Source organism: Thunnus thynnus, chromosome 18 (genome assembly GCF_963924715.1).
Source record: "Thunnus thynnus chromosome 18, fThuThy2.1, whole genome shotgun sequence".
In the NCBI taxonomy this organism is placed as follows: Eukaryota; Metazoa; Chordata; class Actinopteri; order Scombriformes; family Scombridae; genus Thunnus; species Thunnus thynnus.
This window is the reverse complement of record NC_089534.1, coordinates 9,406,760-9,478,848: the sequence shown is the minus strand read 5'-3', so window position 1 is coordinate 9,478,848 and position 72,089 is coordinate 9,406,760. Positions and strand designations below refer to the sequence as shown.

Genomic DNA, 72,089 nt, shown 5'->3' with positions numbered 1-72,089 from the left:
GAAAAACTGAGCCTTTAAGAATACAAAGGTGGATACAGGGCTGTGTGCCGTGTGTTGGAAGAGACAGACCTGACCTGAGCTGCACAGAGAGCCTACAGCTCAAAAACTGTAAAAATGACACATATACCTGGACACACTGCTAGACACGGAGAACACACATGAAAGTAAAAACAGAACAGCTGTTTAACTGAAAGCTATGCAGTGTTTGCAATAGATGTTCAATCACAGAATAGCTAACCTGCATTCAGCTGAAATGCTAACTGTAAAAAGAGGCCGAATGGGAAATGATTGCATGTCTGTGCATGTAATTTCCCCGACTATTTTTACAAACTGTAGTCGCCATATCTGCTGTGAAATGTCAACCCAGCCTGTTATGTGGTGGAGTTTGCTATACAGTTGTGCTATCACCACTGTAGACGTGATGTCAGCCCTTGCATTCATGTATTGCATCTTAATGTAACAGGTTTCAGCATATGCTATAAACTACCTTCTCCTCTCTGGTAGACATAGGGTGCTAAAATAATCCTTTGATATGCTGAAATCTAATGTTTTAAGCTAGCTACAGGCATTTTGTTGGTGTTTCACCCCTTGGTTGCATATTATGGTGCCAATGGTTTTCCCCTCCAGTGGGCTTGGTTTTTAGACAATGACACGTAGCGCTCTGTCTCTATGCCAAAATGACAGACAAATCACTATTTCTAAGAAACAAAATTGAAGTAATTAAAACTGATGGCTATAACCTAGGATTGTTACATTATCCATGAGAGTCCCGTGTTTCTATCTTAATAAACATTGAGGACAGCATTTAAAGAAAATTTCGAAATGGGAATACAGAATGAAGATTAACATTTACTGACCCAGCGGCCCCTCCCACTTTGCAACTATGTGGAGGGGGGTCTAGCTAGTATTAGCTGTCTCTCTTCCATGGGTTCAGTTGTGGTGCTGGCAAATGTCCAGACTATGAAAACTGACAACAACTGGTGGTACGTCACTCCATGATTCAATTTAGCAACACAGCGTAGCGTATAGGCTAGTGCTTATGGCGCTGCGCAACAGCTAACAACATCAAACCTCTAGCTAGCTAACTGCCTGTGTGGCCGGAGATATACTGATATACTTTTTAATTTTATTTTGATAAAAATACAAAAGCGCAGCTCGACCTGTGGATACAACTGTGCCCTTTTGATGAGCCTGAACTTAGGTTTTTCTTATGCCATGTTGATAGCCAACTGTTAGAGCTGATGGATATTGCATAAAGATTAATTCCAGTTTGAAAGGCCATTTCTCTACAACTGCTACCACCATTCAGATGCTGAAGTGTGAGGTTGCGTGGGAGTGTGTGTGTGTGTGTGTGTGTGTGTGTGTGTGTGTGTGTGTGTGTGTGTGTGTGTGTGTGTATGTGTGGGTGCTGGCCAAAAAAGCTCACTGCATCCTAAATTAATCACGCCACTTTAACATCTATGTGTTCTCTGCTGAGCCAGCTCTAAAGTTGGAGTGAGGGTGAGAGAGAGGAAGAATGCTAAGCAGCTTCCCAAAGCCTTAGCATCACAAGGGAAACTCAGCGCAGTTAAGAAAACACTCCTCCTTGTCCTCATCTTCCATTATACCCCCCTATATTCTTCTTCAAGCTAACCACCTCCTCCCTCCACCTGCTTCACCTCCTCATCTCACCAACTTATATGCTTCTCCATCAATCCTCTGTTCTCCTCCTCATATCCCGCCTGTTACCTGATTAATATCACCTCAAATCCTCCCTCCTTCCCAATATTATCCCGCCCTCCTCTCTCCACCTCCTCGCTGCATCCTTCTCTGCCATCCTCCACCTCCTCCCTCTTTTCTTACTCCCCTGTTCTCGACCCGCATCCTCCTCCCTCGTCCTCCCTCCTCTGTGCCCTCTGAGCACTGTTCTGTTACAGCTCAGCTGGTGATGGCGTGCCAGGAGACTGCTCCTTTTGTGCCCCGCTGCTGGCTCGTGAGTGTGTGTGTGTGAGTGTATGTGTGTGTGTGTGAATGAAAGGGGGTTGGCGGGAGGTTGGGGTGGTCAGAAAGATTGACATGGGCATCCATCAACGGCAAGCGTGCGATGTGCCTCTCGCTGTCACAGAGATTTCAGTCGAGCTTGTCCGCATCAATTATCTGTGGTAGATAACTGGCACATAACTATACAAACACACACACCTACTACTACTTCCCTCCCTCGGCAAATACCACATACTGCTGCGGCTTCCCTAAAATTTTATTGATGCCAGCTCCCCCCCCCTCCGCCCCCCGCCCTCCGCCCCTCTCTTCTCTCACCAGCACACACGCATATAAAAGCTCAACAACCTCAAACTCATCTCTCTTTCAGCACCAGTCATAATAAAGACACAAAAGAGGGCTGCGTGTTTTGAAGCCCAGTAGAGCATGACACTAAAGAGAAGAAGTAGCCTTGTTAAAAGCTCAAGCAACTCTGTCTTCTTCTGTGTCTCCCGCTAATGGATGGGTAAATTTAGAAATATAGTCAAAAGAGAAGAGAAGAGCAGAGGAGGAAATTGTTTCAGCCTGAGGAGTCTTCTTCTTTTGTGGTTACGGATTGTAAAGAGCTTTCCTTAATACGCTGGAAAGGAGTTTATAAAGAACAACCTGCTCAAAGTGTTTTAATCTAGAGCAAAAAATACACACTTTTCCTCGACACCGTGTCCTCTGTTGTCGTGTGAGAACAATACCTGCTGGTGAGTTGAATTTCAAGACCACATGGCAAAATGGCGACGAGATGGTTAGCCATAAAATATGACAGGATGAAAATGACAGAGGAAAGAAAGGACCTGTGGGGGATGATATCATCATAATGATATTCATCCTAATGCACCATCTGGAGTAATGGCTTTTGGATGGTCCTTTGACCAAGCCCGAAGCTACAGTGATTTAATGATTTATTGACAGTGGCATGCCTTATGGCTATATGACTAAATAAAAGCTTATAATCACACCATTCTGAAATCATTATTTCGTGCACATGTAATGTAGGTGGTTTGGCCGGAAAATGGGACAAGAAAACACCTAATCCTGATCCAGGATCATACATATCAGAGTCCTGGATGGCCATCTCCCATAATTCAGACATTTCAGTCTCTCAGTGTTGAAAATATCAATTCAACAGATGGCAAGGAATCTTCTTATACCGACTTTCAAGGTAGAAAGAACAATGTTAGGTGTAAAGTAATAAAAAAAACAATGTACTCCAATCGAGGTGTTTCTCTCTGGTGGAAAGTTAGAGGAGAAGATCACTCCATATCTGTTAAATACTAAGCTAGCAGCTGGTTAGCTTAGCTTAGATAAAAGAATGTAAACAAAGGGAAACAAATACCCTGGCTCTGTCTGAAAGTGACAAAATCCACTGACCAGCACTTAAAAAGCTATATCTTTTATAAGTTATATCTTTTTCATGTAACTTCATGAAGACTCCTGAAGTTACTGCTCCTGGCCAAGAAATAGCGTAGTACATAAACCTCTCCTAAAACTACAACTCAGTTTACCATTCGGTTATATATAACAAATGAGATATAACGTTAAACAAACGTTATAAACAAGTTTGTTACCTTAAGACAGAGCCAGGCTATTTGTTTCCCTCTTTTCTCTAAGTTTAGCTAACCAGCTGTTAGCATTTAAAGGACCAGTGTGTAGGATTTAGTGGCATCTAGTGAGGTTGCAGATTGCAACCAACTGAATACCCTTCGCCCTCACTCTCCCTTTCAGGCATGTAGGAGATCCTCCGGTGGCCGTGAAACTCACGAAAAATGCAAAAGGCCCTCTCTAGAGCCAGTGTTTGGTTTGTCCATTCTGGGCTACTGTAGAAACATGGCAGTGCAACATGGAGGGCTCTGTGGAAGAAGACTTGCTCCCTATGTAGATATAAAGGACTCATTCTAAGGTAACAAAAACACAACAATTCTTAGTTTCAGGTGATTATACACTATTGAAAACATACTTATGAATATTATATTCAATTTCTTCCAACAGATCCCCCTAAATCTTACACACTGGTCCTTTAATGGACAGATGTGAGACTGATAGTTATCTTCTCATCTAACGCTCCACCAGAAAGAAACAATGTGATTGGAGTACATCATGTTTTTGTTACTCTACATTTGCCTGACATTGTTCTTTCCACCATAAAAGTTGCAAAATAGATTGCTCTCCATCTGGTGACATTTTCAACATTGTTCCAGTAACACATTTTTTAACTAAAATGTCCGAATTGGGAGATGGACTCTGATATGTGGTATGATGATCCTGGATCAGGAATAGAAGTTTTCTTGACACATTTTATTACCTTTGGACAGAGCCAGGCAAACCTTCCCTCCCTGTCACAGCCATGCAAACAATGAAAGTGGCGTTAATCTTCTCAACTAAACAAACAAATTTTATAAGCAAATGGGTTCATTGCATAGTGCAATAGTCCAAGATCAGTTATAGAGAACTCCTTGAGCTGCACACAGAGGCCCAAACTTTGGAGAAGTGTGCTTGAGAAGATAAAATAGATTACTGTTGAACACATCCCTCCTCCCTATGTAAATACCACACAGATACACTTGAACAAGGCATCTGTGCTAGGAACTGCTCCAGTGAAGGTGCTCGATGTCAACAGGATCTGTAGCAGCTCCCAGGTGTGCTCAGTTCTGCAACTGAATGACGATAAGCAGGACATTGCTTAAAGAGCAGCTGCGTTTTTCAAACCATAGTTTGTTTTTTTTTAAAGTGCAGTTTAGAACATTTCCACACTGTTTATATATCTAGATAACAAACATTCCCTTTACACGCATGATCCAAAACTAAAATATGTCACATCTGTGAAAAAGGTAAATGTGGCATGTTTCATTGCATTCCCAATGAAATGTTCCAGCATGATTGTTATGGTTTCGGCGACAGCCTGCACGCACGTCTCCTGCCTGCCATAAGACACTCAGGCACAAAGACACACGCCACAGCCATGCAAACAGGATTTTTACACTCCCAGAGAAAATGAGATTATTTTTTGCCATTGAGATTATTCCAAGCAAGCGTTCATGTTGTGTCTCAGCCCTGCTCGAGCGCATATTGCACTTCTGTATATCCAAGAAAAAAAAAAAAAGAAGATAATATAATAAGAACGGGAGTCAATTGCCTGGTTTCACCTACAGGGCTGAGCGGGCTCGGCCAGGGCTTGCTCATTATTCACGTCATTCATTCTCCCTAAGAACATGTTTTTGTGCGTCTCAATGCGAGGAGAAATGAATTGTCTGCCGGGCTGTAGTTTAAAATAAACAAGCGGCGCTTTCAATCCATTTCTAAGTCGGAGATGGTAAGCCCTGGCAATGGCCACTTTAGCCTGTGGTTGATAAGTGGTTATTGTGGGAAGGGGATGATACAGTGATGGCGAATGAGCGGCTGCAGACAGAATCCCATCTTCCTAGCCCCATCATAAACACAACAGTTCATCTTCTTAACGTCCCTCCCAGTGAATATGAACAAATTAAACCCAGACTGTGGTTCTTCATAACTTTGTTCACCATTTTTATTCTGTTTTATACACAGATTACAACTCAAACAGTTTAACTCTTTACACTAAGATGCATTAAGCATTGCACCTGAAACTATTGGTAAACCATGTGGATCATAACACATTTTGTCTTATTTTTAATTTGAATGTTAAACTATTGAAGTATCATCTGTCAGCTTTGTTTAATGTTAAAAATTCTTGCCTGCTGTTAATATTCAGTTGATTTTTTTGTTTTGTTGCTTTGTTTGTTTAGTTTGGAAGCAAAATATACATTTTTGAGATGCTTGATCTCAGTTTCTTTGGGTCACACTGATTAAAAGATCAACACCTAACAGGTATGCCTAGTGTAGACAGCAGTGCAGACACTGTAGTAGTTAATTTCCCATACTACTCCTGTGTGGCTTCAAATTGCAGCAATTGGATTTTAATCTGTGTACCACTGATTAGTCATTTGGCTCCCCAGCCGCCGTGTAATTTGTTCCACAACAGAGAGCGGAACAGGCACGTGCGCACACACACTTAGACACACACATACAGTACACACAGTCAACAGTTACACACAGGCAAGCATGCAAAGGCACACACACAGACGCTGAGAAAGTTGGATGCATGAGAAGGGGACTGGGAGGAAGACAAAAAAAAAAAAAAAGAGAGACAAGCTCAGAGAAAGAGCGAAGCAGAGAGGAGCAGGAGCAGCACCCTCTCATGGTATCTCAGCACCCTCTCATGGTGACTGAGGGCACATGATGCACTTAAAAGCTAGATTGATTGTCTGCATTGAGTGAGCGTACAGATGTCCAGAGGGGATGGACAAGGTCGTTCACTCGAGTCAATCCGTTTGGACTGTCACAGCAAAGTGGCTGGGACTCCTCCAGCCATAGGTCAAGAGTCTAGCAAGGAGCCACAATGGAGAAGAAGAGAGTCATTACACTTGACAGGCAAGGGCATGAGGGTGGGTTGTATGTTTGTGATTGAGTGTTAGTGAACTCAGCTCATGATCCTTTGCCTTTTCTTTGGGCCGGCTTTTAAACTTTAAAGGTGATTCAGCTCAAACAGCTTAAATCTTGGCATGAAGTTATCCTTTAGCACAGTGACTGTCAATTATATTCCGGGATCACCCAGCATGGGTTAGAGTGAGACCTACACACAACATAAAAGAGTGCAAATCATCAGCATCCTGTAGTATTATCATATACTTTTAAAACTCGACATTTCATAAATTAATTAAATACTTTTTATTATTTCAGAATCATTTTTTGAGGACTTTTTGTATTTAATTTTTTTTCCAATTAACTGATTGTTCAGAAAAGATAAAAACAATAAAAATGTCATTTTTAATGGCCTTCTTTCCATTATCCAAAAAACATGGCAGCTCACTAATGTCTTTTTCAGGCAATCTAATCTAATTAATCTTGAGTCTACTTTTTACCCCAAGACTGCTTAAAGGGGACGTATCATGCATATATATTTATATTTTAGGGCTCTCCTGGTATACATTTCAAAGACTTATTGATCTTAAACTTTGGGATTTTGACTTGCAGGGAGCATTTTTAAATACATTTTTGACCTTTGACCATGTTAAACATAAACATCCAATATCATAACAGTATAAAAATAACAAAATTTAAAAAAGTATGATATGTCGCCGTTAAGATATCGAGATTACTCTGGATACCCTGGCCTGGTTACAATTTGACAAAAATGTTTTCGACCCCTCCAGATCACAAATTAAAAAAAACTACTATCAACTTACCAATTCAGAATTGCTGGTACATCGGTGCAATATCTAGTTATTGCAAGTTAAATTGGAACAAGTACACACTAGAAAACTCGGTATGGGCAAAAACGAGATAAGTATTAAGAGTGAGATAAGAAATAATTAATAAGAGTCCATTAATAATGGTGTACTGTGTGATTTTCACCACTAGATGGCAACAGTAACCTACACACTGTCACTGTGCAGCTCCATAGGAGCAATGTTTCTGGGCAAAGTGCTCACTGTCTCACACTGCTTGGCAGCTCTTGAAGCAGTCGATGTTAGATGTTGATTCTCCCGCAGGGGCTGGAGATTAAGACACGCAGTCCTCTGGTGTCTAGACTGATATCCCAAAATTTGAATAATAATTATTAATATCACATTTACTTGGGTCAAGTAATGCACTTGTGAATAATCATGAAGGCAAAGCACTCATTTAAAAACCCATTTGAATAATTACAGTTTTTCAACAGGTCAAATGGTAAAACTCAAAGTAATGCAACATAACCATGTAGCCTTGAGGTGCTACTATAATCAAATTGTTTTTTAAACCTGCATTAACTGATTTTTTTGGCCACTTCCGGGCTGCAGAAACAAGTTGTAAACAGAGCATTGACATATTATCTCCTGTTAAGCAGACATGGCAAATGTGTTAGCAAATAGTTGCCTATTTACACATCTGGCAGACATTAATATTGATTTGGAGTCGAGCCTCTGGCCACTGGGTGAATGTAAGTCCAAAATTCACTTTCGTTTTAGCTCTGTTTTAGTCCCCAACAACTGCTAAGGGAAATACCTGGCTCTTGCTCCATATTTATATTCAGTTGCTGTTTGGTGGTCTGTTATTTGGTTCTAGGCTATTAGCATACCACAGGTTTTTAGAGCTTTTTCACTAAAAACAGCTGTCAGAAAGAGATTCACTCAGTAGCCCTGCCACAGTAAGAACAAAGTAGCTGATGATCGCTGAGAGTGTGTGTACTGCTTAGCTGCACTACAACATCATCAATTGTCTTTGTCACAGAAACCAACTAATTACCTGACTTACACAGTGTTAGTAGCTACATAGCAGGAGAGGTTATCTACATTATTCTTTTAGTTCAAGGACTTCAAACAGGCTGAACAAAAAACTTTCCCCGTAAATGACATGGACACCCTGTGGACCACTAACTAACATCAGCCTTCCAGGTTTCATCCCAGTTGGAACATTTAAAAAGCAGTTATGGTCTTTCACAGTTTGAACCTTTACCAAAAATGCATCATCCTGTCAGGTTTCATCAGAATGGGAACAGCGGTATCTAAGGTATCACATTTGACTTTACAATTTTGACCTTTAATTGTACAACCATCATTAGGTATGTGTGGAGCTAGCAAGGGTTTTAATGTGTCATAGTTTGGCAAAAAAAAGCCTTTCAGAGATAGAAATTAAATTATAGTTAAATTATGATATTTTTAAATGCTGGAAGACAATGAGTAGGATACAGCATTTTGGCCAAAATCAGACCTGCCTTGTCTAAAATATATTATAAGATTTGGAAAATAGATGGACAGATAGACAGACCCTTACTCTTCCCTTACTCTTCACACTGTACATTCATTTATTGTTGCTTGATTAGTGTGATTCTCAAGGAACCTCTCCACAACCATGCCGACTCCCTTTCTTTCCTTTTCTCCTCAATCACATTGTATGTGTAATTTCCCCAGAGCCTCTATAGAGGGCCCCTCAAGATTACATGATGTCCCCAGGTCCTCAGCAAAGATGAGAGGCTGATATCACACTGCTCCGCTCAGCTCTGACTCTTTGATTGGCGCAAACTTGACCCTCTCTCCCAGGTCTTAACCAATGGCTTGTGACTGCTGGATGCTGAGAATCTTTCTCCATTAACAATGAAACAGTGAATGATCATACAAATATATGTTGTACTCAGTAACATCTGTCTGATGAAGAGCAGTAGTGCTTGAAACGTCACCTTGGTGCAATAAATTATAAGTGGACATTGGAGCCCTGTAGTGTGCGAGCTGTTTATATGTTTATTTTGACATTTGGTGCATGCATACTCCTAGCTTGTATGTACCTGGTAACATAACCTGCTTTGCTGAACCTAATGAGCACATTCTCATTGTAAGTGACCAATGGCATCAAAGCTGCCTGTGCTGCATGTATTTAATTGTCTCTCCATTTTTTTATTATCTCTTAAAATGGTTCATATCCTTCTAAAATAGTGTTGTATAATTCTGTATTTCCTGTTTAGTGTTTCTGACACAGTATGTAAAACACTTTGAATTGCCTTTGTGTTTGAAAGGTACTGTAAAAATAAGGCTGGAAGATACAAAAAGAGTAGACAGATTGGTCATGACTTCATCACTTTGTTTAGTCATCCTCAGAGTCCATTGCTAAGGGTCATGCTTCTTTGGTAAGATATGTACCAAGAGTCTCTTAAATAACTCCAACATATTGAGAACTTATTGACTACTTTTGATTAAGAATTTTTGGTCACTTTTGCCTCTTCTTGACTTTTTCCCCTGTTCAACATTTTGGGAAATACGCTTATTTGCTTTCTTTCTGAGAGTTAGATGAGAAGATTGATACCACACTCATGATAGTGGTAGCGAATAAGTGTATTTCCTAAAAATGCTGGACTCTTCCTTTGAGTTTGGGGAAGCATACTAGTCTCTTGTGTACCAGCATCATTTTCAGGGCTTGCTGTTGCTTTTTTACACAAGACTCAGCCCCCACTCGTTGGAAACTGCCCAGAGCCTTTTTCTCAAATCAAAAAAAAAAAAAAAAAAAGAAAGACACAAAGCAATCCTCAGGATATTCACACTCATTAAAATGGCAGTCCTCCAAGTTCTCCCACTGTCCCATTTGATGTATGCTTAACTCCTAAAAGAAGCATCAAAAGCAATGCCAGTACCAATTGTAATGGTTCATAATGGGTCCAAAGCCAAATCTATGACTCTATCAAACAGTGTTTTTCTCCATTATGTGTAACAAAGACTGACAATCAAGGCACTATAATTTTGACTTATTACACGCTGCATTTAGTTTGTAATGGGCTTTAGCACTGGAAATACTATACAATCCTTTATTCTATAAATTATGTATTTCATTACCGTACAACCCAGTTTCTGATGTCAGTATGTTGGACAGCTTTTTCTATTTCCTGAGTGCAGCCATTCACCCATTTCAACAAGACGTGATCCCTCTTCCTACACTCAAAACCACTCAAAAATTATTATTTCACTTTCATCCTTACATCATTTACTCTGACCTTGTGATATATCCTTTTGCCGTCAGTCAGATGTCTGACATCTTTTTTAGTCTCTCTTTTTTGTCTCACACACTGACTCACATACAGCTACATAATCAGACCTGGGAAATCCCGAACGCAGCCACTTCTCTGCTGTTGAGCACTCAGCAACTTTATAGTAAATGTAGTAGTTCTTTTTTTTATTTATTTTCAATATCTACAGCAGATTCACTTTAATCAACACACTCTTTATCTCGCTCTCTCTCTTATACAGCCACACATGCCCACACACACAGCACACAAAGATGTTGAATCAGGATACAATCAGTCCCCACTGCCCATTACTTCAGAAGCTCAAAAGCTGCGTTAAAACACTCCAGACTCCATGAGCCAATCACAAACTTTGATTTCTCTCACAATGTCAGAAGATGTTAATTAGGCAGGCAGGCGAGGTGGATACCTAAAAATAGCGATGACACAGTAACACTTTTGCCAAATGTGCTGGGCCTACATCTGGGCTCCTTCAGGAATAGAGGCTTTGACGGATAAGAAGATCAAAATAGCACTTGTGGCTAAAATGTGAACCGCCTTAAACAGTGCAATCACACACTAACACACACACACACATACACACACATTTCTATCAGTAATACGAGCAATTTTTGGTCCTTCAGCGGCAAGACAGAGCAGACTCATTTCTCTGGCACAAGAGTCATTTATGTCTGCCTGTAAGCTCTTTCTCATCATAACCACTTGTTATCTTCTCCAATCTAGTTTCTGTTCATGTTTCATCTGTTTCATTTCTTTTCAGCTCTTTGCTATATTTCCACTCTTTCAGCTCTATACCTCTCTGTAACCTCCTCTGAGGCCTGAACGGTTTGAGTGACAAGCCAGCTGATGTTGATTGCCAAAGTGCCAATTTATGTTTCTGTCAGGCAAATTGAAGACAGCGGGAGAGCATAGGCAAGAATCCTCTTTCTTTCTCTTATCATTATACTACTGTTATTCCTTACATGTGGATTTGTGATTATGGTAAAGCAAATCCATCAATCTTCCATGTTTCTGAACACTTTTCTCCTGACCTGTAGCCCTACCTTAAAACCCCCTGACTGTAATATCACTGGAGGGTTACCATGGCACTCTTAAAAACCCCAATTAGGGCTTGAATTCATCTTCAGAGGCCTTGACAAGACTCTCCCTGCCCTCCTCCTCTTAACACAGATGTATCTCTACCTTCTGCCCTCCCCACCTTTGGCCCCTACATCACCGCCACACCTCCCGCCACAGGTTGCCAGGGAACGGTGACTCCTTGAAGTTGTGTGGGCGGATGGCTGGACAAGTGAAGGGGTGGATGGAGACAGTAGAGCGAGGTAGGGTGAGATTAAGAGCCTCTAGCTCCTATACTCTTTACTCTGCTTTGCTTTTTAATCTTCTTGCAGCCCCCATTGGCAGTCAGACACTGTGTGAGCCCAATTAGACTTGGACTTTCTCTCACACCACATAAGCTGATGACTTTGAACCCATTTTGTTATTATGTGCTGGTGCAGAATGTACAATTGTTCTTTATACATATTCATGCTGCATGGAGGAGTTCAGAATCTGAATAGTGAGTCAGTCATTTCATCAGGGGATTCTTTTTGTGTTTTGGCTAGACTGATGCATTTGAAATAAGTAGACCTGTCTTTTGAAGCAGGAGAGCCATGAACCACCAACAGCGACAGGGTGAAAGGCTCAGTTCCTACTGGTACTACTACCAAAATACAGGCTCTTATCATACTGTACTACCACATTCCATGAATAAAGTCTTTAATCACATTATCATTGTGCCACAGGACAATATATATTAATATTTTGATAATATAATAATAATAATATAATTTGAACCATGTAACAATGGATTAAATGAAAATGTGGAATGTGAAAAGGGTCATTCATGGTGACAAACCCACAGAAAATTATCAATCTATACTGCAGTTCTCCTCAACTCTATGGATTGTTTTAGCGTCTTTCAGCTCATTGTTTTGGTTTTGCCCTCACTTGTTTTGGGTCACTCTCACCAGTCTCGTTAGCATAATTCCAGACACATTTGGCAGCTATTTTCAGAAGAAAAAAAAACAGCATCAAAAACAGCAGACAGACAAAGATAGACTAGCTGGTGAACATGAAGGGAGAGTGAAATGTCAGTATTGTGTTCACTGCTTCTTCTTCTCCCAACCTCATCAATTCCACAGAAAGGCCAGTGGTCTGTCCGTTATTTAAGTGATGCTTACCCATGATTAACCAATTAGTGTATCTCTGTAAATCAATAAACATATCAGTATGCTATCAAATCATGCTTAGTTGTAACTGCTCCCTGTGTGTTGCTATGGTGATCAAAGCAACATGTGCCTGAAGTGCTTATTATTAGGAAATTCAGTATTGCTATGAAATGACTTGCCTTTGTTATTTATTGGTCATGTTATTGTTGATACTTAACATTCAAGGCACTTACTTCATGAAGCCAGAACAATTTGTTACATGATTGAGTATTGTTAACTTGAGTACTACTACAATAAAAGTGACCCTGTGTAAAAGTTTGTTGAACTTCATCAGTTAACAACTGTGTTATTTAATAGTTATAGATGCTGTAGTTCCAAAGTTTCTGGCAGTTACACCAAAAACTCACATATTTCACTGATTAGTTGGGTAACTGTAATCACATTTTTCACCTTGATAATTCATACACATGCATTTTGTAAATGGATTCTACGTCGTGTGTACCATTAGAAATCTTGAGTGCAATTATTGAAATCAAATAATTCTTTATGGAATAGTGAAGAATCATTGGTGAAAAAGAAAAGATGCAATATATATCTAATCAAAACTAATGAGAGACTTTCAGGGGAAGATAGATGTAAATAGTACAAAAACACAATCTTTGGCCCAGTTCTTTTTAAGAAATACACTTATTTGCTTTCTTGCAGAGATTTGGATGAGAATATCTATACCACACTCATGTTTGCAGACTAAATATAAAGCTAGAGCCAGGAGACGATTAGCTTAGCTGAGCATAAAGACTGGAAGCATGGGGAAAGAGCTAGCCTGGCTCTCTCCAAAGTAAAAAAAAAATCAGCACTTCTAAAGCTCACTAATTAGCATATTATATCTTGTTTGTTTAAGATGTGATTTAACCAGAAGTGATGTGCTGTAAAAACAAACAAGATATAATGTGTTCGCTAAGCTAGCTGTTTGCCCCTGCTACCAGTCTTTATGCTAAGCTAGGCTAATTGTCTGCTTGCTCTAAGTTCATATTTGCGTACAGACATGACAGTTGTATTGATCTTAAGCAAGAAAGCAAATAAGCCCTTTTTTCCAAAATTGGTGATGTCACTGAATGTGTTAAAGGCAGCCAAAACGAAGCAGTAAACTCCAGTTGCATACCTGCTAGTAGTTATCGGTTTACACATGTTCATTACCATTGCACAAGCACATACAGAGCAGTACAAATGTAGAGAGGCCACAGGAGCAAGGTTGGACACCCACACTGTCATTGGTACAGCTTGTGAGCTCTTTTCCCTTTTTGCGGTATCAGTCCAATAGTTTTGGATCCCTGGCTCCCTAAGGTTTATTACAGCGTAGTGCTTGTGGCTAACTGCTGAGAGGCTGGATGAGGAAGGGAGAAGTGTTAATTTACAGCTGTTGCAGTGACAGCACAATCACTGAGGCTGGGAGGGTACATGAGTTGCTTTCATTCCAGCTGGATGCGATGATGATGATGATGATGCTTGGTTGGTTAGTTAAGTTAATAATACAGCTCGGCACTGTAATTGATTTCTCAGTGCTTAATTAGTTTTTTCTCATTCACAAAAAAACGCTGTTTGAGGCAAAGCCAAGCTGCTGTGAGCACTGCTGTTTGGGTAATACATTGGTCAAGAGCTTTTTAAATTTTAAATCTCATTGAAAATGCGTAGATGTTGTAAAACAAAACACAACGTTCAGTTTAGTTTGTGTTTGCACAAACATAGATTTGATAGTCTTAAAGTTTTACTTTAGAGCATTTCTGACATGCCATATACGCATCAACTATTAAAGGTCTGATAGATGTTTGTGTTTTTACATAATTAATTAAATTCCCTACATTTGTTTTCACTCTGTGTGTATTAACAGACAGCATATTTTTTACTTAATTGTGATTATAACCCACCTAATATTTCCACAACTTCATAATAACAACACTTGTTTAGCGGTCGTCCCTCCAGGCTTCGGTTCTAACAATAAACTTATTTGTGTACAACATCAAAGGGGGATCTTTGGGGACTATTCCTCTTCGTTTTGCCTCATCCAATCTGTCGGAAGTCACTTCGAGGCTTGTTGTTGACCTTCACCAGATTGCTGCACAAGCCTTACTTACACACACTACTGCATCAGTGTAGGAAAAAACATTTTTAAGTGCTTTACTTTGATAAGAGACAACAAATAAGAATGGTTTGGTTTCTTTTTTCAAAAATGGTTCTTGTGACAGTGATTTCATACTTTATGTGCAGCATTGTATTTCTGCAGTAGGTACTGATATTACTCTCTCAACCTTGTATTCTGTAAGGTATATTGCACTATCAAATGTTTCAATTTTAAAACACTGCAAACAACAAGATAGGCAGCACTTAAAAGACAAGTGTGTAGAATTTAGTGGCATCTAGAAGTTGCAGATTGCAACAAACTGATGGCCAACAGTGGCCATAAAACTCGCAAAAAACATGAAAGGCCCTCTCTAGAGCCAGTGTTTAGTTTGTCCGTTTTGGCCTGTTGTAGAAACATGGCGGTGCTCTGTGGAAGAAGTAACGAAAACACAATGATTTTCATTTTCAGGTAATTATACACTATATAAACAGACATATGAATATTATATTCCATTTCTGCCAAGTCTGTTCCACTAGATGCCACTAAATTCTATACACTGCACCTTGAAATGATTAAGAAATATTCTACACCAAGAATTTGCTATAAAGTATGTACATACATGTATTTCAGTCATGACATTTGCTCTTAAGAGAACAGTTCAACAATTTGGGAAATATGCGTATTTGCTTTCTAGCTGAGGGTTAGCTGAGAAGATCAATACCTCTCTCATGTCTGCTGTAATGTAAATATGAGGCTAGCACCAAGAGACAGTTAGCTTAGCATAAACACTTAACGCAGGGGGAAACAGCTAGCCTGGCGCTCACTAATTAACATTTATCTTGTTTGTTTAATCTGTACAAAAACCTAAGTGTAAAACTGACAAGTACTCTTACCATTTAACAGAGCGCTAGCCATTTCCCCCTGCTTCCAGTCTGTATGCTAAGATAAGATACACTAACTGTCTCTTGGCTATAGCTTCATATTTAACTGACAAATATAAGAGTAGTATCGATCTTCTCTTCTAACTCTAAGCAAAAAGCGAATAAGCACCTTTCTCAAAATGTCCAACTATTCCTTTAAGGACAACCAACATTTAACATTGATGATGAACTATTCTAACACCACAGAGGGGGTCGGTTACACAGAAAAAGACATCTTTTGCACAGCATCTGGTATATTGATTCCTTTTGCATGCATAAATCTGTTCAACACATGCAATCACTGCAATCAGCTCTGAACCACATGAACCACAGCTGCGAGTGTCTCATGTTGCTGGTGGTAAGCCAGGTCCTCTGAGCATAATGTTTGGTTTTGGTCTCCGGTTTGTTTGTTTCACTTTATGACTATGGGTGCATTGTGGTCTCTTAAGTGATACCCACATTACTGATGTATCACTGATCTGTGATACACAAAACATGCACACACATGCACATGAAAATGTGTGCAAAACACACACATACACACACAGGTGGCTGCTCTAATAAAGTGTCCATGTTGCACTGCCTTTCACATCACTCAGTGTAAAACAAAGAACCATCTGCTACCACTAAATCCTTCAAAAAACAGCATCAGTCTTCAACACTTTCTCTGAACAACAGCAACTTTTCATCACCTCCTACTGTGCATGAGCTCTACCCTGAAACCATGGTGATGGTATTTATTACTGGGATGTGGTGTCAAATGTTAGACTGCCAATGGCATAACTGATGCTAATATTTCTGCCTCCAAAAGTGCTGCTATTTCCTTACTTTGACACCCTGTAACCCCCCTCCTCTTATGGTTTTCATCCATCCATTAACCAATCTATTCATCTACATTGCACATCATGTTATGACTGCTCTTTCTGCCTCCCATCCCCCATGGTACTCTTTGATACCCTGTTCCACCCACAATCCACCAGTCTAAGGTGGAACCATTGGTCCACCTTTCTGAACACATCACACAAACAAAAACTAGACACTGACAATGTCGTCTACATATGATAATTATTGCACTTGCTTTTGTCAGTGGAAGCTTGACTAATTTAACTCAGCTCTTGTGTTATTTTTCCTTTGACAGATAACTCGCCATGAAGACATTCTCCCGGGCGGCTGCATCTCCCAATTTGCTTGACCAGGCATCATTTGAATAATTGTTGAAAAGCTTGCATGGGTTCCATATTAATGCCTTGATTTCCTGTGGGGTGCCATGGCTAGATGAAACATTACAGGACCAGTGTCAGACTCCAGATGTGATTGGTAGACCAAAGTGGGCAGTGTGGCACAACATGGGCGGGAAAAGCTGCGATGATACATCAAAGGGTCAGCCACTGGAAATAGCCATGGCAACCAGTCCGACTCACCATGACATCGCCACAGAGGGCAAACACGCCGTGTGAGGTCTTTTAGGATGTCATAAAACACTGACTCAGATACGAAATAGACCGTCTGGGAAAGACAAAAGCTCCCTCACACACACACACACACACACACACACACACCCTGACAAACAAAGATTTTGTACTCCATATTCAACATTTCTCTCTAGAACATCTTGCTGATAGAATATTGACTGTCTACCACAGTGCACTGTACGCTCTCGTGCACTTTACTGTTGTTTATATACAGAACTTTATAACCTAGTTTCTAGTTACTATGGTTACCTCATGCTCAGCGGATGGATGTCTCTTTATCAGAGAGAGAGAGTGCGAGAAAGAGAGAGATGTGCACTATGAATGTATTCACCAAAGCTCAATTAAATCTTGTGATTTAGTTGAAATGGAATAAGATTTTAATTTGTTGTTGTCCGGTTAAAAGAAAAGCAAAAACACACATACACACTGACGAAACACAGAGTTATAAAATGATGCAAAAGCAGAGATACAGCAGTAGCAACAGAGCTGAATATCCAGCCTGAAGGGGATAATGGTATTGTTATTTTTTATAGCTCTATAGAAGCACTGTGTGTATAATATGTCGAACAGTCATAATAAGCCTTGGAGCAGCAATGATGGAAGTAGATCACTCAGAACAAAGAATGGTTATAGTTAAAGCACTGATTGAATGAATGGAATCTAATAATACAGGTGGGAGCCTTGAGATAATTGAGCAATAAGCTGTCCTTGTTTTATTTAGCTGAGGAAATGTTTTTAATGTTAGGGAAGACATTTTAACAGCTGTCTACAAATCACTCTGAGTCGGTCTTTGCTTTCAACATCACATCCTTGCACTAGTTTCTCCCTCAAAACTTTCTCAGATCATCAGCTATGCAAGTTAAATAATGAGCACCAGCCAGTCCTGACTGTCAGATCTGTATATGCAGTCAGTTAGATGTACAGCAACCTTCATCACCCAGGGCCCTTCACACCTCCTCATTACTCAGTCCAACTCTTCCCATCAGGACGCTGTTATAAAACCTTCTTGCCAGAACAAACATATTCAAAAAGTAATTCATTGTAACTGCCATTAAAATGATAAACAAGCAGTGAGAGACTAATTAGTCTCACATATTTGTACTTTGGCATTTCCTGTAAAGCCATACTGTTCTTAACTATGAATATAATATAATCTATTTCTGGAGTGGCCCTAGGGATGGCAATGCTGGTCTGTCAGTTGGTTGGTCCACCACTTTGGTCCAGACTGAAACATCTGAACAATACTGGATGGATTGCTGTGAAACTTAGTACAGATATTTACAGTGCCCAAAGGATGAATCCTACTGACTTTGGTCCCATGACTTTTCATCAAGCACCACCAAGAGGTGAAATACTTTGGTTTATAACCAAATACCTACAAAGCTAATGACTTCCCCACCAACCTCTCCTGTATTTAGTCTTGCAAATGTTAGAGGCAAAAGTAAGATGGTGAAAATGGTAAACATCATCACAGGGCAATTTCTATTGCCAATTTCCATTTGCTTGTGATGGGTAATAAAGTTTTTCTGATTCAGATTGTTGTTGATATGAGAGCCATAATCCACTATGAGGCAAGACCAGGTTTATAAACTACATTTTTAACAGTGCCTCCAACAAGATATTCTCTTTTTTTCTTGCTCTACTCCACAGGGAAGTTGAAGGTTAAGGTCAACTACAGAACTCTACCCTGAAGCAACTGCACTTGTTCAGATCCAGCATCTTGCTTAAGGACACTTCAGCAGTGTGGACCGGAAGCTCGGCGACCCAGGACCTTGAATTTGGGACCCCACTTTAGAACTCTGCTATATTTAATGTGCTTACATAAAAGCGTGTGCATGGGAGCAAATCATTAGACCACTAGCCTAATGATGCTGCTTATAAACCAGGGCAAAATGAGGTGAAGTGCCCACTTACAGATGTAGAGGCTGATGACAAATGGCTGTGACCTTGACTACATGGTAATGGTGGAGTCATCGTCGCCAATAGTGAAGCAACAACAGTCATCACATCAATTAAGCCTGAGATCATGCACAGTAAGACCTTATACAGGTGCATTATGAATAAAAAAAGGCAAAGTTGATTCAGGTTACAGCAGATCTGCTGCTGTGCTTTCAATTTGTCTTAACACTGAGCTCCTGAATCTCCCTTATTTAAATATTCCAAATGTATTTCCATGGAAACAGGACCAGAAAAAACAACAGTAAATTACATAAAGTGATTACATGCTTCAGCATCGTATATAATTTAATATATCCCACCAAGTACTTACCACAGATTTTGTTCTTGGTAGAATTTAGCACATTAATCACAGAAAATTATAAAACGCTCAAAACACTGTTTCTCCTAAAGAAAACCTCTATCTGAGATACAGTACATATAGTTTTCAGAATGTTATATATTGCAATCATCTTGTGCGTCTCATATCCTGACAGCATGTGTGACTAAAACCAGAATTAAGAGAGGGGATTCTATATTTCTTTTGGCTTCCAGTTTAATTCAAAATGGATTTAAAAGGACATTTAGTTATTATCAAAGTATTAGCCAGCTTTCCACTAGCTTACAGGACATTGCAGAGCTTTTATTGGGTTCGATCTACTCGCAAAACGGATTTTAAAGTGATAACTTGAAAGTAATTTTTAAATACTTAGATTGGACTTGTTTTTTTTAATCAGTCATTATGCTGTTGCACTATGTAAAGCTTGATTTTAAATATGTTTTTCAAATTCTGCCAGCATTGATAAAGTTTCAGTTGAACTATAAAGAAAAAGAAATATGCTTGTTTGCTTTCTTGCTAGTTAGCTTAGACGATCAATAAAACTCTCATGTGTGTACATTAAACATGAAGCTACACCGAGCAGCCGGTCAGCTTAGCTTAGCATAAACACTTCTAAAGCTCATTAATTAACACTTTATATTTTGTTTGTGTATTCCATTCAAAAAACAAAAGTGTAAAAATCGTAGATTTTTTGCTGGGCACAGTTACTTCCTGGAGTCTCTGCTGGCTGCCGGGCAAACTAAAGGTGATGACACAACAACAGGAAGTTGATTAGTGATCTTCAAAGGTGCTGACAGGCAGATTTTGTTACCTTTGGACAGTTAGCTGTTTCCCCCTGTTTTCCAGTCTTAATGCTAAGCTAAGCTAACCAGCTGCTATAGCTTGTTGTACAGATGTGAGAATGGTATCTTCTGATCTAACTCTTAGCAAGAAAGAGGTGTATTTCCCAGAACGCTGAACGAGTGCCCGTTGGTAAACTCAAAGTCCCTTAATCACCCTCATAAGGTAATTTAAACCAATGTAGCTTACAAAGTGGCAGGGCAGTGGGCTGTGAGTTACATCACAAGAGATAATGAGGATCCCTACAGCTAAATGAAATGCACATTTAAATGACATGCCTCTCAATCCTGCAGTTTTGTGTAGACGATTGGTCAAAATGAGTGTGAACTACAAAGTTGTACAGTATATCTTTTTCAACTGTCAGGGACTATTTTCCATAGCAAGTGAAAATGATGGACACAATGAGGCCACTTATAGCTAGAACTGCAAAGAAAGAGATGGCTACAGTAGGCGACAACATCAAAGTCACATATAGGCATGGTTTATGCATTCGTGGTTGTGTATTTGTGTGCGCACAAATAAGCAAATGACATGTGTGCACACCCACATGCATGCTTGTGAATGCCCAAACTCGGTCACAGTTAATGACCTGTAATCAAGGCCATATATGCACAAGCATGAATGCGTAGTGTATGTACTCTGATGTCCTGCGAGTGATCACAGTGTTTATAAATCTACATTTTATGCCAGTTTATCAAACTACAATCACTGAAGACGGGTGGAGCTCAGGTCTCAGTCAGCAAATTTGTATGGAAACAGGTCATGGACTCCTAATAAAACATTTACCGCTTGAAATGAAATGAACTGACCCCTGTCTGCAGGGAACACGGAATTAGAGGGAAGCTTTACAAATGTAATGGGGGCTGACTCAATACCCATCTGTCAAGTATGACTTATATTATTAATAAAACCACCACGGCCCCAATAGTCTCCTGTGCTTCATGAAATAAGCACATAATGGCAAATTAATCTAATATTTATTTGCAGCATACAGCTAGCTATTAGTAACTCTTGGCAACAAAGTCTAGTTCCAGTATAAAGCAGAGGAACTGAAAGTATTTTTAATAAATTCTGTAAGAACAAGATTGTTAATGCACACAGATAAAACATCCAAGTAATGACCACGCTGCTGATTTTCATCCAAGCTCGACTGTGAATTGTCAGTGGATGTATTTTCTAGCTTTGCTAACACTCTGGGAAGAGCAGCAACAAACTTTCACTATAATTGACAACAAGAGAGACTGGCTGGAAGCAATCAGTTAGGCTATCCAGCGCTATGGGAGTTGAAACAAGTTCCAAAAACCAGGCTGCTTTAGCGCTAAGGAGCACATGTGGAGAGGTGCAGCTTACAGCTCCCACAGTGAGGAATGTGAAACACAAATCTTTAGAGGTAACAGACTGTATTCATTCACACTATAGTATAGTATAGTATAATATAGCCTAGTATCTCTCCATCAAATCACGACCCACCAGTTGAGAATCACTGGAGTAGAGTAGAGTAGAGTAGAATAGAGTAGAATAGAGTACGGTACAGTACAGTACAGTTTATACAGTAGAGTACAGCAGAGTACTGTATAGTATAGTACTGCAAGTACAGCACAGCACAGTATAGTAGAGTACTGTATAGTATAGTATAGTACAGTTTATACAGTATAGTACAGTACAGTATAGTATAATACTATAAGTACAGTACAGCACAGTATAGTAGAGTATTGTATAGTATAGTATAGTATAGTATAGTACAGTTTATACAGTATAGTACAGTACAGTATAGTATAATACTATAAGTACAGTACAGCACAGTATAGTACAGTACAGTATAGTATAGTACTGTAAGTACAGTACAGTACAGTATAGTAGAATAGAGTACTGTACAGTATAGTATAGTACAGTTTATACAGTACAGTACAGTACAGTATAGTAGAGTACTGTATAGTATAGTATAGTATAGTATAGTATAGTATAGTATAGTTTATACAGTATAGTACAGTACAGTATAGTATAGTACTGTAAGTACAGTACAGTATACTATAGTAGAGTAGAGTACTGTATAGTATAGTATAGTACAGTTTATACAGTATAGTATAGTACAGTATAGCATAGTACTATAAGTACAGTACAGCACAGTATAGTATAGTAGAGTACTGTATAGTATAGTATAGTATAGTATAGTATAGTATAGTATAGTTTATACAGTATAGTACAGTACAGTACAGTATTGTATAGAGCTGTAAGTACAGTACAGCACAGTATAGTAGAGTAGAGTACTGTATAGTACAGTACAGTATAGTATAGTATAGTATAGTATAGTTTATACAGTATAGTACAGTATAGTACAGTACAGTACAGTACAGTATAGTATAGTACTGTAAGTAAAGTACAGCACAGTATAGTAGAGTAGAGTACTATATAGTATAGTATGGTGTAGTATATTTTATACTGTAAATATAGTACAGTACAGTATGGTATAGTACTGTAAGTATAGTACAGTACAGCATAGTATAGACTGTAACATACTCACCAACATCAAATCCTACATCACTGTGTTACAAACAGTAAAAAAGTAAATACAAACAGCAGAATCATAAGTGTTGTTTTATCTCTGAGTGTAAAAATCAACGCTGTGCCCATTTTGACTCAATGTCCTGCACACATAAGAGTTTATTTATCACTTGTTGATAGCTTTTAACAGCCACTCGAGACCCGCATCAGCTTCCATGAGAGGAAAAACAACACTCCAATCAACACTAATCTCCAAATAATTGTCAGTGAAATATCAATACTTTGCGGTGTGGTATGGATTCAGCCCAGTCTATAAAATCAGTCATGATGTGGCTGTAATCAAGGTGTGATTCATGCACACAGCAAACATTCAAGTAGATTGTTTACTTTCACTGGCGTGTTATTTAGTCTGATATTTCCTGTGCTTATCAATTGCTCACACCTCTGTAATGACTATAATAACTACTCTAACTTCTCATATTTACACATAGTGTTGCTAGTTTACTATGTTGTATACCAACCTTCATGCTCTGAATTATTCAGAAGAAAAAAACCTTCCTGTTCACGCTTTTGTCACATGTCAATCTAATTTCTCCTACGTGTGCTTGTCCTATAATAAACTACCCCATATTTTCCTTTGTTTGCCCTTCTCACACTCCTAATTGCACAAGTGTCTTATATTTGTGAACATGAAACATTTGCAAAAATCAGAAAGCTGTTTAAATATACTGTATGTTCACTTTAAAAAAGGATTTCCCAGCACCTTGTATTATTGTAGCCCACAACCAGACACAATCACTAGAACTGTCCCAGCTTATGAGCTGCTTGCTATTCAAAGGGTAGACGGTTGTTGTGTTGTGTAACAATAATTCCAGACAGGCTGAAAATTCTTCTTCGTCTACTGATCATCCTGTCCTTAGGAAGTGTCGAATCATGAGCTAATCACAGCTTAATTAAACAGAGGTAGGAATGCAATTATTTTCAAGTCACTGAGCAATTAAGTAATCAAATTGTTAATACTGTGTGTAAATCATCTTCATAATTACTTCCTCTTTCAGTACTTAACATTTTTGTAAGGAAATGTCCAAAATTTCGAATATTAAACTATTGATTTTAGATTAATAGAGATTATGTTTGCAAATTGAAATTTCCAATGCATAAACTTATTTTACTTCAGGTTACTGCTTTACTACAAGTTCACAAGTCTTTTCATGCATCACGTGTATTAAAACTAATTTAAATACACATTTATGTACATATTATGTAATATTCAATAGTACAAAATGCTAATATCTGGTGTAGTTAACACCTTTTGGTGTGTTTTCTGCGGGTTCAAAGTAGGTGTAACAGAATACTGGATCATAAGAGAAAAACAGCAGCAGTTACTAATTAGCAGTCATGACGTATATTAATGTTAAAAATACTAAAAGTTTACATTAAGGCAACTTAGTAAACCTGACCTAAAAAGGCTGCAGCTCTGTCCGTGGCTCTGAAACGGCCTTGGCCTCGTCATCATTTTGTTAAACTCCCAATTTTACAGAAATAGCTTTTTTGTTGTCCCTGTGATCCTGAATAATTTATTTCGAACCGTCGTTCCGTTGTGACATTTGCTCACATCGTCCCCGGGTAAGCATGGACAGGAGCATGAATCCCTCATCAGAGCTCGAAAAGGTCAAATGATATTGATCTCACTATGCAAACGCGCTCTATATTGTCAGAATCAAACCTCCAAAGTTGGGGTCAGGTCGGACATTATCAGGTTAGTTCGGACTCATTATCAGACGCGGCTGTTATGATTCCTTTTTACAAGCTGAAATGGGGAGATTATAAAAGAAATGTATCATATCTGGAAAGATAGAGTTTACATGCGGTGATGAATGGACAGAGGCTGTAAGTTCATCCGTATGTTGGTGGTCAAATCTCGGTGCGTAAAGCGCGCGCTCTGGGGTGGGGACTTCTTTGGAGAGGCAGAACCAGAGAGCACAACTGCACGACTCTCCGCATCCACAGGTTGCTACGCGGATCTCATCCTCCTCTCGGAACATCATCTGGCAACCTAGACCTGAGAGTACATCTGGTGGAGATGAACTGAGAAGTGGTTAGAGGACGCTTTGGCTGAAGGATTTGGATTTGGACTGCACATAGACGCTCATGAGCAAAATGCCAAATCCAAAGCCTTGGTTGACTCGATTATTACCTGCCTGATTATTACATTGTATTGCGCAGGACTTTTTTTCTGGCGTCAACTAACATCTTGTCATCGTTTCTTCCCGAGGACTGTGCGTTTTATTCGAGACCAACATGCCACAGGTCCCCCACTGCAGCTGCACCACGGTGACAACAGCAACATAATGGCATGTAGGAACGGTTGCTGCTGCGGCTCCGGTCCAATAAACGAGGATAACGCGAGGTTCCTGCTGCTGGCATTGTTCATCATCATCTATCTCCTTTGTGGGGCCGCCGTCTTCTCAGCGCTGGAGCAGCCAAAGGAGCGAGAGGCGAAGGAGCGCTGGGCGCAGAGGTTCGAACATTTCAGCCAGAAGTATAACCTGAGCAAGAAAGACCTGAATAACTTCCTCAGGAACTATGAGGAGGCGAATGTAGCCGGTATTCGTGTGGACACAATCAGACCTCGATGGGACTTCACCGGCGCGTTTTACTTCGTGGGAACTGTGGTTTCGACCATCGGTGAGACACAGAAACAGGCATTAAAAAACATGTAAAATGCAATTTCTTAATAAGATCTACCACCCATTTCTAAAAAAAAAACATATTCATGTAAGGTCTCTTTGAGGACATCACCAATTATTATTTTGTGTGTTTTATGCATCTTTTCTTCCCCCCAAAATGTGACTCAATATCTCAAGTGTCTTTTTCAGAAACACTAAATTTTCTCATACCAAGACCAAGAGTTACTCCCTTCCCATGAGCCAAATAACAATTTCTCTTTCTCTCTCTCTGTCTCTCTCTGTCTCTCTCTGTCTCTCTCTCTCTCTCTCTCTGTTTTCTTTTGAAACATGTAAATTACCAGCAGAATAGTGTTTGCATAAGACTTTTGTCACATGAAATATTGTGATCTGTCATAGCAGAAAAAAGCACATGTGAGACAAATAACATTAATGGCACAATTGGCACAACTGAAAGAAATGAAGCCATAATTAACATAATTAGTTACACTTGTGTTTGACAAGTCAAAATGCTACTGTGAGGAAGGTCTGTTCATGAACAGAACTTCCATTGAAGGCCTGTTCCTTTCTCCTTTGCGTTTATGTATGTTTATTTCCTCTTAAGTGATTAACACACTAGATACATTTGAACTTATCTAACATCAGCTGTGACACATTTCTTAGCCTTGATGTAGTATTTACAATCTGAGAGAGAGAAAAAGGCAATTCAACGCCAGCATCAGAGCAACATTTGTCCCTGACAATCTGTTGTCTGTGTCAGCACTAGCTGTGTCCAGGATGCTCAAGACAGACTGTCTGGGAGCACCAAAGGCATCAGTGTCCATATGTTAAACAGAGTAAAGAAGCAGAGGCATCATAGTGGCCAATATAGCACAGTTATACACAGTGACAAAAAAATCTGTTTGATATTTTGTTGTCGATACTGTACCTCTCTTTTTATTTTTTATCACCTGGTTCTTCATGGTGCCATTTCAACATCTTGCACTTTGATTGCAGTTAAGTGATTTATGATGGTTGACAGTTTGACAGGCCTTGTGATTGGCTGACCGGCTTAGACCATTTAAATGAGAGTGAAGATGACGGATGATGAGGGCTATAACAAATTAATTTTCCAACTGAGCACTTTTTATACTGAAATAATCAGTGGTTTTTTTTGACAGATTTTTTCTGACTGGAGGTGGCCTAAAAATCTTCATCTTGAAGATTTTTATTCTATTTTATGTACTAACAACCCTGACTCCTCTGCGCATATACTCATCCCTCCAGCAATAAAGAAGACATCCTGATTTTCAGCCTCACTAACTCTGTCACATCTTGGTGACTTGTCTTTTGTGAAGTAGCCCTCTGAGAGAAGAGGCATCAGAGTTCTTCATATTGATAATGCGTTGACATGTGGCTCCACACTCATTGGCTGTAGCACAACAAGGTGCAGTCGGAGGTTGTAATGAGACTAAATCCTATCTCTGATCTTATAAATAACAGAAGCACCATCATAACGTGTCATTATAACCCTCTACAGAAGTACTGTATGGGTTGATATCTTGCTTGTTACTCAGAATTTAGTTGTCTTAAGTCAGGTAGAGAGATTTTCTAATATTTAATTCGTATCAAGTCTTAGCAATCCATTTTTATCCTTGTCAGTCTGCTTTTTTTTTCTCTTCTTTTTATCTTATTCTTTCGTCTCTCAGTTTTGGAATCAATAGCTGAAGTATAGTAGCTGAAGGGAAAACCCAACCAACGCATCATCAATCAATGGTGCCTTCTGATTTTTTTGCATTCCCAAGGAGAGCACTGTGCGCGTCACAGCTGGAAGAGCACAGCAGAGTGTTGCATCTTTTGACTAACTGAAGTGTATACGTAGTCAGAGCATATGCACCCATGTTTAGAGCTCCACTGATCTCGAGAATCCAGTTTCTGAATCTCAAAATGGCAAAAAAAACAGATTTGTCAAATGATGACAAAATCACTAATTTGTCTAAATAACCTAATTAAAATATATGACACTGTGTATAGATTGGTCAACTGTCACATGTAAAGCAATACTTTGACATTTTGGGAAATATTTGCTTTTTTTGACAAGAGTTAATTAACTAGCTTACTCTCAGGAAGAAAGAGAATATGTGTATTTTCCCAAAATGACAAAGTACTGCTTTAAATATTTTTTCTTTTTATTCTAGGTGGCAAATCACTAGTCCAATTGCAATTAGGAAGAAAAGGTCAGGACCGCACGGCACAACCCACATCAACACTAACCGCAGTCACTGTGCCACACAGACATCCTGACTCAGATGTCATACTGACACAGTAGCGCACACAGTTTATCCTCTTCCTTTAATTTATTGTATATTTTATTAACGAGGTCAAATGACTCATCAACATTGAGTGAGCTTTCGAAAACAAGGGGGAAAGAAAAACACATCCATAAAATCCAGCCCATTTGGCTTTATCATTGTGTTTGGAAGAAAACTCTACCTCCAGCTCAATTAGCACCTTGAGAACCAATTTCAATGTGGAGGCAATCAAATCCTCCACAAGAGGTCTGCCTCCAGCACACTGGCAATTAGTCATGCTGCAGAGTATGTTTTTTTTTTTTATAACAGAAGATACAGTAACACTTATCCTTGTTTGTGTGTAGCTCAGCGGCACAATAGTGAAAAGGGCTCTAGTGTTGTAAGCTGCTATACCTGTCAACAAGCCATTTGTCACAAAACATGGTGTATGTAACAGTATAATCGGTAATAAATTACAGTAAATATTCAGACTTTCAACAATGTAATGAACTGGGGAAGCGAGAAAATGAGAGCAGACAGACAGGCGGCGCTTCATTGAGCTTTCGGCGTTATATGAAGGATGAAAAGGAGACATCAGTGGGATGGGTGCAGTCGAGAGAGAGAGAGACCTCTCACTTCAGCTCCCATGTTGTTTCTCTGCCAGTTCACTGGAGACAAATTGTGACTCACTTTCCCCTCCGGGCACGAAACAGTTAAATGGACTCAAAGCCCCCCCAAAATCTGAGAAAATGATCAAATTGAGATGACTGAAAATACCTCAGCTCTCAATGCATGTGTGAGTGACGGAGCGAGTGACAAAGAGAGAGAGAGAGAGGAAGAGCAACCAATAGCAACCTAGTAGAGTGAAGCAGTTGTGGGGTCTGAGTGTAATTTTCACTTAGAAGAAGAGGAGATCAGTAAGTAACCATCTTTGTTGATGACAGAGAAGATGTCAATTTGGTTTAAAAGGTAAGTCAAACAGCTGGAGGCAATGACCACATTAATCCCCCCTCTAAAGTGCTCCATTCATGTATTTAGGGCACTGTGTTTCATTTTTAAATTCATGTGTTTGAAAGGAAAAGTGAAGTGAAGCTAATGCTTTGATATAAAGGAATCCTTTTATTCTTTTTCATTATTCAACAAGTGGCTGCTGTTCAGAGCTACTTTTCTGTTTCCCTGTTTCTCCTCCTAGTATTCACCTCATTTAACATTTTCACAGTTACAAGTGAAATTTCACAGATTTCTACTTATTCCATGATGTTTCTGTGTATCTAAGGGTTTGGGATGACCACTCCTGCCACCATTGGAGGGAAAGTCTTCCTGATGTTTTACGGCCTGCTTGGCTGTGCTGCCACCATTCTTTTCTTCAACCTCTTTCTGGAGCGTGTCATCACCGTCATTGCCGTCATTCTTAAGTCCTGCCACGAGCGTCACCATAACAAGGCTGTGCTTCCGCAAAATGGCCGGCGAGTCTCTGAGGGGAGTAGAGCAGGTGGAAATGGGGGAGGTGGAGGTGGGAAAGGTCAGGATCTTGCTGGCTGGAAGCCTTCAGTCTACTGTGTCATGCTCATCCTGGGGGTGGCGGCCATCTTGGTGTCCTGCTGCGCCTCGCTCATGTACTCAGCAGCCGAGGGCTGGGGCTATCTGGACTCGCTCTACTTCTGCTTTGTGGCCTTCAGCACCATCGGCTTTGGAGATATGGTGAGCAGCCAGCGGGTCGTCTACGAGGGCTACGCTACGGCCGTGTACCGGCTGGGCAACTTCTTCTTCATCTTGACCGGCGTCTGCTGCATCTACTCCCTCTTCAACGTCATCTCCATCGTCATCAAGCAGGTCCTCAACTGGCTGCTGAGGAGGCTGGAGGCTCCCTGCCGCTGCTGTTTCCCCAGGAGGGGTCACCACCCTCACCGGCACCCGCGACGGAACGTGGTGGCTCCAGGCCACCTGCGTGCCCGCAGAGACCCCTCCATCGAGACAGATGCCATCAACGAGAGCGAGACTGACACTGGGCGCAGGATGTCTGGGGAGATGATCTCCATGAGAGACTTCCTGGCAGCCAACAAGGTGAGAGCTTCAGGGCCGGAGACAACAGCTTGTGTGACTTTCCACTTGTCAAATGTAATCACATGTGTTATTGCAAGCAGGATATTCAGTTATTTCCAAGATTAAATTAATTGAACGAGTGGCAGAAAGAACAATTAGTTAATAACCTTGTTTCTCTGTTGTCGTGCTCACTATAGTCGTTAATATCTGCCCTGCTCTTAGTCAATCCCGCTCATCATCAGCTGTATTGAACTCTGAATGCTCTGTTGCAGCATGACTGTCAGCGCTGAAACCTCCTATGAACCTTAACACACATGCAACATATAAAATATCATAACCTGTGCATTCTTCCTAATATCAAAACTAATATTAAATCTAATTGGTTATTGTCTAAATAATATAACAACCCAGGTTGTTTTTTTAAGAGGGGTTATTAGCATTTATTAATGGCTTTATTAATTAATAATGTATAAATCATTTATAAACCAATAATAAGAATAACATTTGGGCTGCCAGGTTATGGAAAATCCTCTTCCAGCATTAAACTTGCTTTTTCTTTTTTATCCCTTTAGTTCATCAGGAGGAGCCCTCCAGTGGACTAATTGACCACTTACTCTCTAGAGAAGGACGGCAGGGCACCTGGACCAAAATGCATTTATATTATTAACATTTACAACTTCAAATTTGATGGATTACTATAAGAACCATTTATTAATGACTTACTAATATTTACAATTACAGTTTTGGTGGCTTATGAGAAATTATTAGAATATTATTATAAAACATTATAAAGGCTTATAAATGCTCTATAAACCATCTGTAAATGATTTATTAAGCATTTATAAAGAAATTAATTCATGCTTATAACCCTTTATAAAAGACAACTTATCTGAAAATGCTACCCAAATATGAGATAGTATGATTGATGTTTTAATAAAAGTCTCCTGTTTATATAAATAGCAAGTTATTTTTTGCTGCTGCTGTGGGCTACATAGACGATATCTGTAAAAATGTCTCTGAATGCCAGCAGCCTCACCGCTATAACCCCTTCAACAACCCCTCTAGACACTCAGAGGAGTCCATACATTAACATAACTGCAACTCCACCTTTCAGACAAGAGGGATGAGCAGTACGTGCTGCTGAATGTCAAAACCGTGCTCATTCACCACCACCGATTATTCTACACTGAGACAAAATCTGAATTTTCACACTTGACAAACAGCCTGAATGTTTGCTCTGAGAAAATTAAAAGTCTAAATAAATGGTAAAATGCTGTAGAGGCAAAGATTACTCCGAATTCAGACGCAGTAAGTCATTTTTATATTCAACGAAATTACTTTGTCATTACATATTCAAGTTTAACAATTGAGAGAGAAGTTAAATTGCATTAAAATTATCCCATATTCAAATTCTTCTTATTCACTTCATGGCTCTTGAGATACATTTGTCATTTCTTACACATGACTCAATCGAGCTGAATTAAAATAGCACTTTCTCACACTATTACGCACCACCTGATTTGGATAAAACAATGGTAACTTCAGGGCTATTCAATGCCTAAACTCTTTTCACACGTTGCAGAAGTCATTGCAAAAGACCACATGCTTTTGAATAGTGAATACAAGGAACCCAATAAGAAAATAGCCGTGTCTACTCATGAAATCAGATGTGCCTGCCAACAGCACATTGTATTAATTCCTGTTTCTCACGGTTTCACAGTTCACACGTACCACCTCCAAACACAGACAGCGAATAGTTCCTCATCTGTTGATTTCTTTATCTCCGCTCTCCTGCAGGTGAACTTGGCTATTATGCAGAAACAGCTATCAGAGATGGCCATCGGACACCCGCGCCAGTCCAGCTCCAGCTCACGTCAGAACGGTTTCTCAGGAGGGGTGGGCGCCCTTGGCATCATGAACAACCGGCTGGCGGAGACTAGCGTGGACAGATAGGGGAAACAGCATGGAACCTTTACGAAAGGATGCAAAAGGCTGCGAGGATGAGACTAGCAAGGACAAATCGGCACTGAGGGATGCCCTCCTGGGGAAAAAAAAAAGACAAGATACGGGTGGTGTACAAGACTGAATTTATGACCACACAATATATCTTTTTCCATCGACAAGCAGGTTGACCCGCAGCGGCTACAGCCTGGAATCAAACCATTGTAGCACACTTTCCCATCATGAACATGACTACATCAATGATGCATGATAGTTTTCTGGAGTCTCACATCTGGACCAGTGTGCAGGAATTTTCTCCTGTGAGGAATTCAGTTTCCATGGTGATAAAAAAAAGCCTGCCTAGAGCTCTTATATCTAAGCTTTAAAGACCTTATTCACTACATGCTACTTCACCGCTAACTGCAAATTCCACTCATCCACAGTACTTCACAAAACTCACTACATCCCCTACCCACATCCTCAATGTATCTGTCACTGTAAAGGACATTAATGAGAGAAAAATAGCTTTAATAAAATGTCTGTTTCTTGGTTTTGTGTCTAACGGTAGTCTTTACATAAAACAGGCTGACATGTAGAGAATAAAACAAGAAGCCCGATTCATGGATAACTGAATGTTAACCTTCAACACAGACTACATTATTTTATGATCAGATTATCAATGACACTGCATCACTCTCACATTCTGACTAATGTCTTACAGCCATGTTATATCCTGTTAAATGGCCTCTATCTTTGGCCCTGCTTTCATTCATTATCACGACAAATAGAAGACAACCTCCCCCTCCCAAAAACAGACATACAAACAGAATTACAAATCAAACAGACCTATCTGGAGCTGAATGTGAAGTGTTCTGAGTCTGAGATGAAACCTATTATATGAGACTGCTGTTTACTTTTGGGTTTGCTGCACATTATCCGAGCAGCACAGATGCAGACACGAGGACATTTTCACACTCTGATGTTGTCCAGGCCTGTAGGTGGTTTGATATTGATAGAAATTTGATTTTAGCACAACAGTGTTAGGGTTTTGTTTTGTTTTTTTCACAGCATTCTTGATTCACAGCAAAGTACAGCAAACAAAAAGCAGCGACAGAAAGATAAGACTGTTAATAACATTCCTTTGGAGTTCAGTGAAACCTGCAAGCAGCCAAAATGGAGAATGACTTGTGGACGCTACATAATGCTTGATGTAGGAGGATGGTATAGGCTTCTTCATTGGCTTTGTAAATGCATCTGAGAGGGCGTTGAAATTACAGAGTAAGAATCCTGCACAGGCTCCAACTTTGACGTCACCAGCTGAGCTTTTGTATGTCTGGGAGCAGAAAGCCGACCTCCCCCAGTGTTATTTTGATACAATGACAACCTAGTTAACCAGCGAAAAAAAGAATGTGCTATGATATTTTTGTATGGGATCAAGATTTGTTAGTATCATTTCCAATGGTTTCTAGAATAGTAATAAATCTGTGAGTCATCTGAATGTTGCAAATATCGTTTTCAGTTCAAAGCACAAACTGAGAAGAAGGAGGTGAGATCCTGATGGCGCCGTGCGTTAGTAAAAAATATGCTGAGAATAAAGAATGGATCTGTATGAAAAGAAATAAACAACATGTAGGTGACTCTTTGCAAAACCCTTAACCCCAAATAGTGATCATCCACTCGAAACCTAGCAACCGTAACTAGGCACAGCAAGCTATTAATTTCTCGACTTGCTGAAGCTGTGTGCATGGAGTTGTAAAGTTTGGAAGGTATTGTCTTTTTTCTAGCCTTTCCAAAACCAAAAATGCATAATGAAAAGTGAAGAATATTGATTGTGTTTGTGTGTTTTAATGTAAGATGCTATCATTAGCATGCCTGGCTAACTGGCTTAGTATCTACAGTAGTGACTGAGCGTTACATCCAAGGCCAATGAGCACATAGTTAAGTTTCATTAGTTTGTGGCGTTACAGGTTAGGTTAAATAAAGCCCTGTTCATGACTACATCCACTGTAGTCTCTATGAACAGATACCTGTATCTGCGTGAATGCAGAATCTGTAGTTCTGGTTTCCGTTTCCATTGCGGCGATTTCTACAGGAACATGCTTTAGTTGCATGCAGGTAAACTGTTGGTGTGGGGAGCAAACTGGCTGAAATGTTGTCTGGACCTAAAACACCTACAAACAGTATCAATGTTTATTTGGTTTTAAACTGTTAACTGAGTATAAACTGGCAACTTGTGAAACAATCTGGTCGTAAACGTCATTTCTCAACTCCAACTCCATTGTTGCTTCTTAAGTTGCTAATCGGACTGTAAACAATAACCAAAGCAAGGAAGAGGAAGTCTTGGCCTGGATATCCGCTGGCTACACAGGAAGCCCTGAAACGTTGGCCGTTGCCACCAGAGGCTAAATTGTCCTCAGATGATAGTCGAAGGGTTTCGTCTATTGCGTCCACTGTGAAATATTCCCCACTTCAGTCGGCCCCGTAGGTAGGTGGGGTAACATTAGGGCCTTGGTCTGCTCTTTATTGGATTTGGGGAAGTTTATACTCGAGCAACGCCAGCCATGTATTAAACTTTTGCCCCCGTCTTTTAGCATCATGTATGCATGCATATTTAAAACCCATTTTACAAGATTCTCATTTGGAAACATGAAGTCAGCTGGAGACAGCATTTTCAATCAACTATGGAGTGAATTTTAGCTTAATTAGCTACCTAGTTATATCTGCCAAATCTGCCAGGGATAGTTATCATCATCATCCGCTAGCTAGAAATGAGAAGCCTGCTTTTGTCTACCTCCGTCTGAAATCAATCAGCCATTGTTTCATAAATTACCATGAATTTTGAGAGGTATCTGCCATTATTATCACTGTAAACTACATATGTGTGTGTGAGAATGGAAATCTCGAAAGATGTATCAACGGTAACTAGGTGTTTGGGCCTTGGCAATTGGTCAATTGCAACAGCTTTAATTCATCATTCAAACAATCATTAGAGTGTATTTAATTGTTCTACTCTTCCAAGTTACAGTTCAAACACAAAGTGCACCCTTGTCTTAACGTACATACGAACATTTAGCTCTAATCAATATATCATTAAAGTCCAGATGAAACGGCAGTTCAAGAGTATCTAACTTCCATACGTAAGACGTATTTCTGAGTGAAACAGGGTAGACAGGTGGGACATAACATAAGGAGGGTTTTGATTTGAACATTGAAAAGTGGGCATGTCATAATAAATCTTGGCTCTGTGCAACTAAAAGTTGAAGATTGATTGATGGGTGGTTGAAATTGGTTAGGACAAGCTTATGTAAGCACACGTCATATTTTGTATTACAGGAAGAAAACATGATTGGATTTTGATATAAGTATACAAAGAAATTGGGTTTTTTTGTATTTTTTGACATATATTGCTAAATAGGTGCACAATATGACCGGGGATGTGATCTAAAAGGGTTAAAAAAAAAGGCATTTTTCATTTCATCTCAACTTTAACAGTAGAGAGGGAGAAAATAACACAGACACAAACAAATCCCTAAGTAAAGAACTCCCATATCTTATTCAGAATAATTGGATTGACAAAAATAAGTTCTATCAAGCAGCCTCCACTCTTTGCTATGGAGACAATCCTAACCTTGCCAGAATAATATGATACAAACTGCAGAAAATGCAATTGATTTGCCAGTGCCAGAGTTAACACACACACACACACATACATATATATTCACATGTACACAAAAGATAGCCTAAAAGAGAATTAGAGAATATGTCAGAGAAGCTGTGCCTACACAGATAATAATAGCTTTGAACCAATGCCTGTGTGTTCTTGTCTGTGTGTCTCCATGCATGTACAAATGTGTGTGCGACAGGGGAGACTGGGAACACATGCATACATACAAAGACTCTTTGTTAAAGCTCTTTTCTGAGTCACGACAACTCCCCGAGAGTCATTGACACCAATGTCATATCCACTGTGTTTGATTAAATTTGAAACACTCTAATGGAATAGTTGATTCTTCACTGCTGCAAAAGTGGCCTTGGTGTTACCCCACCATTCATGGTTCAGAGGAAATAAACCTAATAGGTGGGTATTTTATCATTATGTTCACAAAAGGTGTAAAAACTCTGTGTTCCTGAGGAAAGACATGATATGTGTGTGACTGCACTCAGAGCAATTTTGAGAACAAATGAAAGTGTATAATGAAAGTGTGTATTTGCCTGATTGTAATATTTTGGGGGGGATGCTGTGTTTTATATATTACACACCTCATGTAATGTGTAAAATATGCAATATTATACTTTAAAAGCTAACATCAGACAGCAGCCACCTTGATGAAAGCCCAGTTAAGTCCAATGGGTGTTAAGCAATTCTTTTGCACATATACAGACATGTCTGACCAGAGGGATTAGCTGCACACAGCGCCAGCCATGCACAATTAGTTAATTACCTTAATGACTTAATTAGAATGGGTGGAATGTGTTGACAATGTTGTGTGCATAATTATTGATTTATCATGTGCATTGTATGAGTGTGAGGGGGGAGGGCGAGTAGCGAGCAAGCCACTCAAATAGTCTCTGTGAAAACCAAGGCTGTGAGATCCAGGTGGGACATGGTGCTAGTCAAACATATGCAGAGTGAAGAATACATTTGTACATAAACCCAGTTAAAGGAAGAGAATATTATTTCTGCAGCTTTATTCCATCCTGTTTATCCTGTTTACTGTTGACCACCCAGATCAAGACCTTCTACAGTGCTGATGATGCTGTCCTTAAAGTTGTACATCAAAGCATACCTTGTCCTTTTAAAAATGGGTGTTTCAATAGTGTGTCAACATTTTATGGGTGGAATTACCCACGCTGGTTCTTTTGTTATCTTTATGACATACAATATATTCACTTTTTGTCTTGTTGAAAACACAGCTCACAGTTTGCTTCTTTATCTGCTTGAATGTTGGCCCACATGATTAATAATCAGCCAAAATTGGCAATAATGTACAATTAACCATGACACAGCATGACATGTGATGTACATTAAAATGTGTTTAATAAAGTTTAAAGAAAACCTTGTATTAAAACATTTACAGTGTGCTAATCTAATGAAATGGACAGTGAAGTTAGTATCTACACACACAGACATTTGTGGAAACCACAGCGGATATTGCAGCATCAAGACTTGAAGGTATGATGTCATCAAATCATATTTTTAGTCCATTGCCTTCCAGTTTAATCTGAGCTGTGACAGAGCATAAAGATGTTTCATTTGATATGTTTAAACCAAATTAGTTTTCTTTGAATTTGGGGCTGTAACAGACAGATATCAGTCCCAGTAAAAACACCATGGCAGATGGTCATGGTGTCCAGGAATAATTTTATCATTTTCTCTTCTCTTGCTTCTGTTCCACCAAACCTCAAATCCAACACAAGTTGGATCTGCTGTCAATTTGATGAACAGGTTTTCTTGTTAGTGATGATAAAAATACGAATAATATTAATAAAAATACAGATTGGACGCTTTGAAGTTACAAATTAAACCTTGGTTTTACAGTATTGTATAAATAACATGTTTTTAGTGCAGCTACAAATAGTGTAATGTGGGATGCCTAAGCTCAAATGCATCTATCTCTTTTTCTACTAAATGCTAATGATTAGGACTGCTGTCAAATTAATCCTGGAGTATCATGCAATTTAAATCACATGACTCTACACATGTGATGTCATAGATTGGGGCAATGCAATCTTCCAATAGCAAGTACTTGCTGTGAAGTCCAGTCAAAGGTCAGTGACGAAGGATTTAGAGTAATCTAATGTTACGGATATAAATTTGTCATAAATGAGATAATATTGCCAATCGTTACTAGATTGTATTTATGATATATTCATGCTTCAAAATATGCTATAATATGGTTCTTTTTTTTTTATTTCAGTCAATTTTTCATTGTCCCACTTTAGAAAATGTGGTTTGAAATGTGGGACAATCATATATGTTGTTAAATTGGTGAAATATGTATGGTATTGGGTGTGGATATAATGTACTGGCTTCATATCAAAATATATTGCTGAACTGCCAATTGCAGAAATTGTCCCACATTACTCTAATTCACCTCATATGAAGTCTTTCCGTAAACTGTTCGTGCGACAGGTGGTGTATTTTATTTTTTTATTTTTATTCATTTATTTATCTTTTACAAACAGCTTTATTGAAACAAGTATACAACAGGTTTACAGCACGTTGTGTATACAACTTGAGTTTACACTCACAAAACACGCCAGGGTGATTAAAAGTTGTAATAAAAATAATTTAAAAAATAAAAAGTTAAATAAATATCTTGTAATGCTTATAGTGGTTATACTTTTAATGGCTTTTTTGTTTGTACATTCAGATACTGGAGAAATGTATTGTTTGATATGGACAGTCAGCTCTAAAAAGTTAAGCTTTTTGTGTAAGAATTTGGATTTGTGAATATAAAATTAGGTCAAAATAGTGAGCAAATTAATCAGACAGAACTACGAAATTTCTTCCATATTCAAAACATATTCATATCCAAAAAACACATTTTCCCAAAGTAATAAAAAGTGAGGGTAATTATTGATCAGCAATAGATCGTGACAATTTACTCCACAGTTGTTTGCCTGAGATGTTTGTCCTACGGAGTTGCCGTACCCCCGTGACGTCACTACAGAGCGTCAAGTAACAATGGTAAGTGAGCAAGCAGTTTTCTCTGCGGCTACTATATTTATTCTACTAAAACACATTATTCACCAATAAAACACCAAACAGGGTGCTTGAAACGTCTATATTCGTGTTTTCGTGTAGTTTTTAAACGGTGGTATGTGTCAGTTGTTTGATAATAATATAATCAAAAGTCGGTTACAGCCTGCTAGCAGGAGGCTAGCTACATTAGCTTTTAGCTCGGTATCAGCGAAGTCATTCATATAACGCTGTTTTGTTAAAGAGGGCTATGTTTTCGGTGTTTTCTGTTAAGAAACAATTTTCTTTGTGTTAACACAAGCTATTTAGTAGGCTAGGTGAGCTAATTTGAAGTAGCTGCCACCAGCGAGAGTTATTCGTAAAATCTCTAACTGCTGCGATGCGTTAAACGTTACCGGTATAACATTACCAGACGCTACTATTTTGTCAGTTTTATGAACATATGTGTTTAGCATGTGTGTAATATGTTTTGTAGGGTCAAAGCCAGAGCGGAGGCCACGGTCCAGGAGGAGGCAAGAAGGATGACAAGGTGAGCATGACACAGCTTTTAACTCATCTCTGAATCTGCTTGTTTTGGTTGTCCAACGCTGATCTTTTTGGTGGCCAAGGGGGGTTTTACGTGACACATATGGCAGTAATTGTGTTTAAGTTTCCAGTAATTAACTCCGTATTAATTCTGTGTAGTATTCTGTGATATTGTGTTTTAATTACGCCCCTTTCTTCCCACTGCCTGACCAATCACTGGTCTACCACAGGTCTCATTCATAACTCTATGTAAAGATAATAAAAAAAAAAGCTAAATCAGCTTTATGTAGGCTAAACTCTTCTACAGCTGTTTGTGTCAAGGCAAAAATAAACAACAAAGCCATTGGAAAGTTTTAAGAAGAGTTTATGTGTTTCTAATTTGACAATTTGTCATCCCACTTTGTGCTATTTGAAGGATAAGAAGAAGAAGTATGAGCCTCCAATCCCCACCAGAGTTGGCAAGAAAAAGAAGAAGACCAAGGGACCAGATGCTGCCAGCAAACTACCTTTGGGTAAGGAACTGAAAAACTAAGGGATGGTAAACCTATTTCTGTTTTACGTAGCCATCAGTTCAGTCCCAAAGTGTCATGTCTCTGCAACATTGTTGTTTTCAATCTATAAGTTTTTTGTCTGACTGTTTTGATTCTTATTTGTACTATCAGTCTGGTCACATGCTGCTCTGTGTCTGTCTTTCAGTCACCCCTCACACTCAATGCCGCTTAAAGCTGCTGAAGCAGGAGCGGATCAAGGACTACCTACTGATGGAGGAAGAGTTCATCAGGAACCAGGAGCAGATGAAACCCCTGGAAGAGAAACAGGAGGTCAGACTGTGTTAAAGAAACGTTGTCCCACTTGCTATTTGTGCTGCTCATTTGGGTAAAGTATAGTTAATATAATGCAATTCTTTACTTTTCTTTACAGGAGGAGAGATCAAAGGTGGACGACCTGAGAGGGACCCCCATGTCTGTGGGCACTCTGGAGGAAATAATTGATGACAACCATGCCATCGTTTCCACCTCAGTGGGATCAGAGCATTATGTCAGTATCCTATCTTTTGTGGATAAGGATCTGCTGGAGCCAGGCTGCTCGGTCCTGCTCAACCACAAGGTACCCCGCGTTAGAAAGAGACTGATTCAAGACATTAAAACAGAAATCATTTGTGTTATGTAACTTCTTGACGGTGTGTCTTAACTATGCCTTTGCACAAGTTTTGAAAGCTTCTCCCAGTTGTTGTAAAAAATTCTCTGTAGTTGCCTATCACTAACTGTATTTGTGTATAACCTGCAGGTTCATGCTGTGATTGGGGTGCTGATGGATGACACTGATCCCTTGGTGACAGTGATGAAGGTGGAGAAGGCCCCACAAGAAACCTATGCCGACATCGGAGGACTGGACAATCAGATCCAGGAGATCAAGGTATATCACGCATGCACAAAAGTTTTCCTACAGGTTGTGGGAAAACAACTCAAAACAACATAAAGCTGAATACAGCCTTCATATATTCTACAGAGGGTTGAATCCTTATCAAATCAGAGCTACACACATTAATGACCAACCTCCAGTGGATGTACAGAAACTTAAAAATAAAGGTCCACAACAAAATGAAACAAACAGCAAAAAAAGCATCTCATAGTCAAAAAATACCATCACAAACATAAGGATAGAATTTTAAACCTGGATCAGTATTTAAAACTACAGTCACTAAAACCTAGTGACTGCATATAACTCCTACACCAAAGCCTAGTGTCTTAATTTTATGATGATACGAAATGAAGAGACACAAGCAAATCCATGGATTTATGAAGAGTAACCCACAATTATTTTTATTTTACGTGATAAAAGATCATTCAGCATTTAAACCCCTAGTCCAAAATCAACCATCAAAGTAATTTATTACCTACAGTCTTTGTAGTATGAGATCCTCACCACTGTGGACCTGAGAGGTGGCTATTAAAAGTAGTTTAGTCCCTCATAGAAAACAGTGAATGCTTCAGCTTGAATTCATGTCTGTTTATAATTGCATTTTCTCAGCGGATAAAAAGTATGAAAACACAATTTTTTCTCTCAAAGTTCTTTAATCTGTGTGCTCAGTTTGTTTGAAATGCTCAAACACTGAATAACACTTGAATACACTGCTGTCATTTCTAAACAAGTCACTTCCACAGTGACTTGATTACGTCACTTGCAACTACATTTGCTTACCAACCAGCATAAGCAAATTGAATGATGAGATGCTCATTTTGGCTTCATTATATCAGTCTAACATCTTTTCCTTAGATGGCTGAGGCTGACTGTGCGGTTTTTTGTTGTTTTTAATAGGAGTCAGTGGAGCTGCCTCTCACACATCCAGAGTATTATGAGGAGATGGGCATAAAGCCCCCCAAAGGAGTCATCCTATATGGTCCTCCTGGCACAGGTGAGTGCTTTCATTAAACATTTTATCAGTATCAAAAACTACTGTAGAAGAAAACAAGAGGATTAGAAATATGCAGTTGTATTAGGTTTGATGCATTTAATAAAAGCTGAACAAATAGAAGCAATCAATTATTCATATCTACTTTAAACAACCAATCATCAGAAAATGATCCACTGTTTATACCCAATCATTGGTGATAATGTTTATGTAGTTATTCATTGACTCAATGCAGTGTTACATCTGTGATGCTGATTAGTTGATATTTATAACCTAACCATCAATTTTCCTGTTCAGCCAAATAAGGATGAATTCTTTCTCAAATGAGATCCAGAGATAAAGGTGTTGTTGTCCCAGTTTGACATCACTGGCAAAATACATTTGGTCATCAGGGACCTTTTATAAACATTGCACAGTTGTGAATGATTGAAAACACCAAAACAGCTTTAGCAATTGTAAAAAAAAAAATAAATAAAAAGCATGGGTAGTTTTTCTGAAGAAGTATAATTAGTCATAGACCACAGAGTGTCTTTATGAAGCAATAAACCTGTTTTTTTTACGGAACAAACACTAATGTGTTACTAAAACCCTGAAATGTTATGCATTCAAAAAGATCTACCACACACATCATACTGGAACTTCTCAAAATGAATGGAAACCTGGTTGAAAGGATTGTAAGTGTAATACACGTTCTCAAAGACAACACCTAAGCACGCGACAGAGGTCGACGACAATGTGTCACGTTTATTATCAAAGTAGAAGCAGACTTTTGTAGGAGTGAGTGTGAATGGAGAGGAAAGTGTGAATAGCAGTGAGTGTTAATGGGAAGTCTCCTTTTTATATGGTGTCTGCCTTTATTCATCCATCTGGTCCAATCACATTCCTTCATTTTTTAAAATTACACATCATTTAGTCATCATACAGACTTTGTACTTTTGTACGGAGGCTGTTTCTTTCTCTAACCTTTCAGACATAATACGTGTTCCTGTAATCACTCTACAAGAACCATTATTATCTTGGAACAATGGGTGCTTCAGGGCGGCTAATGGTGCACTATTTAGGTAGACGTATTAGTTTTGAACCGTTGGCCTCCTTTTAGTTATAGTTTATGAAATGATAAAAGAAATTATTTGTCAACTGCACAAATACAGACATATATGATAGAGATAAGAGACTCTGCAATAACCAACACGCCGTCCTCCTTTCTATTATCACCATCTCTTACTGCCTCATATTGCCTTCTGTATGTCTCCTCAAAATGGATATAGAATTGTTTTATAATATCTGAGCCAAAAATATTGAGTTATACAACAATTGAACATTTACAGAAGGTGCATGTATATATTTCTTTCAGTGTCGGTACTGATCTTTGATATGCACAAATTAAAATACAATAAATAAATAAAATGAAATGTGATTAGAGACGGCGTAACCCTTTGAAAATTAAATGGCTGCAGGTTTTCCTCCCAAAAGTCACAGGAAGTGACATTTAATCCAAGATTATCTCAAAAAACAATCAATATTTAATAACACTCACCTGGATGTCAGACAGCTAGAATAAAAACAGTAGTGTTCTCAAGAGATGAAGTCAGGAACCTCTAATGATGCTTAGTAATGTAGTCATTGTATTCTCATGTTAAAGATATACTTGGAAATGTGCGAGTGTATTTGCTTTAACTTGCCTCTGTTTTACACGCACCAGGTAAGACGCTGCTCGCCAAGGCCGTAGCCAATCAGACATCAGCCACCTTCCTGCGAGTGGTGGGCTCAGAGCTGATCCAGAAGTACCTGGGTGACGGGCCCAAGCTTGTCCGAGAGCTGTTCAGGGTGGCGGAGGAACACGCCCCCTCCATCGTCTTCATCGATGAGATCGATGCTATCGGCACTAAGAGGTACGCAGACTGAAACGTTGATAATAATGTGGCAACTGTGGTGTTGAGGAGCTAAAAGTTGATGACAAAGTGTTAGATTGTAAGTGAGATAACAGTTTTTTGCTTTTAATACCTGACAGCACGTTAAGAATTTGATTTACCGCTGCAGGGTTTTCCTCATCATCTAACTGAAAGTGTGTTTGTGTTTGGGATATTTAGAATGCTTGTTACAAGCCAGATGAAAGTTAGGACCAGAGGCAACAGGCAGTGTTAAATTAAAAAAAAATCAAAGCTCTATTTGTCTGTGTTTTCATCGCTGTAGGGAGCAAAATGTGAAAAGACAGTACTGTTGTTAGGTAGGCTGCTGGCTGACTTAAATGAAAGGGCTTGTAAATGGCTCAGACTGGATATCGACTGCCTTTAAATAATGAATGAGCTCGTAGGCTTTTTACCTCACGCAGACAAACAAATCAGTCAGCGGTAACGAGGCGCTTGACGGACGAGCTGGAAGTCTTCAGAGTCTGAGAATGTGAGGTGATGTAGTGGATCCCACAGACACTTAAAGACAAGTGTACGTTTCCTGTCCGTGTCGTGCAGGTACGACTCTAACTCCGGCGGCGAGAGGGAGATCCAGAGGACCATGCTGGAGCTGCTCAACCAGCTGGACGGCTTCGACTCGCGGGGCGACGTGAAAGTTATCATGGCCACTAATCGGATAGAAACCCTGGATCCAGCCCTCATCAGACCTGGTCAGTGGGAGTCTGATTGGACCTGACTCTGCCTGTATCCGTCACTTTCTCTGTCTGCTGACTGATGTTTGGGGAAATATCTGTATTCTGCTTTTTTGGAAGTGGATGTTCATATTTTTTTCTCTCTTTGGATTAACCTCAGTACACATTTATAGCTATTTATATATTAATTTACACCTGCATTGCTTGTGCGTCAAATATGATTGCACTTAATTAAGTGATAGTGGATCAGATCTGCTATTAAAAAGCTTTATTCTCTCTGTGAATAGTTATCAGGTTGTTTTGTAAAAGTTTAAACATGCGGGTAGAGGAGCTACCTCTCTTAAATAATTAGTATTTAATCAATTACCCAAATATGATCTGATGATGTGATGCACTGCTGGGTTTATGAATCAAATTAGTTTTGAGTGTTATTGGCAGTTAGTCTACTGAATAAAATGTCAAAATTTAAATTGGCAAACGTGCGAGAAGGTCTTTAGCAGCAGTTTGTGATGTCATTACTATCCTCCTCCTCCTCCTCAGGGAGAATCGACCGTAAGATCGAGTTTCCTCTGCCGGATGAGAAGACCAAGAGGAGGATTTTCCAGATCCACACTAGCCGCATGACAGTAGCGGATGATGTCACCCTTGACGACCTCATCCTGGCTAAGGACGACCTATCGGGAGCAGACATTAAGGTAAGAACGAGACACGCACTGCCAGATGATTGATCACACACACACACACACACACACACCTACTAGTATCTGTAGGAGTTGACCATCTTAATATAGGAGCGGATTAAGCAGCATGACATGGGTCGTGTCCAATCGAAGTGCATCCTGGCACTGCAGATGCACTCTGTCTGTTTTCTTAATTTGCTCCGGACCAGTTCTGCAGCTGTGGCCACTTATCGATCACGTGAGTTCAAAAGGTCTTGGCAGTGAACCAGCTCACGCTGTGGCTCAGCAAGACGGAGCAAACAAGATGAAGCTGTTTTAAGGTTTAAACAGCAAAGTGTGGTTTCTAAATTATTCTAGTGTCAACACTTATTTAACTGTATTAAATCCTCCATTCAAAAAAGATGTGAGCTCAGATCTTTACCGCTCACTGACTCAACTCTGCTGCCCCCATGTGGGATGTCACAGAATGACACTTTGAGCAGGTTTCCAGCATGTTGAATGATACCTAAATTACTTTCATGTAGGTTTATCATCATTTATCATGATATTACCTTATCAGTGGTGCTTAATCTGTCCTTATCTATCCTGTGGTCATCTTGATTTATGTTTGTTACAGTGGTTTTCAGTTGACAGGTTATCACGGTGGAATAAAAGTAGCACCTACAGCCGCCTTTCAACCTTTAAAACTCACAAGACTTTGGGTGGAGTATTAGTTTAAAATACTGTCAATACAGCATTGTTGTGTTTCTGTCGTTCCGGTTCCAGTTAAGCTCTTTACATATTTCATTGGTTTCCCCTCGATGAAGCTTTTTATACAAGTTTACCCTGTTTAGCAGGAAAGCTTAAACACAGGTTCTATATTCTCACGGTGTCAGAATGAGCTACCACAATTACTTTTGCCTCTTTTTTTCTATTACAGACACATTTATTAAAAAGTGAAATTAAGCGTTTCCTTCACGTCCTCTCTCTCTTCTCTCTCCGTGTCCTTCAGGCCATCTGCACGGAGGCAGGCCTCATGGCTCTGCGGGAGCGCCGTATGAAAGTCACCAACGAAGACTTCAAGAAGTCTAAGGAAAACGTCCTGTACAAGAAGCAGGAGGGCACACCGGAGGGGCTTTACCTCTAACCTTCAAACTTTTATGTTTCTCTCACTCACCCCACCTCTTATCTTATCTTTACCCATCGCCGTGTGAAAGAGAGGAGGCAGCAGCTGAGTTGTCTGTCTCCCCAGAGAGAGTTTTGATATATTTTGTGCATGTCATGTCTGGCTTACTTCACTCTCTTGTTTACCGTTATATGTTTAAAAACAATAAATAAAATGACAAAAAAAAAAAATATCTGTAAAGAAAACGCTCATCGTGTACGAGTCATCTTTATTTACCGGAGCGTTTTGGCTCCCGGCGCCCTCTCAAATCTTGTTTGTACAGCAGCAGCATCTGTTGACGTCTGCTCCTTATTAGATTACTGTATATTGAGTTCATCTCCTTGCTGTAATATCTTCACATAATTAATCACATGAATTATTCAATTAGTTCAGTCTCTGTGTTGTCGCCCTCTGTGTCACAAATGGAATCAATCGTAACAATATGCAAATTTATGTTGTTTTTTTTTCACCCCCCTTATAGTCTTCCTCAATCTGTGGTTAATATATGTGTTATTTCAAGACAAGATAAAGGCCTGAAGGAAGTGCCTGCACTCTCCTTTAAAAGAAACATTCTTCACTAATTACTGGAATATTCCATAGGACTCCTGCACACTTGATGATGGCACAGATGCACATAATTAAATCTTTAGGCTGCAGAAAAGAGCTTAAACAGCCTGACTATAGCATTTTACTCGGACATTGCCTCCGGGAGCAGCATAATGTCAATGCACTAATGTTTCATTCTTAAATGTTTTAAAGGGACTGTCACTAAGAGAAAAGTGAGAAGTCAAAGTGAGTTTTGGTGCATGTTCTGCTTTCTGCACATCATAATATATCTGCAGCTAGAATACCAGCGCCGTCTGTGATTTGATTTTGCTGTCTTGCTTTCAAATCGGCCTTTGAGTTATTACAGCACGGTTAAGTAAATCCGGCTAAGCTGCCCTCGCTGCAGTCTGACATGCGGAGAACAGTAGCGCTGATTTAATTCCACTTGATGTGGAGCCATGTGTAACTCAGTGCTCAGCAGAAAGTGGCCCCATGCAGCAAGCATCGAACCACTTTACGGGGCCATCTCAGAACGCTGCTGCTACTACTGCAGCCCCCTCCTCGGAAACACTCTCCTTATTAAATCAGTCACGCATTTCAACTGCAGTTAGGCAGCTACAGCTCACTCAAAACGCTGCTGCCATAGTTCTACCAAAAACTAAGAAAGCTGAACATATTACACCAGTTCTCAGGTCTCTGCATTGGCTACCAGTGTACCATAGAGCTGAGTTCAAAACACTGTCTATAAATCACTTAATGGGCCAAAATACATCTCTGACTTGCTTCCATCCTGTGTACCCAATAGGCTTCTTAGGTCATCAGGGACCAGGATGCTAACTGTTCCTGTAGGATTAAAACAAACATGGTGCTACACATACCTGGAATAAACTTCCAGGAGAGCTTATCTCAACTCTGGCTACTTGTAAAAACAGGCTGTAGATTTTTATGATGCACCTTTGCCTTTAATTGCTGCTAATAATTGCACTCTGACTCTTAAATGCACTGTAAGTTTTATTCTTTTTTATCCTTTTTTTAACCTTTTAACCTTTCTATGCTTTTTCATTTTTATCTGTTTTATGCAAAGCACTTTGAATCGCCTCTGTGTATGAAATGTGCTGTACAAATAAACTTGCCTTGCAGCTCGTATATCGTAGCACATTCAGCAAATGGAAGGAAAAAAAAAAACACATTTAAATCAAGTGTGGCTTGTCAGACCGGAGAGGCTGGGGGGGGGGGGCTACAAGCAGAGGGGTGTGCACTCTAATGAGGCATTTGCCCTGTCAGCTCGAGGCAACTCTGGGTTGGGTATTTCTAAACCGCCCCTGAGAGCGCACAGATACTGATGGGGGGGTGGGAGGGGGGGGGGGGATAATACGGCAGGCAGGGCTGACCATGGTGTTGGCATTCTCTGAAATGTCACATCCACATTATTGTTCATTCACGGTGTGTACAGATTGTGCTCCACTTACTAGTTCTCTGCTTAATAGCAAATGAAAGATTATAAATACCAAAACATATAAAGAGACCATCACACCACACACTGTTTAAATGATTACAGCCACGCAAAACATTTAGATAAACTTTCCAGTTTACCTACAGTAAAGTTTTTATTTGTAATTGGTACAAATATGGTAAAAACTTTTAAAGGAAAAATGACATAAATCCTGCAAATATAAAATCATTTGTACATTTCATTTACTGATACATTCAGACTCAAAACTTACTGAATCCTCAGTACCTCGGGCCCTTTTTATCTGTCCTGTTTAGAGGGCAGTAAGAGGTTTAAGGTGAGAAAAGCGGGGTTGAGACCAAGTTGTTGCCATTTCCAAACCCCACTGGTTAAACTGGGAAGATTTATTGTGCGAGTATTTTATTGTGAATGTCTGTGTTGCAGCTGTAAAAAGATGTGTATGTGTGAGAAAGACACAGAGAGTCGCAAAGCAGTAAGAAATATATATATATATATATATATATATGCTTATGTAACAGTTATTTCCTGTTAAACCGGGCAAAAACACTGAATAAATTCAGGAAGAAGTCCCGATTAGTTCCAGCGGATTAACAAATGAAACAGCTCAGCTGAAGTTAGAGTTTCTTGACCTGATGAGAGGACTACAAACAGCCTGGTCTCTGACTCAACTGCAGGGATTTGCTACATTTTGCTAAAATGTTCATATGAATCTTTAAACGGTTAACAAGAAAAATTGAGTTTGTTTTGTTTCGGCAATTAATGGTTATTTATTGGGATCCTCATAGCTGTTACCAGGGCAACAGCTACTCTTTATGGGGTCAACAGGAAGAAATAATTATAAGCTCGTATGATTGTGTAAAGCAAATGTGAAAATCAAAAAAAAAAAGTGAGAATAATATTACATAACTACATAAACATACAAAAAACAACAGGTAATTAAATGAAACAAGGTACAGTACTAGTCTGCAGCACTGCAGCATACAGAGCATACTCCAGTCTACAAACTAAATAGTGTACATTACGCTACATTTCACCATTTAATTCTTTACATAATAAAACATATAAATCCCCCATCAGTCTAAATTACCTGAAATATATCTAAGACTTATTAGGAACCTCTGCGGCTGTGTTTTAAAGTAATCTTATTATGGGATTTTCTGATACATGATGGTAAATTATTCCACTGAACGGCCACCCTGTCACGAACACGTCTCTTTAAAGTATTAGTTCTGGGTTGTGGGAGAGCAACATTATTATCTCCAGTATGAGTCTAGTTTTAGTGTTAAGAAAAATGATGCAAACACCTTTTACAGCCTTGGATGTGCATGTAAGACACATTGTCACATATTTTATGAGTTTGTTCAGAAGTTAAAGATCCCTCCAGGCACATTTTAAGATGTATATGAAAGAATCTGAACAATAATGTGTCTGATATGGTTTTTTCCACATAAGAAAAGTTCAATTATCTTCTTAAAATCCTTAAAATTACATCTAGTCCTTCTCTCTTATTAAAAATTCCAGAAACTATGAATATGCAAATATTTTTCATTTCAGGAGTTTAACCACTGGACACAAGATGTCTCCTACTTCACTGTTAAGTTCATTCTCAGTGTATGTGCACTGCGGGCCTCGAGTTTCCACATCACATTGGACCGGGATCGGCTTCTAAAGAAGTTGTAATATCACAAATCATGCTTGTAGGCCCGTTCTTTAATATCAGATTTTCAGTGAGCTCAGAGAAACTTTCCACTTTCAGAAGATGAATGTGAAAACAAACATCTGCACAAACATCATTCTGCACAATGAAGCTCAAACATCCAACTGTAGGAACAAGAAGAAAAACACGTTTTCGAGTGGAGGGATTTAATAAGTCTTTTGTCTGTTGAATCAAAACAGAAATACAACCCATCCTGCTGCAGTTAATGGCTCATTTCAGTGAATTAAAGACTTGTGCCTCTGTGAATGGCCCCTTTCCCCTCATATAAGTCGTTTTCTGAAGGGCCTGTGCTTTCTGTGAATGGTTTCTCTTCTTTACTTGCCGCCTGCATGGCTGCTGTAAACAACTGCTGATGATTTGTGCACTCTGTCCGCTGGGTGGTGCTTTTGTCAGGTACACTTGACACTCTCAAACAGGCTGGGGGGACTTTGTATGTGTGTGCACACTATTGTGACAGCACTGCCACACCGTCTGCTTTGTCAAATTCTGCGTTGTCATTGTACCTGCCGAAGCGTGTGCAGTTTTATTGAGGAGGCAGACACGCGTTAGAATGAGTAAAAGACTTGAAACAAAACGCGTTTTTATTACATTAAAAGCAACACATCCCGGTTTATGTTCCGTCACAATAAGTAGGCAACAACCCTGCCATGCTTCATTGTTAATTTCACGTAGGCCTACCACACTTTGTAGTAGCCAATAGTAATTCTGCGCACTTCCTATATCGAGCCTATCAAACATTCACCCCGCACCAATGAAAACCTGTCGCATTTTCCTTCCGTCTCCACCGAACAAATCTCAATATTTACACATATTAATAAAGCGCTGGAAACGCGGCCCTGAACGGTGTGTTGGTTTTTAAGTTTCCTGTATTTATATTTATTATATTTCCATCAAGTGCCACTGCCTGGTGCAATGCAGGTCCCGTGTAGCCAATCGCAGCTGCCGACACATGGAGTATAATATTGCAGGTCTGCAGCGACCAATCAGAAACGACATCACACACCGGCACAGCAAATTCTCCAGTGCCAACCGGGCTGCTTCCTACACTAGCGGTATCCTTCCGCGGCTGCAAACTAGTGCTCCTTGTGCGGGGAATCTAACTCTCTTGGCAGGAATAATACGAATTCAGCTAGATAGATGGCAGCTTCGTATGATGTTTTACACAAGCTCTACTACGTGTTGGATATTTCCATGTGAAACTCGTGATTATATATATTATGTGAAGTTGTGAGGTCTCACAATTATCTGCTCTATCTTAAAGGCACAGTCTGGATTTTTTTTTTCAACAGTGTGATTATAGTTTTCAAAATTGCTACATATGGCTGTTAGATTACTGGAAACTGATTGTAAAACATGTTAGAAGTAAGTCTTTAAGGGATTTCATCTGGTAAATTTGACATAAGTTGGAGCAATAGGCCTTTTTTGTCTCCGATTTAGCTGCAATTACAGTAATTTTTTCTTGCATACACATCAGTCATGTTTGGTTGATGTTTTCTCTTGCCCTAATATAGGGATAGTCTAAATATTATTATGGCTGGTGATGACTATCAGGCGGTTGGAAAACGGATGGAAATCCCCAGATGAGACAAGTCTTTCCCAGTCTTACTAAACAAGCGACAATTAATAAAAACCAGACGAACAAGTTAGTGAACCCCATCCATCTACACACGGGCTACCTTAATGAAGAGCAGAAGAACAATGGTGATAGTAAACCACGACTTATCTTCAATTTGCTGATTTATTGCAACTTCGATTAACTTGGCCTTAAACTTTTCAAAAGGCTTCTGAAACAAACTCCTCAAAAACGGACTACTTGAATGTTACTTTAGTTTGCAGCATATGTCGTAGTAGCTACATAAAACAGAGATACAGGAGTCAAGAAGTATGGGAACTGTGACCTTTGGTAGAAGATTATAAGGTAAACATTTATGTGAGCAAAAGTAATAACATTTTTTAGAAACATTCATGCTTTCCTTAAAGGATCTTGTCCTCAAACGACCTTCTTGGCTTCTTGTGAGTTTAGTAATGGTTTTACCTCCCATGAGAGTCCCATGTGTACTGTAAAAATGTTTAATGTGTCCAGAGGTAATGGGATGTTTTGTGGGCCAAATTCTATCTACATCATGATAAAGATGGACAATCAATCTTCAAGGATGGCTTTATCAATTATTAGTTAAGTTAAATGCCCACTGCGTCCCTAGTTGTGTAGTTTAATATGAGTGTGAGGATGCTCTGAGTGCACTGCAGCCGGCGCTGATTGGCATGTCTCCTGCTGGAGGCCTTGCGTTGCTGCAACAGCCCTGAATTGAAATAAGGAAGTGAGTGATCAGTGCTAGTGTGGCGGAGGGATACACAGGCAATCCCCATTCTGGCCACGGCCAATATACACACTCCTAACCCGCCAGTGGAACTCCATCTAAGGAACGACCACACTCCTAGTCTGCCTCCACAGACCAACAAGCACACAACCCGTCCGACATGGTACGTATTGCCATTCATTCTGTGTACTAGGGGAAATGCGTTTTAATTATAGGGAGGAATATAACCTGTGTATTACAAGTGAAAACTTGGTGCAGCTGAATGCTTTTTTCCGCTCCTGTTATTTGCTATTCAGTCATTGATTCCTCTTATGAGCTTGTTCGTATGCGGAGAGGAGACGGAAAACGCCCGCAAAGCGCAATTTTTTAATGCGTTTTCAGGGAGTAATGTGAAGCTCTTATTAGGAATGGTCTTTGTTGTCTTAGCGGATTTATGTCTAAGATGTTCACCTTCAAATTAGGTCCGTATTTCCCCCATAACTGCGCAATTCATACAGCATTATTGGCTATCGGGCTATATCGGGTCAAGTAGCTGGTTCACAGCTGCATGGTGCAGACCGAATTAATTCATGGACTAGATAGATTTAGTGGCATAACTAGCAAGCTATTCTGGGTTATTACAGCATAATTCTGCAGCACATAAGTGCATTAGAGTACAGTTTACAATCCGCCTTAGGAGCGCAGGCGTGTTGGGAAGCCTGCCGAGCGTTATTAGAAACATAGGAGAGCCCTGTGCTGACATATTTCTGACACGTTTTTGAGACATATGTTTAAGAGATAGTCGTATTTTATTCGCCGTCCACACGGGGTTTGGACACGGTGCTCTCCGCCCCCCCTACTCGTCACGAAGAAAACGAGCAGGCAGCGTTTGGTTTCCCTTTTTCTAGGTTGCACCATCGAGCCGTGCCGTGCCGTGCCATGATGGTGGGGGGGGGAGGGAGAGAGGGTGGGGGGGGGGGGAGGAGGAGGAGGGGGGGGGGGGGGGGGGGGGGGGGGGCGATGACAGTGTCTCGTCAGTGTTCCGCAACGGAAACTCACCATATCCTGTAATTACAAGGTTATAGCTATATTGTATCGCTTGGTCTGTAAGAGCTTAAAAACAAACAAACAAACAAACAGAAAAAAAAAACTCGATACCAGACGCTATTCCGCCTTCACTGCGGGCTCTCTGAGGGTTTATCTTTGGCTATGTTGTGTATTTGTGTTATGTCGGCTGATTTGGTTGCCTCTTTGCAAATTTTCGATGTTATGCAAATGTGATACCTGTGTGAGTTGTCCAAGAAGCTCTTTCTGACACTGGCTACCACAAAACATCAACAGCTGTGAAGTTTAGTCGAGTTTTTGTCCAAAACCGACGTGTGAAATATGAATATTACAAGACTGTCATGCTGCACTTCAGCTTATATACTTTGGAAAGGCTACGTATGATACTGTAATAACTTAAATTCCAATAAAGCATAAGGTTTCAATAGGCCTCGGTGACTTGCAAAATATGTTAACATGCAAATTACTACACCAGTCTAGCCAATTTCACCAGATGTTGGACATACGCGATTACATGCACACTGACATCTGCAACCAGCTAATGAAACAGAGCCCCTCCACTGGTTACGCCACATAAAGGAGAAGTTACCAAGTGGAAATGATATGGATGTGGAAAAGAGGCCATCAACCTAATCCATTGATTATCAAGCTTGATAGATCATTAATGGCCCGAGGGAGTCAAGAAGACATGGACCTCTTTCCCCCCCTCTGCTGTGATCAAATATCCCATATATGGTATCGAGCAGCGATGCAGGTTCATGTTGCAACGCAGCGCAGTAATTGGAGTGTACAGTGGAATTGTTGTGGAGTTAGCCTGCGTATCAGCATCTCTAAAAAGTTTAATACACAGGCGTAAGCCCCTTGTCTGCATCAATACACCCGATGAAGTGGAAACAGCCTTCCCCATTGAGGTGGAAGTATCGAATAAGTAGTCGGACCGTGCTAAGGCCCTATCCTATTCCTGTTACGCTCTTGTTTGCTGATGCATGTTTAGTAACTTGGGGGACATCTGATCCACTGCAATGAATAATTTATATGCTTGGCGGCAACACCTAGCCGTGTTCCATGTTCCCAGTGTCTAGGAGCGATAAAGTGCTCTCTGTGGTGCGGAGGAGTACCTAGCCACCTACCACCACCAGGCCATATGGTGGACCGGCGTTGTCTGCAGGGTGTAGGGAGGCTGGTGTTGTTTACACCCATCCTGTCTCCCTCCTCCCCTCCAGACACGGCCCGGCCCCAAGGCTTCACTGTCTTTTGTCCAGCCTCAAAGAGAAGAGGCGTTCAGCGCTCTGTCGAGCTCATGGCCCCTATAGAAAAGGAGTGTGTCAGTCACACTGACTCTTTGTGTTTGTGCCTGTGTCATGGTGAATGGAAGTGTGTGTGTGTGTGTGTGTGTGTGTGTGTATGTGTGTGTGTGTGTGTCACACCCATCTGTCAGAGTGACAGCTGGTTTTGCACCTTTCACTTGGTGAATATAGAGAAGCTACTTAAGGAATTGTTACTGCACATCACAGTGACAGATCAGCAACTCTGATCGAGCATTAAGCGTTGATAAAGCCTTACTAAAGAAGAAGATAATCGTTGGCGGTCTGTTTACACCATTTGGCATCCCCTATCAAATTAAACCCAGTGCGAACAGGCAAGGATGCAGTATGTTTGTACAAGGGTGATATGACATCAAGTGATAGCAGTAGATATTCCTCGCTGGCCCAGTGAACTGCCACCTGCCTCCCACAGTCCTGTTTGGAACGCATTGCTGGGGCCAGCTGCCCGGGCAACAGCGGGAGTGGTTGACCCACTCATGCCAGAGCGAACCACTGCCAGCAGAGCACCCCCTGTTCCCAAAAACACACACACACACACACTCACAGAGGACAGGAGGACAGCCTGGCAGCAAACAACCCTGTCCATAAGACACTGTGGATCGTGAATCACAGGGAGTTTCCTCTGAACAGTATGTCACATATACAGAGAGGAAAAAGAGATAAGCAGAGGGGAAAGGTCCGGAGGAGGAGTTGGTATTGGCTGAGGTCCAAGTGCCAGGGAAAGAAGGAGGAAAAAGAAGAAAAGGAAGGGATGGGCCGGTAGTGGGCCTGGTGGTGCAGCAGCGCTGTGAGGCCCCAACAGCTTGGGCCTAAGCCAGGGGAGGATCCATAGCACTGAGTCACCCAAACCCCACACCCAGTCCACTTAGAGAGACAGCAGGGGACAGAACGAGACAGCAAAGATACAGCAGGAGCGACACACAATGACAAAGAGGGTGACTAAGGGAAAATAGGAAGAGAGACTCATCAAGAGAGAAAGAGTGAGAAACGAACACAAGGGAAAAAAAAACACGAGCTACGACAGAAAGATGGCGCCAGAAAATGCTCAGATGAGACAAAGAATAATGGTCAAGCTGGGTGGCGCGTTAGCATCAGCAGGGCTGTTTTGTCTCTTGACATTTCCCACTCTCGCAGATGGAAAGGAGGCAGGAAGGGAGAAGAAAAGCATACGCTGTTGTGTGCGAGGCAGGTTATTGAATCATGTCAACTAATCATATGAGCGCCGCTGAGGTTATCCATGAGCCCTCGCTGGTCGTATCGATCCATCTCATGGCCGCTGCTCAAGCCATGAGGAGAAGCCTTTTGTTTTTTGAAAAGCCAGAGTTAAAGGTCAGCTCGCAGTGTGTCATGCGGCGATCTGCTAAATCATACCTATTCTAGCTCAACCTAGTTATTTACTGGCTTGATTTATAAAATAATAGCCTCACCTCCATACATGGACTTAACGAGGCTCAGGTTTCCACAGCCATAGGACTTTGTTATTGGATGTGTGCTTGGCTGTATCCAAAGCTAGATTGCTTGCACAAACACATAAACACACCGATGGGGCTGTAGGAATTCGCTTTGAGGCAGAACTGGCTACTCTGACTAATTCACAGGAAACATGGGGATGGAAAGTATTGGTGTTGAGGAAGAATGCCATTAAGAGAGAGTGTGTGTGCATGTGTATGTGTGAGAGAACGCATGCATGTGTGAGTGTATGTGCACATCTGTGACTGCTCGTGTTTGTCTGTGTGTGTTCCTTCTTTTCTGCCAAGCACAATGATGTCAGTGTGGTCTGGTAACAATAAAAATAAACTCCTTTTTTTTGTTCACTAAAGCAGTGATGGGAGGGTACCTGTGTGTGAGTTATTTGCACCACAAGCTCTGTTTTCACACTTAACTGCTGAGGGTGTTTGAAATCAGTGGCTCCTTCACAAAGAAGCTTGATTCATCCCGTGTTAAAGGCCTGGCAGTGGATGCTCGCTTCCAAGCCATTTAAATCATGCGTGAGTCACTATCAACCATTAAAGAGCTAGTGGAGGGAACAGGCTGGGAGGGGGAAATCAAGCTGCGCCAACCCAGCAGGCTTTTTTGTTTTCTCCTGTTGGTAGGACCATGGAAAACACTCCCATGCTGATATGTCCTGAAACAACCCCGCCTAAACATTTTCTTCTCCTGGTCTGGAGACAGCACCTCACCCGTTTTATTACAGTACCTTGTTGCCTAGCAGTCCCTCTTGTGGGACAACCAGGCTCTAGCCTACTTTTGTACATGGTGTGAGTCAATCCCGTGGAGCCACTCATCAGCTGGAGGTTAAATTTCATGCAGTGCCTTTGTAGAGCTTTCTAGAGTTAGCTTGTGTTTAAGTCACTTTCTAGGAGTTCTCTCAAACAACCTCTCAGAAACAACTTAGTGAGTTAGTGCGATCAGTGTGAGCCAAATCTGATAACTGGTTTTCAGCATCAATATCAATTGAGCATGGTATAATTATGCCTAGAGAAGAAAAAGCCATTTACACTACAAATATAAAGGTACAAATATTGAAACAACTGATTGACGTTCCATCCCCGGGGCATTGGGCGCTAACTAACGGGGCTAGTGGTTCATTTGGGGTATTGTCATTGGTAATTCTTGGCAGTTCTGCAGGTATGAGTGGATTCTGGCAGAGGCCTCTAATGGCCAGCCAACAGACCCCTGAACACTGCTCCCAGTGTTGAGATGTGTGGTGGTTGGTGGGCAGGAATGATGTGGAATGTGATGACGAAACACTTTGGGATTTTGGAATAATTGCCTGTTGAGTAGCTTGTTTGTTTGTGACCCTCTCCCTTATTTTTTTTCTTTCCAACCACAGGCTGACCAACTAACAGAGGAGCAGATTGCAGGTAGGAACAGAGCCTTTTTCTCCTTTTACGTCCCCCACGCAGGCCTGTCTTTTTTGTTCTTTTTACTCCCTTGCTTCTGTGTTATTCAGTAAAGTTCCTTTGTCATTGATGGAAAACATGAGATGAAACAGAGCATTGAAGGATTTGGCATCCGCCCTCCCTTGGTAGATCATTAGCTTTTTTAAATGAACAGGAAATACAGGGAAGAAGTATTTACAGCATGTCATGAGTCAGTCCTGAAACCCATGAAGCCACAGTGAATATAGACGGTTTTACAGGCAAGTCACGAGTAGTTTCAATCACTAAGGCGCTTTCATATTCTTGATAAATAAATGATGTAGGCTTTGTACTGAAACTGGAGGCTGTACAGTTTCTTCTCAGTCAAACCCCCTCTGTGGCTAATTAGCTTGTGCTAAGGCTCTAAGGCTAATACGCACTATAGCCTGCACTTCACATTCCCTGGATAGGTATTTATGGCCTGTAGTTTAGAAGCAAGCTTCTAATGCACACATTGAAATTCTTAGTCAAATCTGTCAGCTTTTTTTCCAACTTCCAAAATTCTGCTTCATTCTCCTATGAGATAATAATCCTGTGTGGTTTCAGAGCTCAGCACATTTATAACTTCAGTTTGGTTCATGCTCATGTGGCCCAATTTACAGACAAGCGTGAACTTCGTTAACACAGCCCCTGTAACCATGCCGCTAACAAGAATCGATTAACCTTCCCGACCCGACTGCAGCGTCCTAACATAACCCATTTCAGTAACTGCATAGCAACAGTAATTTAACCTGCACTCTTACCTCCACCCCTTACCCGCAGAGTTCAAGGAGGCTTTCTCCTTATTCGACAAGGATGGTGACGGTACCATCACCACCAAAGAGCTTGGCACCGTCATGAGGTCGCTGGGACAGAACCCCACAGAGGCCGAACTGCAGGACATGATCAATGAGGTGGACGCTGACGGTCAGTATATTCATACGTCATTTACCATCGTGAGTCATTCATTCTTGATACAGTACCAGTCAAAAGTTACATGCTTACTCATTCAAGGGAATGGGCAGGTGTGTCCAAAGTGTATGTCAGTAATAAATACGTTCTCTTATCAGATGTTATATAAGGAAATAGACTTTGACTGGTTTAGGTTTGGACAGGTTTAGAAGGTTTTGCTTGAACAGTTAATATTAAAAGATGTTTCATACTGTATACGTCATCTAACAGATGTTAAATCTTTAGATGAGGCCTCAGATAAAAGTGCTTATAGAAATATTAACCACAATTCATGTCAAATCATTAACAGAAGAGTGGACTAAAGGCAATCAAAACCAAATATACAGAATGAGCGTACATGTAGTGAGTGTCCACGTCAGTTTTAAGGACTAGGAAATTAATTAAAAATCTGCAAGTTGGAGGGTTTAATTGTTATTTTCAATCACATTTAACACAAAGTCTGTGGCTAGCAAGGAAGAAGGCTTTTAATATTTGAGGTAATAAGATGATGCCGTGATCCTTTCATATTCACACGCTCATTTTTAATCACCAAAATGACCTGCAACCGTCACTCCTAAATCAGAATATTAAAAACTACACTCTTGTTACCCCTTTTTCCTTTTCAGTTTCCAATTTTAGTTCAGTACAAGGTCTTAGGAGATTTATGGGAACTGAACTGTAATTTTCGGTTAACATTTTGTTGCATGACTTCAGGGATAAAACCTCTGTTACAAATGGATAAGGGATTAGATACAGCGTCCATAACTGCCCCATCTCGAATAGGGGTGAGGAAAAAATTGATTCTTAGGTGGATCGCAATGCAGACACGGATGATTCTGCATCTATTCACATATGTCAAAAATAATTTTTTCTAAATGTTAGTCGTGATGTTGATGCAACGAAACCGCACCCTGCGAGGGCAGTGCAGCACCCGGACAGCTCACACACACTAATCTTGTAATTCATCTTCACAAAAGGCAGCAGTTGCAAGCATGTTTTGATTTCATGTCTAAATAATTACCTTTGCGAGATGAACATGAAGCATATTGTGAACTTTTCTACGCCGTCACCCAGAGACTAACGTTAGCGTAGCGGAGCAGCAATCAGCTGTATCAAACTAAGATCAACTGACCAACACACACTGCAGCATTTAAGAACTTAAATCAACTCTGAGGTGAAGAAAATAACTCAGTGCTCTGTCTGTTTCACCTCAAAAACCCTGCGCCCGCTCAGCATCTTGGACAGCGATGGCTTACCCAGAGCTCTAACAGTACAGCAGAGAGGCTGCTCTCCACTGCTGTAGACACCACGTTAATAACACAGCAGAGCACTCGGCATGCCTCTCATTTTGTTATTCTCATACAGGCAGGAGACTGTAAGATGCTTTCAAATTAATTCATTAGTTGTTTTTTGTTATAAAAAGGCTGCAGAACATTTATCTTATCTGCCAGTTATGTTTCATATTGTAAATCAGTAGAATAAGGACACCAGTGGATGGTTTGTCAGACAGTATACTAGAGCAACAGACTGAAAATTATGCCTCCTTTTCTATTCGTTCAATTTAGAATCGACTGTGAATCAAATCGGACACCAAAGAATCAGAATCAAATTGTCAGATTCCCAAAGATTACCACCCCTAATCTCAGTGGGCAACAACACACATCAGTGGTGTTGTTGCCCACCTCCCTCCCTTTTCTACCAACTGTCAACCAACTGTCCAAGCCAACTGTCCAGCCAGTTTTATTTTCAGATGACGTGCCCCTCTGTGTCAGCAGTTTAGTCACTGTGTGTTCAGCTCCATCATAGTTTGACAATGTCAAGAGATATGGATGTGCAGGAGGTGCTTTCAAATGCCGGTGAGTAGAGCAGGCCAAGTGTCAAAACGGTGTCAGTGTTAGTGCCCCGTGCTGAGCGCCATAATTCAGACAGATTCTTCTGTTCGCTAAGTTTATATCCTCCACTGCAGCATCTCTCAAAGACACTGTGACTGTAAGACAGAGGGAGGGAGAGACAGACAGAAAGAGAGAGAGAGAGAGAGGAGTCCAAGAATTCGGAGAGTAGCTCACAAGCCGACTGTCCTTGGGCAGTGGAGTCGAGGATGTTAGCTGTCAGTGGGGCCTTTACCCCAGTGGTGCTCTGTCAGCTTATAGGATTTCGTAAATGGGACCGCATTGATCAGGAGAAATCAATTGCACCGCAGTTTGGCTGCCCCTTTATTGAAACGTCCTCCCACCATCCTCAGCGCCCTCCCCCCTACCCCTCAGTTACACCCGAGAGCAAGCATATACACACACACACACACACACACACCATCACTAACATCCCCTTGTTCTGCCTCTGCCTCCCTTGGCTGATGCAATCTAGGTCAGACAGCAATGAAGCTAGTAATGGAAAATAAAAGTGGTTACATAAGGCCTCTCTGCGCTTTGCACATCCAGTACCCACATCGGCAGCCATGGGATGTCAGCTGGCCCATTGAAAATCAGCTTTATTTACCAAACAAGGGGGCTGTGGCAATGAATTACAATGAATGGAGAGAGGATGGAAGGCTTTAGCTCGACAAAAAGCTGTTAAAAGAAATAGTCTTGGCTATTTGATTGTAAAAGCCAAGCTGCAATTTATGAGCAGTGTGGATTACAGTATCAAATTAAATTGCTGCCGTTTATCTCACCGACACACAGATACAAGCTAACTACACCTGCTTTAAATGATACAGGGCTGCCAGTGTTCTTCATTTCTGGCATAAAACAGATCATCTTGCTTCAAGATTTTCTTCACTGATTGTTGCAAATGCACAAAAAAAATATATACATCACATATGAAACAAGGAGAAATAATTCATTCAGATCAGTATGACAAAAATACCACCTTTAGCCCAAGCACAGCACTCATCATTACACAATCCCACCCTTCTTTCTTATCTGAGGGATGCAAGGGGGCTTTATGATGCAGGAAAACGATGACCACACACACAAGTGCGCTGAGATGCCTCAGCCTTCTATAGTTTGCGTCAGCACCTCTTATGTGTAATCGCACCATCTCCCACTCGGTTCACTTCTTATATTCTCTCCTCTTCACATCTCCCTCATCTCCATCTCCCTCTCTACCGCCCACTCCCTCCCTCCCTCTCTTTTTTCTCTCTCTTTCCCTCCCACCATTTTCTCTCTCTCTTTCCGCCTGCCTTCCTCCCTATCTTCATCCCTCCTTGCTTCCATCCCCACCTCCCTTCTCCACCGCAGTAGCAGCAGTAGCAGCAGCAGCAGCTGGCCCGAGGTGCAGCTGAGCAGATATAACTCGAGGGCTGCTTTGCTTCTCTAGTCATCGTCCCCCTCAGATGATAGCTCTCCAGTTGCAGTCCTGCCCTTCTCCAAGACTGGGACAATCCCCCCCCCAGCCTCCCTCCCTCCCAACCCCCAGTGGCAGCATGTGTTCCCTCGGTGCTGCTGGCTGTCTCTGTGTGTTAGATAACAGGTCCTTAGATTGTAACCCCGGGCCATGAGATCACCATCTGCCCCATCACATTACTGCATCCCTTTTCGTTCCACACACACACACACACATCCATTCCCACTCTCCATTCTCTTGTTCCCTCTCTCTCCAAGGCGTGCTCTGTCATTGGTTAATCTGCGTACAATCCCCCCGCCCTTCTGTCCCACCCCAGGGCTAATCCTCCCGGGTTCTACGCCCTCAGTGTCCCTGACCTTCACTTATATCCCATCACAAATTTTAGCTTTTTTTTTTTGTCAGTTTTTAATTACTACACACCCCCCACATTTAGTCCTCACATCTCTACATAAAAGCAAGGCAAACCACCACCAACCCTCCCATCCTCCCTCCTGTGGTTGCAGTTGGTGAGCCGCTGAGCTCCTCATAGATCCTTCCACTGTCAAGAGGGTCTGATCCCCTGGTAATCCTGTCTTGACAACCGCAACATGGATATTGATCCCGCTGCACGCATACATACATTCGCCACCAGCACAGCAGCTGCCATTAGCGCGACTCTTCTATCCGAATCGTCATGCTTTCGGATAACCCACCAACACATGGAAACACAGTGCTGGATAGTTGAACGGAACAAAAAGAGGATGGAGAAAAGTGGATGACTGAAGCTCCCCACCCCCCCCTTCTTGTCCATCTCTCTTCCTCTCCAGCCAGGGTTTTTTTTTTTTGACAGGGGCACCAGGAGAGACGAGCCTCTGATTTATACAGGCTCCCAGAAGGCCAAGCTGCTCAGTATACGTCTACATTATGGATGACTGGCCATGGGTTCCCCCTGCAGTCCTGCTGCGCTGTGTATAACATATGCAACCTCTTCCCGGGGCTTCCCTGAGGAAGAAAGGGAAACACACACACACACAGTCACTCACACACATACAGTACATCACCCCTCTCAGCCTGCAGTAGCTGTTTATCACAGGAAGGAAAGTGTACACTAAAATGATTTGAGGGCTGCTCCCTTCACTACGATTACTCATGTCTCAAGTTGCACCATCACTGCCAGGACTGCCTCTGGAGCGAAATAATAGCCCGTACGATAATGCTTGTGTCACACAAAGGAGGAAAAAAATGAGCGGAGCGCTACGTGAATATTTCGGTCGGTTGCTTTTCATCAGCTAAATGCTGGGTTATATTATCTCTACTTATCTGAGTTTGCTTTTAAGTAATTGAAATTTTTGCTGATTAAATGTGCCTCATTGATCACCCATTCCAGGTAATGGAACCATTGACTTCCCGGAGTTCCTGACCATGATGGCCAGAAAAATGAAGGACACAGACAGCGAGGAGGAGATCCGTGAGGCTTTCCGGGTATTTGACAAGGTAAATAAGGTTCATGTTTTAAATTATAGAATCTCCATGCTTATAGACTGTAACATTTATAAGTTTTTAGTATCATTTTTATTTTGTGTGGAGCCAAAAAAGACTTGATTAATGCTAAATTATCATCTTAAGATTTTTTTAAATAAGTGTGATGACTCTCAGATGGGTTAACACAAACTTCAGTCTCGCCAGGTCAATCTAGGTGTAAAAAAGTTTACCGTATGGAGTAAATAGTTATCAGTTTCCAACATCCTGCTCACTAACACCTTTCACCACGTTAGCTCATTAATCAACCTGGTGGGAATTTCTCGCCCCACCACTCGTCAACCAGTGGGATTTTTCTGTTACTCACTTTTAATCCCATACGGCATGTTTCCAGGATGGAAATGGCTACATCAGCGCCGCAGAGCTCCGCCACGTCATGACGAACCTGGGAGAGAAGCTAACAGACGAGGAGGTGGACGAGATGATCAGAGAAGCAGACATTGACGGAGACGGACAGGTCAACTACGAAGGTAAAAAAAAAAACAAAAAAAAAACTGCTTTGTGATCCTTTAAAAGTAAAAGGGCGCACACACCAAAAATGTCACGGTGCACAAATAACTTTAGTTTCTAGGCCATGGTGTAAGCTCTTATTAAACAGGCGGGCCAGAGCACTTAATTTTCCAAGCTGTGTATTTCTCTGAGGGCAACAGCAAGACAAGCCAGCCACACTTAATATTAGTTATTAGATAGAGGCTATAGATGGAGACTGCTGAAACAGAGATAGGAGAGAGCCATCCTTCTGAATCATCATCAGTGTGCCAGGAGCCTTTTCACTCTCTTTCTTGCTTCCTCTCTCCTTCTCTCTCCCTTCCCCCCTTACTGTCGCTCCCTTGGCACATTACACGAGAGACTGCGCTCATTTTCTAGAAGGCTGTTGATATATTATGAACAGTCCATAAGTCTTGGCTGAAAAGTGCCCTACTTCTACACTCCCATTGTGCCACGTACAGAATATGTACTCTACAGACAATGAAAGCCTCGGTTCATTTATTTATTTTTATTTTCTGTGTGTGTGTGTGTGTGTGTGTGCGTGTGTATGCGTGAGTATGCATATTGCCATCACGTTGCTCCACAACTGTAAGCACAACGCAAGAGCTTTTTAATCAAATGGGTTTAATGAGATGAATATGGAAGCCATTTGGAAAAGGGACACTAATTAGGATGTGTGTTCTGAACCTGCTCAAGTTGATTAAAAAATTAATAAAGCATTTAACAATTTAGCAGGTGACTGCCCTTACTGGCAACAGCCTCTGCCAAAGTGTCTGCCCTGAACCTGATGTCCTATTGTCTTTTGTCCTCTCTCTCTCTTTCTCTCTCTCTCTCTCTCTCTCTCTGCAGAGTTTGTACAGATGATGACTGCAAAGTGAAGCTTGCCCGCCCTGTCCTGTCCCCTCTTAGAAGAAAAAAAAAGAAAAAAAAAATCCAAATGTTTTACTTACCTCTTGGAAAGAAAATGTTCATTTATTCATACTGTTTCTGTATAGAAAATAATTGAATGTTGAAATAAAATATCCTTCTGTCCACACAGGAAAAATATAAAAAAAATATACAAAAATATCTGCATGAAAATGATGGTTAGTGATCCTGTCCCCTCCCCCCGGAGATCAGTTTAGCATCAGTACTTAACAAGTAAAAATAATAACAACAAACCCTGTAACTACTACCTTCAGACTAAAGCAAAAGCATTTGGTGAACTCCTTCCAGCTCCATTTGCCAGTGGTAAATGTCTGGGCTGGCCATCTCTTCTTTCTCTCTCTGTTTTCTGTTCTTCATGCATGCAGCTTGAGACCGGAGCACTAACCCTCCGCCCCCCCTCCCTCTTCCCCCCCCCCCATCCCTCCTCCGGGCTACCAGAGCGTGCTGATTCCACTATAAGCTGTCCTCTTGTTGGTTTGGTACAGTTTTTTTGTATTTGGAGAGGAACCCTGTACTGTTAAGATGAGAGAAAATACCAGGTTCTAACTCAAGCGTAAAGTGGAATGGGACTTAATTGTATGCTAGATAAAAAGAGAAAAAAACAATGTACAAAAAAAAAAAATACATTTTCAAATGTTTGGCATGTTCTTTTGTTTTTTGTTATGTTATTTGGACGGCCATCTTAGTAGTTGTGCGTCCTGCCCCTTTAAAGGAGGGGGGACTTAAAGAGTCTTACGGTGAGCTTTCTTTTTTTTTTTTTCTTTCTTTTTTTTTTTCGCTGAGATGGAGTGTCTGTCCTCTTTTCTTGCAAGAGAGAATCACTGGCCTTCACTTTTCTTTTTCTTCTTCTGTTTCTCGACTCAGACAAGAGCATAGTGAGGGGTGTACTGTGTTCGCAGCGCATGCTGTCAGGAGTGTCAGTGCACCAGTCTTTGCAACTGTTCATCTGAGTTCAGTTTACATTCATTCCAAGTTGTACATGCTAGTCTTTATTTTTTTTTTCAAATAAAAGACCATGAACTTTATCATGTCTTATGTCATTTTTCTTAATGCTTGATTGTGAAAATGATCTATAAAGACAGCATTACAAGTCTGTATGTTGTTTACCAACTAGACAAATGTGTTAATAATAAATGACTATAAGCATCGTTCTCTCATGTGCAGTGTCATTTGGTGATGTTCGGCCGAAGCGGGGCTCTCGGTGTGTAATACTGTGCTCCGTTACATGGCAGTGAGGTTGTGGAGAGAGTGAGCTGCTCACAGGGGAGGGAGAGGCAGCAGAGAGTGTTTGCTCTCGCGCTCAGCCGTGGATATACATACACATCTATGACGCCTCTCTTCTCTCTCAAGACCCAGCCGGTTGCTAGGCAACAGGAACATGCTGTAACTGGGATGTTGGGGGTTTTTTGAAAAGGCAAGTGGGAGTTTGAATAAACCCTCCTGCTTCTGCTGATGACTTCATGTTGGCTTGTCCTAGTAAGGCAAACCAGGCCACAACACTGCTGCTGTGTGCGCACACACACAGAAAGAGAGAGAGGACAGACAGCAAGGTCTCCGCCATGCCTCCCAACACCATACTACCTAAAAATGTCTAAAAAGTCCAGTAACAGCCACATTGTATTACTATATTTGGACTGTAATTTGATCATGTTTGGAAAGGAACAAAGATTGGCCGAGGCAGCTCACCTACACATACACAGGGCAAGATCAAGCAAGAAGCAAACACTTCCTTAATCATACCTCTATACATAGGCGTAAACACCTTATTTCTTCTTTTTTTACACCCAGATGGGGGAGGGTTCTGCCTTTTGTCAAAGGAAATGCACAGAACATTTCCTGCATTCCTCATACACTCATTATCTCTGTAGATCTGTTTTAAATTAGATGTTGTTTAGCTCCTGTGGAATGAGCCTTGCTGGCATTAATCAGAAAAACTGAGGTTTAGTCAAGGAGAGGGTGGGCAACAAGAAACAGGATGAGAAACCCTGCCCAAATACTGCCAGTAAGCGGGGGGAAGTACATTATGTCTGTCATCCCCAAATAAAGACACAATGTTTTTATTTTGAAGAAAACAAAGCAAACTAATGCACTCAGCCTTTCTTCCTTGCCCCTCCCTGCAGCACCAGCTGAGCCAATAGGAACTGCTGGGAAGTTGATTGACAGCTGGGACTGAAGCGCTGCTGTTCGTCTATGTTTAAAAAATGCAGGGAAATGTAAAAAAGACCAAATAAATGATTATATGAATAAATAAAGTGAAATCTATTAAGGAACCAATAAACCGTGAAATAATTTAATAAGCTATTGGAACTGAACCCATTACTATGAAATGTTATTTCATCATTCTTACTTTGATAATAACAGAGTTTTGCAGGAGTTCATTTTAATTATATTCATTAATTTTTCAACAGTCTGCTTCATAATGGCCTTTTCTCCAGTAACACTTTTATTTCACTGGCGTTGTCACCAGTGCCCACCCCCTCAGGTTTCAGCCAATCACATTATCCCCCAACCTCTCCTAGCAGGCTCACCAGCTGCCAGCTAGCTAGCTAACATTTTTAGAATCACGACACTGTCAAAGTAACTCTGAATTAGCTGCTGCTGTTGACCGACATCATAACTATGAAATAACATGTATGGAATTATGTAGTAAACAAAAAAATGACCAAAATATCTTGTCTGCCTTATCAAAAGTTGTCAAAAGTTAATTGCCGCCTTAATACACTTGAGTATTAAGAAGTAGATGTGTCCAAACTTTTGAGTGGTACTATATGTAGCCTTGTTAAACTAAATGAAAACAGAGCTTTACTGTGTCTTTGTACTGCATTTATTTACAGGGGCAGCTAGTTGGTTGATTCAGAAATACTTTTCCATTATTGTTGCTCTCGCTAACTGGAGCTAGCTGGTCAAAATTTGCGAGTGTTAGCACGCATGTGATTGGCTGAAAGGTGAGGGGGCGGTCACTTGTGACAATTTAATATTTAATACTTTAGTGTTAGCTACTCTTTTGCAGAACAGAAATAAATTGGGTTTGAGTTTTGGAACTATTAATCATAGTGGATAGAGGAATATACATTTTCTTCCTTATAAGGATATTATCTGAAGTATTGAAATTCAGCATTAGCCTATCACGTTCACATAAAACATGATCTGATAGACATGCTGTACAGGTTCCTATCAACCCTGAAAACACAAGCACATGTACACACAGAGAGCAGGTGGGTCTCAAAACAGAAGACAAAACCACTGGGATGAGACACCACTGAATCCAACCAATGAGGCTAAACTAAACACCCTGTCGACCAATCCCAAGACAGAAAGGGCATGGCTTCAGCGTTTAGGCTTGCAGGTTCCCTGGAAAAGGCCTCTCCTCCTCTCAGGGGAGGAAGGGACACCTGAGCACCCTCGGGGTTAAATTAAGAACATCAATATTTCACGTGTAAATGAAGCAGCTCACTGCAGAGGCAGTAATGCGAGAAGGATTGACCGGGCAGAGATATCATGTATCAGCAGCCCCTGGAAAGAACAGGCACACTTATGAGACAGGGCCCATGACATACAGCAGGAGTGTATGTCTATGCAAGGGTGTGTATCCTGTGTATGTGTGTGTGTGTGTGTGTTCTGGCGGGTGCAGACAGGACATGTGTGTAGTGACATGGAGCCCTGTTTGTTGGTGTGGTGTCCGAGCTGTATTAGCAAGTTAAGGAAGTGGATGAGGTGAGCTGAGCCAGGCACAACATCCAATATGGGGAAGCTTCTGGCACTTTCTACCAAGCACACACACACACACACACACACACACAGTAGCAGAAGTCCATTAGCACCAGCATAATGTGTTTTAGATGTTGTTAGATTGAACTTAATAAGCATATTTTCGTTTCTGGAGGCTATAAAGGTGGCAACAGTTTACAGGAAGGGACAAATTCTTCCCAAAGTTAAAGGTAAAGTCAGTGTCACGAGCGCTGTAATAAAGAACGGCAGAGATGACCTTTTATAACGGCTTGATCTTTACACTTTCGCATTCACGCTGTGTATGCACAAACACACACACACACACACACTTGAGCACACACATCCAACCTGCTTTAACATTTCTCTGTATTTCGTGTTTGTTGACTGCATGGACCTCACCTGAGGGGGAACAGAGGAACTTTTTTTTCCCCATTTCATTACTGTATTTTATCTTTTTCCTTTAAAGCCATCCGTTCCTATTCCTTATTTCACTGTATTATTCATGCCAAAAAAGCAGAGACACCTACAGTAATTAGGTTGTATGGATTTAGCCATAATGTTTTTGCAGCCTCACTGCTTATTATGGGCCTTGGAGGGTCGTTTTCACCGTGTTGCGCTAATGACGACTACAGAGGTGGTGGAGCAAAGCACCGCAGGGGGTTTGGCTGTTCTTGCTCCTCGTACTCTGCAATGCAGCGCCTCGTCACCCCCCCCTCCCACCACCACCACCACCACCACCACCTGCCACTCCCCCACCAACCACCACCCAGCACCATCCCAACCGCTCCCGACAAACCCCGGCTAAGCTCCCCCTCTAAATCAGTCCCGGTGCCTTTTCAATTACTGGGAGCAGCGTGGGTCTCTCACTAACTCTTTCTCTCAACCTCTAATAGCCCCATCTCTCGCTTTTTTATCCTCCTCACTCTGTCATTGCCTCTGTCTTGATTTCTCGCTCTGTCTCCCTCTCTTGTCCTCTCCTTCTCTCTTTCCCCCTCATTTACTTTGCTCTCTCGTCTCTGCCTGCTCCATTTGTCTTACAGTGCATTTTCATTTTTATGGACTCCAATCACTCTTCTGGGGTTTTTTTTTTTCCTCCTTCTCCTTCTTCCTCTTCCTCCGGACCTCCTTTATGGCGCGTCAGTGTCACCGTCACCGTCTTTGGGCTTTTCCTCATCGGTGCCAGGCCTCCCTCTATTTACCAAGAAGAATAGGCTCATCCATCTTTGATTGTTGTGAAATATTACGGCGGTGTCACGACAACCAAGCCTCCCTGAACCTCATGCAATATTCAGAGGCAATGATATAAGATTCCTGCTAATGAAAAAAAACAGCAGGCAATGCAAACAGCCCTTTAATAACGGCCTGGCAGAACAGCCTGCTCCCTGTTCAGCTTCAGTCAGCCGGCTGTGACCAGAGCCTGAGAGACCCCGTGCATCAACACCGGGTCACTGGGGTGAAGGCACCAGCACCCATGGACCTCTTTGCTCCATGGGGCCCACTTGCTCCATAGGGCTTATCTACGTAAGAGCCACTATTATCAGCACCGTAGGGACAGTCTTTAGCATTGGAGTTCACATCCTGCCATGTAAACCCCTCCTTTGAAATGTATATATTGTAGAGGGAGGGATGAGAGACATTGTGAACATGACTGTGAGCGGGCCAGCAAAGCTGTGCATACTGCTCTAAATAGAGTGCACAGACTTCCTCCTGATATCCTTCGCCTTGTGATGCACACACAATGCTTTGAAAATGCAGAACAAATGCATACACATGCAAAAAGCAAATACACCCACTCACATGTATGCACACACACTTCTCGTATACACATGGGCCGTGTGGGGGGGGGGCGTTTGACTTAATGGCAGTGGATTGCGTCACCATCAGCAGCTCTTCCAATGGGCATAACCCCCCTCCCGCCCCCCCGCCGGACTGGAAGAGGGAAAAAAAAGAAGAGAGACCAATCCAAAGAGACAAGAAAGAGATGCAGAGAGAAAAAGAAGTGGGAATGAAGAAAAGGGGGAGGAAGGGAGGGGAAAAACGAGGCAGAGGGATGGAAGGAGGAGGAGGAGGAGAGAGAAAGCGCTGAGCTGGGATCCTCCTGCTAGGGATTTCCTCCCTCTGATGTATTTCCCCCCCTTTTTTTTTTTTTTTTTTACCGCAACGTAATCTTTCCTGGGCCCATTGCATATTCCCCTGCCAATACCCGAGTGCTGCACACCGCTACCTTCAATCCAAACACTGCTGCTGCTGCTGCTGAGCCATGTCCTACCCCGTCCTGCCCCGTCTGCACAACAGCTCACTGCCAAGCCCTGCAGATTGGCACCAACCTGATACTGGAGAGAGGGATGACAGGGGGGGGAAGAGAAGGAGATATAAAAGGGCAAGAGAAGGGGGGGGGAGTTAGGGGTGGGGGAGTAAAAAGGGGGCCACTCTTGCAGATGCAATGCAGAGGCAATACGATGCAAATGCAACATAATGCAGTGGTGCCGGCAGAGGCATTGCAGATGAGACAGGGCAAGGACGTCCAAGGGATGGCTGGTTCTCCAAAAGCCCCTGTGGACACGAGTGATAGTGTTTGAAATGCATCGCTGACCTTGATGGACGTATATTACGAATTAGTACGCAATGGAAATGTGCAACAGTAGCCGCAAATGAAAGCGAGAACGACCAGAGCTTGTCCTCTCTCGTCCCAGACGGGAGATTTGTTTGACACAGTACCAAATCTAACTTCCACCCCTCCCTCCTGTAAGCACACACACACACACACTCATAGACTCATGCACGCACATCCATAACAATCTACACACACGTGCCCCGCCGTTCAATTATTCATTACCAATATACGCCCCGTCTGAACAAAATACAAACGGCTCAAATGTACCTTGACACAAAAGAAGTCATTACTACGAATAGGCTTGGGTTTAGGTAATGTAGACATGGCAATCTAATGCTGACGCAGTTCGGAGTAATGCAATTTTCAAAAGCAATCTTGCTTCAACTCTTGTTAGACTGCGTACAGTCAGTCACAACGCCAACCCTCCCCACCCCAGCGAACAAGTCTAGAGAATGTTCCTTTAAATGTTAACGTCCTCCTTTTCTGATTTAATAATTCAATAAAGCTAAACTTAAAATGGTCTGCGCTCTCTCAGGGCTGCCAGGAACAATTCAATTATCCAGACAACGTGTTGTGACAGGCTGGTTTATGCTTAGACCCTTTATTTGTTTGCCATGTTTGTATAACTCCTCAGCCCCAACCACCTCTCTGTCTTCCCCCCCCTCTCTCTCTGTCAGGTCTTCCTGCATTGACAGTGTATTTGAATGCCAAGAAAGCTGAGTCAACTAGCCGACTCAGACTTTTTCTGTCCTGCTGTGACGAGCCGTGGGCCACATTTTGTGCTGCGGGGAGAGAAAAAAAAAAGATACTGCTGTCAAGGGGTAGTTGGAAGAGACAGTGGGGAGAAATGTGATGGGAATGGAGAGGCTCTGCATTGGTATAATACTGTATGTGAAAGGTGCTGACAGGCGACAGTGTAGGAAGGGCAGAGCATTCGTTCCCAGGATGGGTCGGTCAGCCAACCGTCAACGCGGACTAATCCAGGACCGCGTTGATTGACGGAGTGCAGGCTGTCAGCAAGTGACAAAGCCTTGTTCTCCACATCACACTGAGGCTTTTCTACACAATAGCGTCGCCCTGCATCAACATGCGTCACATGTGAAACCTAAAGGGGAAACAGGAAGTGACTATTTCCAGGTTAGAATATGGCCGAGACCTCAAATAAACATGTACAATGATCGTGCTTAAGTTTCAAAGCCATAAATGTTTATAGTACATTTGGCTGCTAATACTTATGTACTTTTACTTAAGTGTGATTTTTTATGCAGGACTTTTGCTT

At 41.0% G+C, this 72,089-nt stretch overlaps 3 protein-coding genes across 3 annotated transcripts; all 3 read left to right on the top strand.

Moving 5' to 3' along the window:
* Positions 1-24,540: 24,540 nt before the first annotated feature.
* On the top strand, positions 24,541-32,400 carry LOC137169587 (potassium channel subfamily K member 13-like). The gene is made up of 3 exons (XM_067572856.1): positions 24,541-25,596; positions 29,142-29,929; positions 31,706-32,400. Exons 1-3 carry the CDS (start codon positions 25,260-25,262, stop codon positions 31,859-31,861), a joined length of 1,281 nt encoding a protein of 426 aa, XP_067428957.1. The 5' UTR covers positions 24,541-25,259; the 3' UTR covers positions 31,862-32,400.
* A 6,093-nt stretch (positions 32,401-38,493) lies between these two features.
* Positions 38,494-46,128, top strand: LOC137169223 (26S proteasome regulatory subunit 4). Its single transcript, XM_067572275.1, has 11 exons — positions 38,494-38,540; positions 39,028-39,081; positions 39,493-39,589; positions 39,774-39,898; positions 39,999-40,184; positions 40,365-40,493; positions 41,397-41,493; positions 43,193-43,382; positions 43,959-44,110; positions 44,633-44,787; positions 45,764-46,128. Exons 1-11 carry the CDS (start codon positions 38,538-38,540, stop codon positions 45,896-45,898), a joined length of 1,323 nt encoding a protein of 440 aa, XP_067428376.1. The 5' UTR covers positions 38,494-38,537; the 3' UTR covers positions 45,899-46,128.
* A 5,862-nt stretch (positions 46,129-51,990) lies between these two features.
* On the top strand, positions 51,991-64,650 carry LOC137168821 (calmodulin-1). The gene is made up of 6 exons (XM_067571616.1): positions 51,991-52,131; positions 57,171-57,201; positions 58,021-58,164; positions 62,900-63,006; positions 63,386-63,521; positions 64,390-64,650. The coding sequence occupies exons 1-6, from the start codon at positions 52,129-52,131 to the stop codon at positions 64,416-64,418; spliced, it is 450 nt and encodes a 149-aa protein (XP_067427717.1). The 5' UTR covers positions 51,991-52,128; the 3' UTR covers positions 64,419-64,650.
* The last annotated feature ends 7,439 nt before the right edge of the window (positions 64,651-72,089 follow it).

Coding starts and splice junctions, on each gene's coding strand:
- LOC137168821 (XM_067571616.1), top strand. Junction 58,165..62,899: donor CAATGAGGTGGACGCTGACG/GTCAGTATATTC, acceptor CACCCATTCCAG/GTAATGGAACCATTGACTTC. Junction 63,522..64,389: donor CGGACAGGTCAACTACGAAG/GTAAAAAAAAAA, acceptor CTCTCTCTGCAG/AGTTTGTACAGATGATGACT.
- LOC137169587 (XM_067572856.1), top strand. CDS start 25,260: ATGGCATGTAGGAACGGTTGCTGCTGCGGCTCCGGTCCAATAAACGAG. Junction 25,597..29,141: donor AACTGTGGTTTCGACCATCG/GTGAGACACAGA, acceptor TGTGTATCTAAG/GGTTTGGGATGACCACTCCT. Junction 29,930..31,705: donor ACTTCCTGGCAGCCAACAAG/GTGAGAGCTTCA, acceptor GCTCTCCTGCAG/GTGAACTTGGCTATTATGCA.
- LOC137169223 (XM_067572275.1), top strand. Junction 39,082..39,492: donor GAGGCAAGAAGGATGACAAG/GTGAGCATGACA, acceptor TGCTATTTGAAG/GATAAGAAGAAGAAGTATGA. Junction 40,494..41,396: donor ATCAGATCCAGGAGATCAAG/GTATATCACGCA, acceptor TGTTTTTAATAG/GAGTCAGTGGAGCTGCCTCT.